This window comes from Carcharhinus amblyrhynchos, chromosome 2 (genome assembly GCF_965287045.1).
Source record: "Carcharhinus amblyrhynchos chromosome 2, sCarAmb.v2.hapA, whole genome shotgun sequence".
NCBI classification, from domain to species: Eukaryota; Metazoa; Chordata; class Chondrichthyes; order Carcharhiniformes; family Carcharhinidae; genus Carcharhinus; species Carcharhinus amblyrhynchos.
Window position 1 is genome coordinate 148,499,446 of NC_137325.1, and position 72,089 is coordinate 148,571,534.

The window sequence follows — 72,089 nt, forward strand, 5'->3', positions numbered from 1 at the left end:
GGGACAGGGGGAGAAAGCCGGAATATGGCACTGAAATGGAGGATCAGCCATGATCACACTGAATGGCCAACTCCTGCTCCTCATTTCTATGTTTCTAACTGCATGTGCACAGATCGGGCAAGCAGAGTGAGGGTAAGGGTGAGGTTTGGGAGGGCATGCACAGATCAGGTGAGCAGAGTGATGTTAAGAGTGAAGTGGGGAAGGGCATGCACAGAACGGGCGAGCAGAGTGAGGGTGAGGGTGAGGTTGGGGAAGGCATTCAGAGAGCGGGCGAGCAGAGTGAGGGTGAGGGTGGAATGGGGGAGATCATGCACAGAGCAGGTGAGCAGAGTGAGGGCGAGGGTGGAGTGGGGAAGGCATTCAGAGAGCGGGCAAGCAGAGTGAGGGTGAGGGTGGAGTGGGGGAGAGCATGCACAGAGCAGGCGAGCAGAATGAGGGTGAGGGTGGAGTGGGGAAGGCATTCAGAGAGTGGGCGAGCAGAATGAGGGTGAGGGTGGAGTGGGGAAGGCATTCAGAGAGCGGGCGAGCAGAGTGAGGGTGAGGGTGGAGTGGGGGAGAGCATGCACAGAGCGGGCGAGCAGAGTGAGGGTGAGGGTGGTGTGGGGGAGGGCATGCACAGAGAGGGCGAGCAGTGTGAGGGAAAGGGTAGACTGGGGGAGGGCTTGCACACAGAGCGGGCAAGCAGAGTGAGGGTGAGGTGGCAGAGGGCATGCACAGAGCAGGTGAGCAGAATGAGGGCGAAGGTGGGGTGGGGGAGGGCTTGCACAGAGCAGGCGAGCAGAATGAGGGCGAAGGTGGGGTGGGGGAGGGCTTGCACAGAGCAGGCGAGCAGAGTGAGGATGAGGTGGGGGAGGGCATGAAATCGATTTCAAGATGAATCATTTTTCTGAAGCAGAGACAGATCAGCATCTGCTCCATTGCCATGCTCGGAGTCTGCCACAGAGGTGCATTATGAAAGGGGAGCACTATTAGAACTAAAGAAAAGTAACAGTACAGAAGGTGGCCATTTGGCCCAACTTTCCATGCCAGCCCAAGGACAAAGAAGAACAAAGAATTCACTATTCAAACCACTCATGTTTCCTCCAGATCATTTATATACACCACAAACAACAGAGGTCCCAGCACTGATCCCTGCAGAACACCACTAGCTACAGATCTCCATTCTGAAAAACACCCTCAACTGCTACTCTATTTTCTATATCCAAGCCAGTTCTATATCCATCTAGCCAGGATAGAGGATAGAGGTGGAGAGACTCTTCCCGCTCAGAAAGGACAGTAGGACTAGGGGGCACAGCCTCAAGATAAAGGGGGGGTGGTTTAGAACGGAGTTGAGGAGGAACTTCTTCACTCAAAGGGTGGTGAATCTCTGGAATTCTCTGCCCGTTGAAGTGGTGGAGGCTGCCTCGCTAAATATTTTTAAGATGTGGGTTGATGGGTTTTTGATAAGTGAGGGAATTAAGGGTTATGGGGAGAGGGCGGGAATGTGGAACTGAGCCACGACAGATCAGCCATGATCTTACTGAATGGTGGGGCAGGCTCGAAGGGCTAGATGGCCTACTCCTGCTCCTATTTCTTATGTTCTTATGTTATGTTCTTATGTTCAATATTTTCCACTTACAAAGCCATGCTGACTGTCCCTAATCAGTCCTTGTGTCTCTAAATGCCTGTAGATCCTGTCTCTCAAAATATCTTCCAACAATTTCCCCACCACAGATGTGAGACTCACTGGCCTGTAGTTCCCAGGCTTTTCCCTGCAGCCCTTTTTAAACAAAGGCACAACATTTCTCACCCTCCAATCTTCAGGCACCTCACCCATGACTATCGAAGATTCAAATATCTCAGCTAGGGGACCCGCAATTTCCTCCCTCGCCTCCCACAATGTCCTGGGATACACTTCATCAGGTCCCGGGGATTTATCTACCTTGATGCACTTTAAGACTTCCAGCACCACCTCCTCTGTAATATGTACACTCCTCAAGACATCACTATTTATTTCCCTAAGTTCCCTAACATCCATGCTTTTCTCAACAGTAAATACAGATGAGGAATATTCATTTAGGATCTCACCCATCTCTTGTGAACCCGCACATAGATGGTCTTGTTGATTCTTTACAGGCCCTACTCTCTCCCTTGTTACCCTTTTGCCCTTTATGTATTTGGAGAAGCTCTTCAGATTCTCCTTTGCCTTATCTGCCAAAATAATTCTGTGTCCCCTTTGTGTCCTCCTGATTTCTCTCTTAACTCTGCTCCTACACCCCCTATACTCTTCAAGAGATTCACTTGATCTGAGCTACGCATGTCATGTGTCTCTTTCTTCTTCTTGACCAGGGCCTCAATATCATGAGTCATCCAGGATTCCCTACCTCTACCAGCCTTGTCCTTCACTCTAAGAGGAAGGTGTCAACAGGTCAACGGGTGCTATTCGGATTGGCGGATGATGACTAGTGGAGTGCCCCAGGGGTCGGTGCTGGGGCCTCAGCTTTTTACCATTTATATAGATGATCTGGAGGAGGGAACCGAGTGTAGGGTGTCGAAATTTGCTGATGACACCAAGATTGGGGGAACGGCAAATTGTGCAGAGGGTGTGGAGAGTCTGCAGAAGGATCTAGATAGGCTGGGCGAATGGGCCAGGAACTGGCAAATGGAATTTAATGTTGGCAAGTGTGAGGTGGTCCACTTTGGTAGGAATAATGGTAGGAAGGACTATTACTTACGGGGCGAAAAACTGCAGCAGGCGACGGTGCAGAGGGACCTCGGGGTCCTTGTGCATGAGTCGCAAAAACCCAGCTTGCAGGTGCAGCAGGTGGTCAGGAAGGCGAATGGGATGCTGGCCTTCATAGCGAGGGGGATTGAATATAAAAGTAGGGAGGTCTTGCTGCAGCTGTATAGGGCATTGGTGAGGCCGCAGCTGGAGTACTGTGTGCAGTTTTGGGCGCCGCACCTGCGCAAAGATATTTTGGCCTTGGAGGGAGTGCAGAGGAGGTTTACTAGGCTGATACTGGAGTTGAGGGGGTTGAGCTATGAGGAGAGGCTGAATAAACTAGGCTTGTACTCGTTGGAGTTTAGAAGAATGAGGGGAGATCTCATTGAGACGTATAAGATGATGAATGGGATGGATAGGATAGAGGTGGAGAGACTCTTCCCGCTCAAAAAAGACAGTAGGACTAGGGGGCACAGCCTCAAGATAAAACGGGGGCGGTTTAGAACGGAGTTGAGGAGGAACTTCTTCACTCAAAGGGTGGTGAATCTCTGGAATTCTCTGCCCGTTGAAGTGGTGGAGGCTGCCTCGCTAAATATTTTTAAGACGTGGGTTGATGGGTTTTTGATAAGAGAGGGGATTAAGGGTTATGGGGAGAGGGCGGGAAAGTGGAACTGAGCCACGACAGATCAGCCATGATCTTATTGAATGGCGGAGCAGGCTCGAGGGGCTAGATGGCCTACTCCTGCTCCTATTTCTTATGTTCTTATGTGTTTATCCTGAACCCTGGTTAACACACTTTTGAAAGCCTCCCACTTACCAGACGTCCCTTTGCCTTCCCACAGACTCCCCCAATTAACTTTTGAAAGTTCCTGCTGCTACCATCAAAGTTAGCCTTATCCCAGTTTAGAATTTTAACTTTTGGGACAGACCTATCATTTTCCATAGCAATCTTAAACCTAATAGAATTATGGTCACTGGTCCCAAAGTGATCCCTCACTAACACTTCTGTCACCTGCCCTTTCCTTATTTCCCAAGAGGAGGTCAAGTTTTACCCTCTCTCGAGTCGGGCCATCCACATACTGAATGAGAAATTCCTCCTGAATACACTCAACAAATTTCTCTCTATCCAACCCTCTAATCCAGTGGCTGTCCCAGTCAATGTTGAGAAAATTAAAATCTCCGACTATTTTTCTTGGAACGATCTGTAATTTCCTTATATGTTTGCACCTCTCTAAACGTGTTGAAACCTGACTAGAGCTTCAATCGGTGTGAATACTTGGCAATTTTAATTGGTGTATGAGTCATCGTAGCTCACCTCAGCTGTATTTAAGGCAGGGGTTTTTGCAAGCAGACAACCAGTGGGAGAGACAGCTCCTGGAGGAAGACCACATCCTGAGCGAGGGGTAAGCAATGGGGAATTCGATGCTGAGGGGAAAGAGGTATTTTCTGCTTGTTTTCCCTTGCTTTCTACTTTTTAAATCCTAGGTATGGTCTTGTCCTGCTGCAGTAGTAGAGGACACGAAGGAGAGAACTTATTGGTAAGTAGTAAGGTTGGGTAGGTATGGAACTGTTTTATCACTTGTAGTCCAAGAGTTCATTTCTATGGTTTATAGTTTGTAATTATATTCAGTAGTAATGAAAAGCAGGAAAGAACGGCTCCAGAGAATGGGATATAATCTGACATCAAACATCTTTCAAAAGTTTAATTTAAAGGGTAAGAAATGATGGGAGAGCTCCAAGCTGTTGTCTGCTCTTCATGCTCCATGTGGGAGGTTGGGAATATTTCTAGTGCCCGGGGACCAGAATGTGTGCATGAAGTATCTCCAGCTGCAGCTCCTAGAAGTCTGGATTTTGGAAGTGGAGCGGTGGCTGGGGACACTGTGCAGCATCCACGAGGTGGACAGTATCGTGGATAGCATGTGTAGAGAGGTGCTCACACCGCAAGTTCAAACTCCACAGGCAGAGCAAGAGAGCTACGCAGGCGAACCACTAATGGATCTACTATTTCTAGGGCCACTTCCTTAAGTACTCTGGGATGAAGATTATCAAGATCTGGAGATTTATCCACCTTCAATCCCATCGATTTCCCTAAAACCATTTCTCTATTAATGTTGATTTCCTTAGCTCCTCACTAAAACGTGTTTCTCTCAGCACTTCTGGCACATTATTCATGCCTTCCTTTGTGAAGACTGAAACAAAATACAAATTTAATTCCTCAGCTATTTCTTTATTCCTCTTTATAAATTCTCCCGTTTCTGACTGTAAGCATTTTAGTTTTTGTCAATCTTTTTCTTTTTACATAGCTACAGAAAGTTTTATAGTCAGTATAAGGGGTCCTTGTGCATGAGTTGCAAAAACCCAGCCTGCAGGTGCAGCAGGTGATCAAGAAGGCGAATGGGATGCTGGCCTTTATAGCGAGGGGGATCGAATATAAAAGTAGGGAGGTCTTGCTGCAACTGTACAGGGTACTGGTGAGGCCGCAGCTGGAGTACTGTGTGCAGTTTTGGTCGCCGCACTTGCGCAAGGATATTTTGGCCTTGGAGGGAGTGCAGAGGAGGTTTACTAGGCTGACACCGGAGATGAGGGGGTCGGACTATGAAGAGAGACTAAATAGACTGGGTCTGTACTCGTTGGAGTTGAGAAGGATGAGGGGGGATCTTATAGAGACGTATAAGATAATGAAGGGGATGGATAGGGTAGAGGTAGAGAGATTCTTCCCGCTTAGAAAGGACAGCAGGACTAGAGGGCACAGCCTCAAGATAAGAGGGGGGCAGTTTAGATCAGAATTGAGGAGGAACTTCTTCACTCAAAGGGTGGTGATTCTCTGGAATTCTCTGCCCGTTGAAGTGGTGGAGGCTACCTCGCTAAATATATTTAAGTCACGGGTAGATAGGTTTTTGATAGACAAGGGGAATTAAGGGTTCTGGGGAGAAAGCGGGAAAGTGGAACTGATCCACTTCAGATCAACCATGATCTTATTGAATGGCGGGGCAGGCTCGAAGGGCTAGATGGCCTACTCCTGCTCCTATTTCCTATGTTCCTATCTTGTTATGTTCCCTGCTAGCTTACTTTCATACTCCATCTTTGTCTTCTTAATCAATCCCTTGCTCCTCCTTTGTTGAATTTTAAACTGCTCCCAATCCTCAGACCTATTGATTTTTCAAGTACGTTGATCTTCATAGCGAGAGGATTTGAGTACAGGGATAGGGATGTTTTGCTACAATTGTACAGGGTGTTGGTGAGGCCACACCTGGAGTATTGTTTGCAGTTTTAGGAGTCGCAGCGTCATGTTGCAACTGTACACAACTCTGGTGCGGCCGCACTTGGAGTACTGTGTGCAGTTCTGGTCCCCACATTACAGGAAGGATGTGGAGGCTTTGGAGAGGGTGCAGAGGAGGTTTACCAGGATGTTGCCTGGTATGCAGGGGAGGTCCTATGAGGAGAGACTGAGGGATTTGGGGTTGTTTTCACTGGAAAGAAGGCGGCTAAGAGGGGATCTTATAGAAACATATAAGATGATTAGAGGTTTAGATAGGGTGGATGGTGATAGCCTGTTTCCTCGGATGGAGAAAGCTAGCACGAGGGGACATGGCTTTAAATTAAGGGGGGGTAGTTATAGGACGAATGTCAGGGGCAGGTTCTTTACCCAGAGGGTGGTGAGGGATTGGAATGCCCTGCCTGCTGCAGTTGTAAATGTGCCTAGTTTGGGGGCGTTTAAGAGATTGGTGGATAGGTTTATGGACGAAAAGGGATTGGTTTAGATTAGTGGGTCAATGTTTTTTTTTAAAAAATAAGACTGGTCGGCGCAACATTGTGGGCCGAAGGGCCTGTTCCGCGCTGTAATGTTCTATGTTCTATGTTTGGTCTCCTTATCTGAGGAAGGATGTCCTTGCTATAGAGGAAATACAGCGAAGGTTTACCACGCTGATTCCTGGGATGGCAGGTCTGTCATATGAGGTGAGATATGTCAGTTAGGATTATATTCACTGGAGTTTAGAAGAGTGAGAGGGAATCTCATAGAAACTTATAAAATTCTAACAGGATTAGACAGGGTAGATTCAGAAAGAATATTCCCAATGGTGGGGGAGTGCAGAACGTGGGGTCAGATATGAGAATAAGGGGCAAGCCGTTCAGAACTAAGTTCAGAAATTTCTTCACCCAGAGGGTGGTGAATGTGTGGAGTTCACTCCACAGAACTAGAGGGCACAGCCTCAAGATAAAGGGGGGGCGGTTTAGAACGGAGCTGAGGAGGAACTTCTTCACTCAAAGGGTGGTGAATCTCTGGAATTCTCTGCCCGTTGAAGTGGTGGAGGCTGCCTCGTTAAATATTTTTAAGACGCGGGTTGATAGGTTTTTGATAGGCAAGGGGATTAAGGGTTATGGAGAGAGGGCGGGAATGTGGAACTGAGCCACGACAGATCAGCCATGATCTTATTGAATGGCGGGGCAGGTTCGAGGCGCTAGATGGCCTACTCCTGCTCCTATTTCTTATGTTCAGAAGGTAGTTGAGGCCAAAAATTGTCCAATTTCAAGAAGAAATTAGATGTAGCTCTTGGAACTAAACGGATCAAGGGACATGGGGGAATGGAACGGAGGTCAGAATAGTGAATTTGATGATCAGACAAGATCAAAATGAATGGCAGAGCAGGCTCATAAGGACAAAGAAATAGGAGCAGGAGTAGGCCGTCTAGCCCCTCGAGCCAGCCCCGCCATTCAATAAGAGCATGGGTGATCTGAAGTGGATCAGTTCCACTTACCTGCCTGCTCCTCTTAACCCTTAACTCCCTTATCGATCAGAAATCTATCTACCCGTAACTTAAACATATTCAACGAGGTAGCCTCCATCACTTCAATGGGCAGAGAATTCCAGAGATTCACCACCCTCGGAGAGAAGAAGTTCCTCCTGAATTCTGTTCTAAAATGCACCCCCCCCGCCTTATTTTGAGGCTGTGCTCAATCTCTCTCCTCATAAGCTAAGCCCCTCATCTCCGGTATCAACCTGATGAACCTTCTCTGCACTCCCTCCAAGGCCAATATATCGTTATGCAAATAAGGGGACCAAAACTGCACACAGTACTCCAGCTGCAGCCTCACCAGTGCCCTGTACAGTTGCAGCAAGACCTCCCTACTTTTATATTCTATCCCCCTCACTATAAAGGCCAGCATCCCATTCACCTTCTTGATCACCTGCTGCACCTGCAGACTGGGTTTTTGCGATTCGTGCACAAGGACCCCCAGGTTCCTCTGCACCGTAGCATGCTACAACTTTTCACCATTTAAATAATATTCCAACCTACTATTATTTCTTCCAAAGTAGATAACCTAACATTTGTCCCTGTTATTCTCCATCTGCCCAGTCCTCGCCCACTCACTCAGTCTGTCCAAATCTCTCTGCAGACTTTCCGCATCCTCCACGCAATTCACTTTCCCAATCATCTTCGTGACATCAGCAAACTTTGTTACTCTACACTCAGCCCCTTCCTCCAGATTGTCTATGTAAGTGGTAAACAGTTGAGGCCCTAGCACCAGTCTCTGGCCTGCTCTGGTAGCCACTGGTGGCTGGTACAGTGCAGTTTCTGGTCAGCGGTAACCCCCATGTTGTTAGTAAGGCATTTATAGAAACATAGAAAATGAAAGCAAGAGGAGGCCATTCAGCCCTTCGAGCCTGCTCTGCTATTCATTTTAATCATGGCTAATCATCAAATTCAATTTCCTGAGCCCACCTTCCTCCCATATCCAGTAAAGGTAATGTCATTAAATATCTCCTGTTGGAAATGGCCATTGGCTGGTTTTTGTGTGACGTGAATGCTAATTCTTTATAAAGGACATTAGTGAATCAGATGTGTTCTTACAACAATTGATGACAGTTTCATGATTCTAAATGTTTGAAATGAATCAAATTTAAATTCCACCAGCTGCCATGATGGGATTTGAACCCATGGATCCAGAGCATTAGCCTGGGACTCTAGATTACTAAACCACTGACATTACCAGTGCACCACCCCTTATATGTACCCAATCTACCTCGAAGGTGTCATAGAGTCATACAGCATAGAAACAGGCCCTTTGGCCCAACTTGTCCATGCTGCCTTTTTTAAAATCCCCTCAGCTAGTCCCAGTTGCCCACATGTGGCCCATATCCCTCTATACCCATCATACCCATGTACCCAAACTATCTCTTTTGACGACAGCCCATTGTTCAGCTCCCGTTTGTCCTGCCAACTTTATTGGGCCCAGATCCATTCTTACTCATCGAAGTTGGCTTTCCCTCAGTTAATTATTCTTACTCTGGATTGTTCAATTACCCTTTTCTACCATTATCCAAAACTTTATGATACAATGATCACAGTTCCTAAATGTTCTCTCACTGACACTTGATCCACTTGGCTCACCTCATTCCCAAGAACCAGGTCTAGGAGTGCCTTTTGTCTCATTGGACTGGAGCCACACTGCGGCAGAATATTCTTCTGAACACATTCTAACATTTGCCTCTCTGTCTTTTACACTACCATTAGCTCAGTCTATGTTCGAGCAATTATATTATAGCTACCCTATAATTGTTGCACCTTTCTGGAATTTCCTTGAAGATTTGTTCCACTAAATCTTTCCCACTATGTGTAACCTCTGGATCACACCGAACAAACCACTTTTTGCTCCTGAGCTCTAGTCAAATGAATTCTGTCCTTGACTCCTCTGGGACAAATCCCTTCTCTCCAGGACAGCAATACTTTCTTGATTCAATCCCCAACACCCATTTAATGTGAGAAGATGCAAACTTGTCCATTTTGGCAGGAAGAATAGAAACGCAGTATATAATTTCAATGGAGACAGATTGCAGAACTCTGGTGTGCAGAGGGATCTGGGTGTCCAGGTACTCAAATCACGTAAAGTTGGTCTGCAGATACAGCAAATGATTAAGAAGGCAAATGGAATGTCGGTGTTTATTACAAAGGGAATGGAATATTCGAGTAGGAAGTTTTACTGCAGCTGTACAGGGCCTTGGTGAGATTACTTTATTTAAAAAAGGATATCATTGCAGCAGAAGCAGCTCAGAAAAGGTTCACTTGCTTGATTCCTGGGATCAGGTGGTTGTCTAATGAGGAAAGAAGTTAAACCTGTATCCACTGGAGTTCAGAGGAACTGACGTAAAGGAGCCATGACATGCTGGATACTGAGAGCATGTTTTCCCCTATGGAAGACATTGGACTCAGAAAACACAGTTTAAAAATAAGGTGTTTTCCAATTAAGACAGAGATGAAAACTAATTTTCTCTGAGGGTCATTATGCTGCAGAACTCTCTTCCATAAACGCAGTGGAGGCTGGGCCATTGGATAATTTTAAGGCAAAGTTAAATAGACTCTTGATTGACAAAGGGACTGAAAGGTAGATTGGAAAGTAGAACTGAGAACGTAATCATGTCAATTTTGATCTGATCAAGTGGCAGAGCAGGCTGACAGGCCGAATGGTTTACTCTTACTCATAGCTTATAAACTGGCATGTTCATACGGTTAGATTCAAACCAGTAACTCACTCCCAGAATAACATGTTGACAGAGTGGAATCGCAGAGAGACAACAAGGACTGAGTGTGAAGAGGAACTGAAGAGTTGCCAAGGCGAAAATTTGCTGCAGGTGAGAATCTCTCTGGTAAGTTTTCTCAAATTTTAGATTAACAATCAGACACTGACTTAGATATTTAAAACTGTAAGCTAGTTATGGAGGTTAGTTAACAGAAACTGCCTGGCAGTGACAGTTATCTCTCAATAACCCGGAAGTGTTTGCCTGAATAGCTGTCAGTGACTGAAGCAGGCGCTCAGTTAGCAGTTGGAACTTGGGTGTGGTCTCTAGAGTATAGATAGGTTTTGTTTTCACAGAATGGGAGCACCGAGCCACACAATGAGGATCGTGTGAAATGAGGACTCAGTGCTAAGTTAAGAACTTGGTGCAGGTGGAAATGTACTGCGGATTGGAATTTGGTGCAGAGGGGAAATCATAGAAACCCTACAGTACAGGAGGCCATTCTGCCCATCAGATCTGCACCAACCACAATCTTATTCAGGCCCTACTCCTGTGACCCTACATATTTACACTGCTATTCCCATTGACTGAGATGGGGAAAGCTAACCTGGCTGAAGAAAGAGCTGTTTCTTTTTATATCCTTTTTTTAGACTCCAGTAGCAGTTAGATATTCTTTTTGATTTATACTAGGACTCTGTAACTTTCATTAATTTAGTTGTGTAAATTCATAATTAATTGATTTATTAATTAATTAGATCTGATCTATTGGTTGTGTGATCTCTTAGCTCTAACTATCACTTGCTATTCACGCTGTTTGGTATGCAAGTAGCCCTGTGGCTTCACCAGGTTGACACCTCATTTGCCTGGTGCTGCTCCTGACATGCCCTCCTGCACTCTCCATTGAACCAGGAGTGATCCCCTGGCTTGATGGCAATGGCTGAGTGGGGGATATACCGAGGCATGAGGTTGCAGATTGTGCTGGAGTACAATTCCGTTGCACCTGATGACATAAGAACATAAGAAATAGGAGCAGGAGTGGGCCATCTGGCACCTTAAGCCTTCTCCGCCATTCAAAAAGATCATGAATGATCTGATAGTGGGTTCAGTTCCACTTACCCCAGAACCCTTAATTCCCTTATTGGTTAAAAATCGATCTATCTGTGACTAAAACACATTTAACAAGGTAGCCTCTACTGCTTCATTGGGCAGAGAATTCCAAAGATTCACTACTTTCTGGGAAAAGAAGTTCCTCCTCAACTCTGTTCTAAATTGACTCCCCCATATTTTGAGGCTCTGCCCCCTAGTTCTTGTTTCCATTCTAAGTGGAAATAACCTCTCTGCTTCTACCCTGTCTAGACCCTTCATTATCTTATAGATTTCTATAAGATCCCCCCTCAGCCTTCTAAACTCGAATGAGTACAGGTCCAGTCTACTCAATCTCTCCCCATAAGCTAGCCCCCTCATCTCTGGAAGCAATCTGGAAAACCTTCTTTGTACCCCCTCCAAAGCTAATATAGCCTTTCTTAAATAAGGGGACCAAAATTGTACACAGTACTCTAGGTGCGGCCTCACCAGTGCCCTGTACAGGTGCAGCAAGACCTCCCTGCTTTTATATTCTATCCCCCTCGCGATAAAGACCAACATCCCATTCGCCTTCTTGATCACCTGCTGCACCTGCAGACTGGGTTTTTGTGATTCATGCACAAGGACCCCCAGGTCCCTCTACACAGTAGCACGTCGTAATGACCCACAGCACCTTATGGATGCCCAGTCTGGAGTTGCTCGATCGGTTCGAAGTCTGTCCCATTTAGCAGTGATAGTGTCACACAACACGACGGAGGTTATTCTCAATGTGAAGGCAGGACTTCATCTCCCCATGGCCTGTGCAGTGGTAACTCTAACTGATACTGTCATGGACAGATGCATCTGCAGCCTGCAGATTGCTAAGGATGAAGTGAGGATGTTATTCCCTCTTGTTGGTTCCTTCACCAGCTGCTGTAGACCCAGTCTGGCAGTTATATCATTTAGGACCCAGCCAGCTCCATCAGTACTGCTGCTGCTGAGCCACTCTTGGTGATGGACATTGAAATCCCCCACCCAGAGTACATTCTGCATCCTTGCCACCCTCAGTGCTTCCTCTAAGTGGTGTTCAACATGGAGGAGGACTGATTTATCAGCCAAAGGAGGGCGGTCCATGGTAACCTGTAAGAGGTTTCCTTGCCCATGTTTAACATGAAGCCACGGGACTTCATGGGGTCTGGAGTCAATGTTAGGGACTCTCAGGGTAACTCCCTCCCGACTGTATACCATTGTACTGCCACCTTTGCTGGGTCTGTCCTGCCAGTGGGACAAGACATATCCAGGGATGGTAATGGTGGTGACTGGGGTGTTATCTGTAAGCTGTGTCAGGCTGTTGTTTGACTAGTCTGTGAGACAGCTCTCCTAATTTTGGCACGAGCCCCCAGGTGTTAGTAAGGAGGACTTTGCAGGGTTGACAGGCCTGTTTGTTTTGCCGTTGTCTTTTCCGGTGCCTCGGTCGGTGCCATGGTCTGTCCGGTTTCATTTCTTTGCTGAGACTTTGTAGCGATAATTACAACTGAGTGTCTCGCTAGACCATTTCAGAGGGTGGTTGAGAGTCGCCCACATTGCTGTGGCTCTGGAGTCACATGTAGGGCAGACCAGGTAAGGATGGCAGATTTATTTCTCAAAGATATGAGTGAATCATATAGGTTTTTCTGACAATTGACAATGGTTTTGTGGTCATCACAAGATTCTTAATTCCAGATACTTCAATTGAATTCAAATTCCACCAACTGCTGTGGCAGGATTCAAACCCGAGTCCCCAGAACATTAGCTATACAAGTCTCCCATGTGGGAAAAGGCTTTGCTGAAATCCATATCAACTCCATCAACTGCACTACCTTCGTCTACACACCTGGTCACCTCCTAAAAAGTTCAATCAAATTTAGGCATGACCTCTCTCTGAAGCCATGCTGACTATCCCTGAACAAGTGGAGATAGATGCCTTCCTTCAGAAGCTTTGCTAATAATTTCCCTCCGACTGACGTGAGACTCACTGGTCTATAATTCCCTGATTTATCTCTACAATTCTTCTTAAATAGAGCAGCCACATTAGCCGGGGGGGGGGGCACGGTGGCACAGTGGTTAGCGCGACTGCCTCACAGCACCGGGGACGTGGATTCAATTCCTGGCTTGGGTCACTGTCTGTGTGGAGTTTGCACATACTCTCCATGTCTGTGTGGGTTTCCTCCAGGTGCTCCAGTTTCCTCCCATAGTCTGAAAGACATACTGGTTAGATGGATTGGCCAAACAGGTTCTGGAGTGTGGCAACTCGCGGAATTTCACAGTAATTCTGTGTAACACAGTGACTCTGTCTATACTTCCCGCTGCCTTAGCAAAGCAGCCAGAATAATTAAGGATCCCACACATCCCAGACATTCTCTCTTCCACCTTCTTCCTTCAGGAAAAAGATACAAAAGTCTGAAATCACGTACCGACTGACTCAAGAACAGCTTTTTTCCCTGCTGCTATCAGACTTTTGAATGGTCTTACCTTAAGTTGATCTTTCTCTGCACCCTATCTATGACTGTAACACTACATTCTGCACTCTCTCGTATCCTTCTCTACGAACGGTATGTTTTGTCTATATCGCATGCAAGAAACAATACATTTCACTGTATGTTAATACATGTGACAATAATAAATCAAATCAAATGCAGAACTTCATTGCAGTGTTAATGTAAGCCTTACTTGTGACTAATAAATAAACTTTAATTATAGCTGTTCTCCAGTCTTCTGGCATCTCCAGGGTGGCCAGAGAGGATTTGAAAATTTGGGTCAGAGTCCCTGCTATCTCCTCCCATGCCTCACATATCAGCTGAAGGCGCAATTCATCTGGGCCTGGAGAATTACTCACTTTTAAGGCTGCCACACCTTCAATACCAGATCCTTCCTTATGTCATAGAGTCATAGAGGTTTACAGCATGGAAACAGGCCCTTCGGCCCAACTTGACCGTGCTGCTCTTTTTTTTTAAACCCCTAAGCTAATCCCAACTGCCCGCATTTGGCCCATATCCCTCTATCCCTATCGTACCCATGTCACTGTCTAAACGCTTTTTAAAAGACAAAACTGTACCTGCCTCTTCCCCTACCTTTGGCAGCTTGTTCCAGACACTCACCACCCTCAATGTTAATTTGCTGAAGAACCTCACAGTCTGTCTCCCTGAATTCCAGACCATCATCCTCATTCTCTTGGTGGATGTGTACTGATCTCCACTGCCTCCATCCACAGGCTGCCCCTTTGGTCCCAAATGGGCCCCACTCTTTCCCTGGTTATCCTCTTCCCATTGATAGAATTACAGAATAGCTTGGGATTTCCCCTACTTTTACCAGCCAGAGCATCCTCAAATCCCCTCTTTGCTTTCCTAACTACTTTTTTAATCTCCACCCTGCACTTTCTATACCTCACCAACACCTCCACTGATTTGCTCCCCTTGTACTTTTGAAAAGTCTTTCTCTTCCTCCTCATTGGATCCTGAATCTCTCTGGTCATCCATGTTTTCTGGCTTGTTACTCCTACCTATCATCCTGCAGAGAAAATGCTGGGCTGCATCTTCCCCATTTCCTTTTCGGATGCCCCCCCCCCCCGCCAGCTCTTCTGTAAATTTTCCCATTAGTGGCTGTTCCCAGTCCAGCTGGGCCAGATCCTGTCTTGTTTTACTAAAATCCACTCCCCCAATCCAAAACATTTTTCTTGCAACTTCTCTATTTCCTTGTTCGTAAGAAGCTTAAACTGTACCATGTCAATGTAAGAAAATAAGGCCTTTGAACATTTTGTGGCACTGATGCCACGTGCAGCATACCCACTGACCTGGGCAGCAACCTCCGCTCAGGCATTCTTGGTTAAATGCAGCAGCCTTTTTCTGCCATCCCTGTGTGTGGCACTGCCCACTTCCACCAGAAAAACTAGGGGGCAGGGAGCTTACTGGACTTGCCCTCCCATCTCCTGTGTACGCCATGTACTCAGCCATTATCACAAATGATTCTTCCATTTTATGTTGGAGAAAGCTCCCTCTGCCGCCCATCCAATCTCTTGTAGTCCCCAGGGTGATGCTTAGAGACCTTTAAAACTAACCACCAGGTCCCCATTAGGCCCAGTGGCCAACTCGTTCCCAACCCCACCAGTACGGTCAGGCCCACTGGAAGACATGTTTCATGCTGGGCTGGCCTTAGTTGGTCACCAGAAGTAAATTCACTTTGAGAACATGATTTGTCAGGGAATGGATTCTACATTCACTTCTGGCCTCACCTGAATTTGTGTGCACAGCAAGCCTGACATTTAGGCCAATGTCTCAGTAGATTTTCTTCTCTGGGTAAGCCTGTTGTAGATTTATTGCAGAATTGCGATCCTGTCTGAGAGAGGTGTGGTCCATGAGCAGAGAACACCTTTCCTTATACCAAAAAATACGGGTGCATGGGATTGAGGGTGATTTAGCAGTTTGGATCAGGAATTGGCTAGCTGGTAGAAGGTAGGGGGTGGTGACTGAAGAGAAATATTCAACCTGGAGTTCAGTTACAAGTGGTGTACCTCAGGGATCTGTTTTGGGGCCACTGCTGTTAGTCATTTTTATAAATGACCTAGATGAGGGTGTAGAAGGTTGGGTCAGTAAATTTGCGGATGACACTAAAGTTGGAGGAGTTGTAGACAGTGAGGATGGATGTTACAGTTTGCAGAGGGACATAGATAAGCCGCAGAGCTGGGCCGAGAGGTGGCAAATGGAGTTTAATGCGGACAAATGTGAGGTGATTCACTTTGGAAGGAGTAACAGGAGTACAGAATATAGGGCTAATGGAAGGACTCTTGGTAGTGTGGATGAGCAGAGAGATCTCAGTGTACATGTGCATCAATCCCTGAAAGTTGGCACCCAGGTTGATAGGGTTGTTAAGAAGGCGTATGGTGTGTTAGCTTTTATTGGTAGAGGGATTGAGTTTCGGAGACATGAGATCATGTTCCAGCTGTACAATACTCCGGTGCGGCCGCACTTGGAGTATTGCGTACAGTTCTGGTCGCCGCATTATAAGAAAGATGTGGAAGCATTGGAAAGGGTGCAGAGGAGGTTTACCAGGGTGTTGCCTGGTATGGTGGGAAGGTCTTATGAGGAAAGGCTGAGGGACTTGAGGTTGTTTTCTTTCAAGAGAAGAAGGTTAAGAGATGACTTAATTGAGGCATATAAGATGTTCAGAGGATTAGAATAGGGTGGACAGTGAGAGCCTTTTTCCTCGGATGGTGATGGCTAACACGAGGGGACATAGCTTTAAACTGAGGGGTGATAAAATATAGGATGGATGTCAGAGGTAGGTTCTTTACTCAGAGGGTAGTAAGGGTGTGGAATGCCCAGCCTGCAGTAGTACTGGACTCGCCAACTTTAAGGGCGTTCAAATGGTCATTGGATAGGCATATGGATAATATTGGAATAGTTTAGGTTCCACTGGTCGGCGCAACATCGAGGGCCGAAGGGCCTGTACTGTGCTGTAATGTTCTATGTTCTAATAAATTACAGAATCATGTATAAATTGTTATAACTTTCTTTTCAGGGGTGAGTGAAGGAAGCGACAATCCAAACACAGAGATCTAATCACCAGAATGGCTGACCTTGCAGTAGGAACACTGGGAGTGGCACAAGCTGCCACCGACGTTGCGTCTGCAATGGCTGATGTGGCAGATGCTATGGCATCAGTTGCGGCTATCGGAAAAATGGCCTCTGTAGCTGGACCAGTGGGTGCTATTTTTGGGATAGCAGCAGCAGTTATTGAACTTGCTTTAGGTGGTGGTGACAGTGAGGAGTTGAAATACATGAAGGAGCAGTTCCAGATAGTCAGGAACAAGCTAGATGTTATCTCAGATCAGGTGAAAGAAGTGCTCCGTACAGTTGAGAAATCTACAATCAATAATCAATATTTCCCCATTGAAGAGAATCTGAAAAACCAGTTCAGGAAGTACATGGACATCCTGAACGCCAAAGCAGAGTACCAGCAAAACGAGAAACGAGAGTTTCTCTCACACTTTGAAGCAACAAAGGCTGACCAGAACCTTCACACTCTCTTTGATGGTGTGATGGGACATTCTATCATCTTTGGCAAACCCATTCTGGAGACTGCCATGGAATATGATCAGAGAAACCGACGCCTCATGGAAGAGATGTGCTCCCGACTGAAGGAGCTTTTCTGTATTGGCCTGATTGCCGCGTTGGGTCACGCTACCCTCACTGGCAATGATGTAGAGGCACTAAAGAAAGAATGGAATGGAAAATTGGCTAAAGTTGAGGAAAAAATGAAATCAATGGTAGATAAATGCATAAATGAATTTGCAGATCAGGCAAAAATAGATGTTGGAAGATGGCTCAAGGATAGAGGTAACAAATATCAAAAGGAGCTTTCAGAGGATTTAAGAAACAAGTTGAGGAAGAAATTTGACTGGGTTTACTGGGCAGTGCTGGTCTATGACCCTATCGGTGGGCGTGAAAATCATTCCTCCCTTGGTGGGAATCTGTTTTACTTTTACAGAACGAGTAATGTCAATGTTGTTGTCTCCTACTGTACATCTCTGTATGATGTTAATACATCATATATAGAATGGATAATGGAGAATTACACAGACTGTCAGAATGCAAACAAGGTTGCTGAACATGTCGCACATAATTGTCGTGGGCATGTTGTACACGCAGTAGTACGTTACAAGGGGCTGTGGGGTTGCTCAAGCTTTCCCGACAAATCTTATTTTTGGAAACCTTACTCTGGGGTCACTCTGTGTGTCCATGCCGGGAAACCCACCCCATGAACTTCTCAGTTATTCTTCCCCTGAGTCGATGCTGCTGTTCCCAGGGGATGTGTGTCTTTGATATTTGTACACAATCTGCTATCTATCCTTCATCACTTTCTATTCTATTTGGAACAGATTAATCCTGAAAACTGTTGTGATTCTGAAAATGATCCTACCTTTACTGAAAGCTGAGTAACTAATTACATCCAATCGGAAATCCAGTCAGTCTTCCCCACTCAAAGCCACTGTGAGGGGCAGGCACCAGGGGGTCTACAGTGATCAGCTGTCTGATCATCTCCAGCTGAGGAGACAAAGGAGGTTACGTTTGTGAGGACCTGTCTGGGATCACATGGAATGAATGGACAGGCAGAAGCCATTACTCAAAGCCCACATGAACCAGTTCAACACGAACCAAGCGTACAGACTGATCAATTATTTGCAGTGACATGTACTGTTTCTAGCTGTAGTTACTGTGTCTGAGTGGGTCTGTTCAGTTCACCATTAACTACATCCAGCTTTCATTTAATCAAGCCATCAGACAGTGAAGAGAATATAGACGACCGAGCTGATAAAGCCCATTCTCCTGTCATTACTAAATGATAAAGTTTCATTGAGAATCTCCACTCTATTACAGGACACTGTCAATATACAGTCTGGACACAGTATATCCTATCTAAGACAGTCTTACATTTGTGTAAGCAATGAACATGCATTTCAATAACTTCCTAATAAATGATGGGCTTTATGTATTCCATTCATAAACTTGTAACTATCTGATTTCTGTTACTCAGTTTGTAACACTGAGAGTCCCTCTGTAACTTGGATATTCATTATGTACACTCTGATATCTCTATTATTTCTGAGCTTTGTTTAAAATGCTTGAAACTGCTGAATTACAATTGGTTCACACTGTTTAGTACAATGTGCTGAATAAACTAAGTGAGGTGACAGGCTGAGTGTCTCTGTGAAATTATTATCAAACTCCATCATACAGATTGACTTAGTCATCACTTCAGTTACACACTGCGAGGGGCTTTTTCTGGAGCCCACAACACAGGAAAACATGAAATGGCACTTAATTCAGGAATGTGCAATGTTTATCTCCTGATGGCTTGTTAAGATTCAGAGATAAATTACAGGTGTCATTTTAGAACATAGAACACAGATTTATTTCTTTATTCTTTCACGAGATGTGGACATTTTTGGCTAGGCCAACATTTGTTGCCTTTTAGAACATAGAACAGTACAGCACAGTACTCTTTGGCCCTCGATGTTGTGCCGAGCTATGTCCAAACCCAAGATCAAGCTATCCCACTCCCTATCATTCTGGTGTGCTCCATGTGCCTATCCAATAACCGCTTGAAAGTTCCTAAAGTGTCCGAGTCCGCTATCACAGCAGGCAGTGTATTCCACACCCCAACCACTCTCTGAGTAAAGAACCTACCCTCAGGCATCTCTCCTATATCTCCTACCATGAACCTTATAGTTATGTCCCCGAGTAACAGCTACATCCACCCGAGGAAATAGTCTCGCAACTATCCCCTTCATCATCTCTATTAAGTCGACTCTCATCCTCCTCCACTCTAAAGAGAAAAGCGTCAGCTCCCTCAACCTTTCCTCATATGACCTACCCTCCAAACCAGGCAGCATCCTGGTAAATCTCATCTGCACTCTCTCCAATGTTTCCACATCTTTCTTATAGTGAGGTGACCAGAACTTCACACAATATTTCAAATGTGGTCTCACCAAGGTCCGGTATAGTTGCAGTATAACCCCACGGCTCTTAAACTCAAACCCCCTGTTAATAAACGCTAACACACTATAAGCCTTCTTCACGGCTCTATGATGGACAAGTTGGGCCGAAGGGCCTGTTTCCATGCTGTAAACCTCTATGACTCTATCCACTTGAGTGGCAACCTTCAGAGATCGGTGGATATGAACCCCAAGATCTCTCTGTTCCTTCACATTCCTCAGAACCCTGCCGTTGACCCTGTAATCTGCGTTCAAGTTTGTCCTACTAAAATGAATCACCTCACACTTATCAGGGTTAAACTCCATCTGCCACTTTTCGGCCCAGCTCTGCATCCTATCAATGTCTCTTTGCAGCCCACAAGAGCCCTCCACCTCATCCACTACTCCACCAATCTTGGTGTCATCAGCAAATTTACTAACCCACCCTTCAGCCCCCTCTTCCAAGTCATTGATAAAAATCACAAATAGCAGACGACCCAGCACTGATCCTTGTGGTACACCGCTGGTAACTGGCCTCCAGTCTGAAAATTTTCCATCCACCACCACCCTCTGTCTTCTATGAGACATAAGAACATAAGAAATAGGAGCAGGAGTAGGCCATCTAGCCCTTCGAGCCTGCCCCGCCATTCAATAAGATCATGGCTGATCTGTCGTGGCTCAGTTCCACATTCCCGCCCTCTCCCCATAACCCTTAATCCCCTCTCTTATCAAAAATCCATCAACCCGCGTCTTAAAAATATTTAGCGAGGTAGCCTCCACCACTTCAAGACAGCCAGTTACTTATCCAATCGGCCAAATTTCCCTCTATCCCACACCTCCTTACTTTCTTCATGAGTCTATCATGGGGAACTTTATCAAACGCATTACTAAAATCCATGTATACGACAACAACTGCTCTACCTTCATCCACACACTTAGTTACCTCCTCAAAGAATTCAATCAAATTTGTGAGGCAGGACTTACCCCTCACAAAACCGTGCTGACTATCCCAGATTAAGCTACATCTTTCCAAATGGTCATAATTCTTTCTCAGGACCTTTTCCACTAACTTACCGACCACCTGAAGACTAACTGGTCTATAATTACCAGGGTCATTCCTTTTTCCTTTCTTGAAGACAGGAACAAAATTTGCCACTCTCCAGTCATCTGGCACAATCCCCGTGGTCAGTGAGGACCCAAAGATCAAAGCTAAAGGCTCCGCAATCTCATCCCTTGCCTCCCAAATTATCCTAGGATGTATCCCATCTGGCCCAGGGGACTTATCGACCCTAATACATCATAGAATCATAGAACGCGACAGTGCAGAAAGAGGCCCTTCAGCCCATTGAGTCTGCACTGAACACAATCCCACCCAGGCCCTACCCCCATTTCCCTACATATTATACCCACTAATCCCTCGAACCTACGCACCCCTGACACTAAGTGGCAATTTCTTAGCATGGCCAATCAACCTAACCTGCACATCTTTGGACTGTGGGAGGAAACCGGAGTACCCAGAGGAAACCCACGCAGACACGAGGAGAATGTGCAAACTCCACATAGACAGTGACCCAAGCCAGGAATTGAACCCAGGACCCTGGAGCTGTGAAGCAGCAGTGCTAACCCCACTGTGCTACCGTGCCGCCCCACATCTTCCCTCAGAACATCTACCTCCTCCATTATTAGCTATTGTTAATAAAGAAGAAAGAAAATTACAGCACAGGAACAGGTCCTTTGGCCCTCCAAGCCTGCACCGACCATGCTGCCAAACTTAACTAAAACCTCCTACGCTTCCGGGGACCATATCCCTCTATTCCCATCTCATTATTGTACTTGTCAAGACGTCACTTAAAAGTCACTACCGTATCCGCTTCCACTACCTCTCCGGCAACGAGTTCCAGGCATCCACCATTCTCTGTGTAAAAAATCTGCTTCGTACATCTCTTTTAAAACTTGCCCCTTGCACTTAAACCCATGCCACCTAGTAATTGACTCTTCCACCCTAGTTAAAAGCTTTGACTATCCACTCTGTCCATGCCTCTCATAATGTTGTAGATTTCTATCAGGTCTCCCCTCAACCCCCATTGTTCCAGTGAGAACAAACCAAGTTTCTCCAATCTTTCATACGAACATAAGAAATAGGAGCAGGAGTAGGCCATCTAGCCCTTCGAGCCTGTCCCGTCATTCAATAAGATCATGGCTGATCTGAAGTGGATCAGTTCCACATTCCCGCCTTCTCCCCATAACCCTTAATTCCCCTGTCTATCAGAAACCTATCTACCCGTGACTTAAATACATCTAGCGAGGTAGCTTCCACCACTTCAACGGGCAGAGAATTCCAGAGATTCACCACCTTTTGAGTGAAGAAGTTCCTCCTCAACTCTGATCGAAACTGCCCTCCCCTTATCTTGAGGCTGTGCCCTCTAGTCCTGCTATCATTTCTAAGCGGGAAGAATCTCTCTATCTCTAACCTATCCATCCCCTTCATTATCTTATACGTCTCTATAAGATCCCCCCTCATCCTTCTAAACTCCAATGAGTCTTTCAAGGGAAAACTGCAATGTGTGCAGGAAAGGCATGTGCCGGTTAGGAGGAAGGATGGGAAAGGTAGGATTAGAGAGCCGTGGATTACTAGGGATATAGAAGACCTGGTCAGGAAGAAACGAGAGGCATATGTCAGGTCCAAGCAGCTGGGAACGGAGAGAGCGCTGAAGGAGTACAGAGAGAGTAGGAGAGATCTCAAAAGGGGAATTAGGAGGGCAAAAAGGGGGCATGAGATGGCTTTGGCAGGTAGGATTAAGGAAAATCCAAAGGCGTTTTACTCCTATGTTAGGAGCAAAAGGGTGGCTAGGGGTAAAATCGGTCCCCTCAGGGACAGACGAGGGGAATTGTGCTTGGAGTCTGAGGGAATGGGGGAGATCCTGAATGAATACTTTGCTACGGTATTCACGAAGGAGAGGGGCTTGATGTCTGGTACGGTCATCGAGGGAGTGGTAGACCAATTGAAGGATCTATCGATTATGAGGGAAGAAGTGTTAGGGCTTTTAGGTAGCATTAAAACCGATAAATCTCCGGGGCCCGATGGCATTTACCCTTGGCTGCTTAGGGAGGCGAGGGATGAGATTGCTGGGCCTCTAACACAAATTTTTGTCTCTTCTTTGGACACAGGTGAGGTCCCAGAGGACTAGAGGATAGCGAATGTGGTACCGTTGTTTAAAAAGGGTAGGAGGGATAACCCGGGTAACTATAGGCCGGAGAGTTTAACGTCAGTGGTAGGCAAGTTGATGGAAAAGATTCTTAGGGATAGGAAGTATGAGCACTTAGAGCGTTGCGATCTGATTAAGGATGCGCAGCATGGCTTTATAAAGGGGAAGTCTTGCCTTACGAATCTGGTAGAATTTTTTGAGGAGGTGACAAAAACGGTCGATGAAGGACGAGCCGTTGATGTTGTCTATATGGATTTCAGTAAGGTGTTTGACAAAGTCCCTCATGGTAAGTTGGTAGAAAAGATTAAGGCTCATGGGATATGTGGCCAGGTATCTAGATGGGTTGAGAACTGGCTTGTAAAGAGAAGTAGTAGTGGAGAGGTCCTTTTCTAGCTGGAGGTCTGTCACTAGTGGTGTGCCGCAGGGCTCAGTACTGGGACCTCCTCTTTGTAGTGTATATAAATGATTTGGAAGAGGGAGTAGGTGGTGTGATCAGCATATTTGCTGATGACACCAAGATGGCTGGATTGGCAGGCAGTGAGGACCAGTGTCTGGCAATACAACGGGATATTGATAGGCTGGTTGATTGGGCAGATACGTGGCAAATGGAGTTTAATGTGGATAAATGTGAGGTGATGCATTTTGGCCGGAATAATGTAGGGGGGAGTTATATGGTAAAGGGGAAGCCCGTAAGGAGTATAGAATCGCAGCGAGACCTGGGGGTGCAAATGCACAAGTCTTTGAAGGTGGCAGTACAAGTGGAAAGTGTGGTGAAGAAAGCCTATGGTATGTTAGCCTTTATAGGAAGGGGTATAGAGTATAAGAGCTGGAGTCTAATGTTGCAGTTGTATAGAACGTTGGTTAGGCCGCATTTGGAGTACTGCGTCCAGTTCTGGTCGCCTTACCAGCGGAAGGACGTGGAGACTCTGGAGAGAGTGCAGAGGAGGTTTACCAGGACGCTGCCTGGTATGGAAGGACTGGGGTATGAGGAAAGATTGAAGAAATTGGGGCTCTTTTCCCTTGAATGACGGCGACTGAGGGGAATCTAATAGAGGTATATAAGATTATGAAGGGTATAGATAGAGTAAACAGAGGTAAGCTGTTTCCTATGATAGAGACACGTAGTACGAGGGGTCATGGGCTTAAGGTGAGGGGCGAGAGGTAAAACACAGATATTAGAGGGAGGTTTTTCACACAGAGGGTAGTGGGGGTATGGAATGCTCTGCCAAGTAAGGTGGTGGAGGCAAGCACGCTGGAGTTGTTTAAGAGTAACTTAGACAGGCACATGACTGAGTTGGAGATGGGTGGATATAGGAGATTGTTTTAAATAAGGTTCATTAGCATTGGGGTGTCCCTGGTAAGGTAAATGGATATGGTACAATACTAATGTTTTTTCTCTTTTTCATTCACAGGTTTTAAGTCAGTCCGCCTTGTTGCCCAACGACGGGCATACACGTGATGGGTCGTACTGGGGCTGCTCTTGGTTGTTCGAGATTGGCCTAGTGCTTCATGTCGTTAGTGTGTGCCTAAACTGGACAAGATGCTGGGCAAGACGACAGCTCAGTGACTATCGCTGATTGCTGTGCAGACACATGGATTTGGGCCGGTGTCTGTGGGAGTTTGTGCATTCTCCCTGTGCTTGCGTGGGTTTTCTCCGGGTGCTCCGGTTTCCTCCCACACCCCAAAGATGTGCTATTAGGTTGAATGGCAGTAATAAATTGTCCCTAAATTAGTTTCCCTCAATGTGGATGGCCATAAAACATTAGACAGGGGTCATGGGTGGAGGGGGGGACTGGCGGCGCGGGCTCGTTGGGCCGAAGGGCCTGTTTCCTGGGCTGTTTTGTTCTTTGAGTACAGACCCAGTCTATTTAGTCTCTCTTCATAGTCCAACCCCCTCATCTCCTCTGCACTCCCTCCAAGGCCAATATATCATTCCACAAGTGCGGCAACCAAAACTGCACACAGTACTCCAGCTGCGGCCTCACCAGTATTCTGTGCAGTTGCAGCAAAACCTCCCTACTTTTATATTCTATCCCCCTCGCTATAAAGGCCAGCATCCCATTCACCTTCTTGAACGGGAGGGGAACTAGTGTCTTAGCGGGGAGGTTAGCTGGGGTGTTCAGGAATGGTTTAAACTAATAAGGAGGGGGGGTGGGGAGGTGGCTGGGAGAGAGTCGGGTGAAAGGAAAATTATCAGGGAAAAGGAGGTTCCGAGGGACACTCGTGGGTTGAACTGTGTCTGTTTCAATGCTAGGAGTGTGGCAGGGAAAACGGATGAGCTTAGGGCCTTGATGTTTGTGAGGCAGTTAGATGTGGTGGCTGTAACGGAGACGTGGTTACAGGAAGGGCAGGACTGGCAGCTGAATGTTCCTGGGTACAAGTGTTTTAGGTGTGACAGAGGAGGGTTGAAGAGAGGTGGAGGGGTGGCACTGTTAGTAAAGGAGAACATCACAGTCGTGCAGAGGGAGGACGATATGGAAGAGACAGGGATTGAGTCGCTGTGGGTGGAGTTGAGGAATACAAAGGGAGAGATTACGTTGCTAGGGGTGTACTATATGCCACCCAACAGCTCGAGGTCGGTGGAGGAAGGCATTTGCAGGGGCATTTTGGATAGGTGCAGGAAGAATAGGGTGGTTGTAGTGGGTGACTTTAATCTTCCTGGAGTGAATTGGAGGGGGCCTAGAGCTGGGGGTACGGAGGGAGAGGAGTTTGTGAAATGTGTTTTGGAAGGGTCTCTAGAGCAGTACGTAACTAGCCCGACTAGGGGAGGGGCTATACTGGATTTAGTGTTGGGTAATGAGCCGGGGCAGGTGGGTGAGGTAGAGGTAGGCGAACATGTGGCTAACAGTGACCACAAGTCCGTCTACTTTAGGATAAAAATGGAAAGAGACGAGTGCCGGCCGAACGGGAGTGTGCTGAACAGGGGAAAGGCGAGCTATAGCAGGATTAGGAGGGAGCTGCAGGACACTGATTGGGAGGGACTGTTAGCTGGCAAGTCCACGGTTGGCAAGTGGGAGGCTTTTAAGGGCAAAATGAAATGGTTGCAGGGGAGGTATGTTCCGGTTAAGCGGAAGGATGGGAAAGGTAGGATTAGAGAGCCGTGGATTACAGGGGGTATTGAAGACTTGGTCAGGAAGAAGAGGGAGGCGTATGTTAGGTCGAAATGACTGGGTATGGAGAGTGCGCTGGAGGAATATAGAGACAGTAGGAGGGAGCTAAAAAGGGGAATTAGAAGGGCGAAGAGAGGGCATGAAATGGTTTTGGCTGGTAGGATTAAGGAAAATCCAAAGGCATTTTATTCCTATATTAGGAGAAAGAGAGTAGTTAGAGGGAAAATTGGTCCTCTTAGGGACAAAAGTGGGGAGTTATGTATTGAGTCGGAGGGAACGGGGGAGCTCCTGAATGAATACTTTGCGTCGGTATTCACGAAGGAGAGGGGTTCGGAATCGTGCGGTCTCTTGGAGGAAGCTGAGGATCAGTTGCAGGAAATATCTATTACGAGGGAGGAAGTGCTAGGGCTTTTAGGTAGCGTAAGGACGGATAAAGCTCCGGGGCCTGATGGTATTTATCCCAGGCTGCTTAGGGAGGTGAAAGATGAAATTGCTGGGCCTCTGGCGCAAATCTTTGTCTCTTCTTTGGACACAGGTGAGGTCCCAGAGGACTGGAGGGTGGCAAATGTGGTACCGCTGTTCAAAAAAGGTAGGAGGGATAACCCTGGAAATTATAGACCGGTGAGTTTGACATCGGTGGTAGGGAAATTAATGGAAAAAATACTTAGGGGTAGGATGTATGAGCATTTGGAGCGTTGCGATCTGATTAGGGATACGCAACATGGCTTTGTTAGAGGGAGGTCATGCCTTACGAATCTGGTGGAATTCTTTGAGGAGGTGACAAAAACGGTTGACGATGGGAGAGCCGTTGATGTCATCTATATGGATTTCAGTAAGGTGTTTGACAAAGTCCCTCATGGTAGGCTGGTAGAAAAGGTTAAGGCGCATGGGATACGAGGTCAGGTAGCTAGGTGGATTGAGAACTGGCTGGGCAATAGGAGACAGAAGGTAGTTGTGGAGGGGACCTTTTCGGGCTGGAGGCCAGTGACCAGTGGTGTGCCGCAGGGCTCAGTACTGGGACCTCCCCTCTTTGTAGTATACATAAATGACTTGGAAGAGAGCGTAAGTGGTGTGATCAGCAAGTTTGCTGATGACACCAAGATGGCAGGGTTGGCGGGTACTGAACTGGATTGTCAGGTGATACAACAGGATCTAGATAGGTTGGTGCAGTGGGCAGATAGGTGGCAGATGGAATTTAATCCTGACAAATGCGAGGTGATGCATTTTGGACGGAATAATGCAGAGAGGAGCTATGTGATAAAAGGTAGGCCGATTAGGAGTATAGACATACAGAGGGACCTGGGAGTGCAGGTTCACAAATCCATGAAGGTTGCGTCACAAGTGGAGAAGGTTGTTAGGAAGGCTTATGGAATGTTAGCCTTTATAGGGAGGGGTATAGAGTATAAAAGCTGCCGTCTAATGCTTCAGTTGTATAGAACGTTGGTTAGACCGCATTTGGAGTACTGCGTCCAGTTCTGGTCACCTTACTACCGGAAGGACGTGGAGTCTCTGGAAAGGGTGCAGAGGAGGTTTACCAGGATGTTGCCTGGCATGGAGGGGCTGGGTTACGAGGAAAGGTTGGAGAAACTGGGACTATTCTCCTTGGAAAGACGGAGATTGAGGGGGGACATGATAGAGGTATATAAGATACTGAAGGGAATAGATAGAGTTAATAGTGAGAGACTGCTCCCTAGACTGGGTACAAATACGAGGTCATGATTTAAGGGTGAGGGGGGAGAGGTATAATTTGGAAGTGAGAGGAAGGTTCTTTACGCAGAGAGTTGTGGGGGTATGGAACGCGCTACCGAGTAGGGTGGCGGAGGCAGGAACGTTTGACTCGTTTAAGGTTCAGTTAGATAGACACATGAGTGAAACAAGGATGGAGGGTTATGGTAGGGGCTATTAAATAAGGTTAGAACCTCGGGAGACACCGGAAAAGCAGGCTTGTAAGATTAACGTTTTTGTCTTTTTATCCCGCAGGTGGAGGTCCACCTCGTGTCAAACGAGGGGCATGCACACGGTGGGTCGTGCGTGGGCTGCTCTTGGAAGTTCCGGGAGTGGCCTAGTACTTCGTGTCGGTGTGTGTGCTTGATCCTGGACCGGTAGATGGGCGCCGCAACAGCTCGGTGACTATCACTGCTAGCTGTGCAGATACATGGATTTGGGCCTGTGTCTGTGGGAGTTTGTGCATTCTCCCTGTGGTTGCGTGGGTTTCCTCCGGGCGCTCCGGTTTCCTCCCACACCCCAAAGATGTGCTCTTAGGCTGATTGGTTTTACCAAATTGACACTATTCTCCCCTGAATCTGGCTAAGTTAGGGGTTCCATTCGTAGACACGCAGGGTAGAATAGGTGTAGGGTGATGCGGCGGCGCGGGCTCGTTGGGCCGAAGGGCCTGTTTCCTGTGCTGGGTTGTTCTTTGTTCTTATCACCTCCTGCACCTGCAGACTGGGTTTTTGCGACTCGTGCACAAGGACCCCCAGGTCCCTCTGCACTGCAGCATGCTGCAGCTTTTCGCCTTTTAAATAACAGTCCCTCCTACTGTTATTTCTGCCAAAGAGAATTCCAGAGATAACCCCACACTTGCTAACATTATACTCCATCTGCCAGGTCCTTGCCCAGTTGCTCAGCTTATCCAGATCTCTCTGCAGACTTTCCACACCATTTGCTTTTCCACTCATCTTCGTGTCATCAGCAAATTTCATCACCCTACACTCAGCCCCCTCCTCCAGGTCATCTATATAAATGGTAATAGCTCATCATAGCTAACGCCCTCCATAAGAACATAAGAACGTAAGAAATAGGAGCAGGAGTAGGCCATCTAGCCCTTAGAGCCTGCCCCGCCATTCAGTAAGATCTTTCCCGCTTTCTCTCCATAACCCTTAATTCCCTTGTCTATCAAAAACCTATCTACCCGTGACTTAAATATATTTATTGAGGCAGCCTCCACCACTTCAACGGGCAGAGAATTCCAGAGATTCACCACCCTTTGAGTGAAGAAGTTCCTCCTCAACTCTGTTCTAAACTGCGCCCCCCTTATCTTGAGGCTGTGCCCTCTAGTCCTGCTATCCTTTCTAAGCGGGAAAAATCTCTCTACCTCTACCCTATCCATCCCCTTCAATATCTTATATGTCTCTATAAGATCCCGCCTCATCCTTCTAAATTCCAACGAGTACAGACCCAGTCTATTTCGTCTCTCTTCATAGTCTAACCCCCTCATCTCTGGTATCAGCCTCCTGAACGTCCTCTGCACTCCGTCCAAGGCCAAAATATCCTTGTGCAAGTGCGGTGACCAAAACTGCACACAGTACTCCAGCTGCGGTCTCACCAGTACCCTGTACAGTTGCAGAAAGACCTCCCTACTTTTATCTTCTATTCCCCTCGCTATAAAGGCCAGTGTTCCATTCCCCTTCTTGATCACCTGCTGCACCTGAAGACTGGGTTTTTGCGACTCATGCACAAGGACCCCCCAGGTCCTTCTGCACCGTAGCATGCTGCAGCTTTTCGCCCTTGAAATAGTAATCCCTCCTACTATTATTTCTGGCAAAGTGGGTAACCTCAACCAGGCAATACCTGGTAAATCTTTTCTGTACCCCCTCCAAAGCCTCCACATCCTTCTGGTAGAGTGGCAACCAGAATTGAACACTATATTCCAAATGCGGCCTCACTAAGGTTCTATAAAGCTGCAACATGACTTGCCAATTTTTAAACTCAATACCCTGGCCAATGAAGGCAAGGATGTTGTATACCTTCTTGACTACCTTCTCCACCTTCGTTGCCACTTTCAGTGACCTGTGCAGCTGTACACCCAGATCCCTTTGCCTATCAATAGTCTTAAGGGTTCTGCTGTTTATGGTATAGTCCTTGAGAAGGTGGTGGTGAGCTGCCTCCTTGAACTGCTGCGGTGCATGAGATGATTCACATCTCAATGCTGGACCATTTCAGAGTGAGGTTAGGAGTCAACTGCATAACTGTGGATCTGGAATCACATGCAAGTCAGACCAAGTAAGGATGACATTAACAGAAAAAGGGAGAGTGGCAAACTGAACTTCTTCCGTTTTTTCTGCCAGCTGCCTATAAGCAGAGGTTTTTTATATTTTTGAAACTGTTGTATGTTTCCCCAAACCCTCTGCTTGTGGTGTCAAATTTAAAGTGACTCACAGAGATTGGTCACAACTTCATGGATACACACAAGCATGCAGTAGAAGATAGGCTAGAGGCGTTTTACAGAAAAGAATAAATTAAAGAAAAAAGCCACATGATTGTCAGAGTCCAGTGCGGATTCCTTCACGTCAGTTACAGTTCAGGCAGCTTCAGTTCTTTGCAAACTGGGAGCAGGATTTTCCGGATGGGCTCGCTCCAAGGTCAGAAAATCCTGCCCAAACTCAACAGACCTTTGTATGGTCCACCCTGACCTAACAACCCCCACCCTCTCCCCCCACTCCCGTGGCGAGCAAGACAGGAACATTCCACAGCAGAGGTGGAAAATTCCTGACAAGTTGACGTGTCACAGTGAAGTGAAGTTGGCCCGTGGATACTTGGTCTATTCAGTTGATAATGGCAGAAATCTTCCTGAAATCAGGCTATGAGGATCGATGCAGGCTGTGGTTCAGCCAGCAGTCCTCTTCTAGAGTCAATGATCGTGGTGTTACTGGCTTGCCATGCTGGCCAATGGGCGTGCCAAGTTGGTAAAATCGGGCGAGAGATGGAAATTTGATTTTGTATGGGATTTTCGCCTCTCCCAATCGGACAGGCGTTATTTTTCTGGCAAAATCACTTTGTGCCCAGAGATGCTCACTTGTACTTATGCCATCACCAGTCAACAAACTCCCCAGTGAAAATCACCAAGGGGATGTGATGGCCTCGCTAGGGGTTCAGAGGTTCATTGCCACCGGGTGGTCAGGGGCATGGCCAGACAGTGTGCCTGCGCATTTCCAGACTTGCAGTGTCTGCCTGACATCCTGGCAATGCAAGGGCAGAGCCAAGGGGACAGGTAGGGCCTTCAGGGGTGGGGACTGAAGCGGTAGGGTCTAAAAGGGTGGGACCTTCAGGGGCAGGGGGGCCTGAATGGGTGGGCCCTGCAGGTGTGGGTCCTCAAGAGGTGGGGCATGAAGGGGTGGGATGATGGCAGGGGGTGGGCAGGGGGAGGAACTCTGCAATGTGAACGATGGCAGGGGTGGAGGGGACGAGGGTATCTCTGCAATGGGGCAACCGGGAGGGGGTGGATCCCGATGTCTTTTTGTTGGGGGGGGAAGGCGGTGAGAGAGACCAGCGCAGAGAGCAAACAGCAGAGTAAATTCTAAAGAGGACATAGGGAAGCTGCAAGAAGATATAGATAGGTAAATTGAGCGGCAAAGATCTGGCAAATGGAGAATATTGTGAAAACGACATGTTGAACACCAGTTAGAGGAAGCACTGAGGGTGGCAAGGATGTAGAATGTACTCTGGGTGAGGGATTTCAATGTCCATCACCAAGAGTGACTCAGCAGCAGCAGTACTGATGGAGCTGGCTGGGTCCTAAATGATATAACTGCCAGACTGGGTCTGCAGCAGCTGGTGAAGGAACCAACAAGAGGGAATAACATCCTCACTTCATCCTTACCAATCTGCAGGCTGCAGATGCATCTGTCCATGACAGTATTGGTCAAAGTGACCACCACACAGGACTTATGGAGACGAATCCCAACGTCACGGTAGCACAGTGGTTAGCACTGCTGCTTCACAGCTCCAGGGACCTGGGTTCGATTCCCAGCTTGGGTCACTGTCTGTGTGGAGTTTGCATATTCTCCTCGTGTCTGTGTGGATTTCCTCCGGGTGCTCCGGTTTCCTCCCACAGTCAAAGATGTGTGGGTTAGGTTGATTGGCTATGCTAAAATTGCCCCTTAGTGCCCTGAGATGCTTAGGTTAGAGGGATTAGTGGGTAAAATATGTGGGGATATGAAGGTAGGGCCAAGGTGGGATTGTGGTCAGTGCAGACTCGATGGGCCAAAGGGCTTAAGAACATAAGAACATAAGAAATAGGAGCAGGAGTAGGCCATCTGGCCCTTCGAGCCTGCCCCGCCATTCAATAAGATCATGGCTGATCTGTCGTGGCTCAGTTCCACTTTCCCGCCCTCTCCCCATAACCCTTAATCCCCTCTCTTATCAAAAACCCATCAACCCGCTTCTTAAAAATATTTAGCGAGGCAGCCTCCACCACTTCAACGGGCAGAGAATTCCAGAGATTCACCACCCTTTGAGTGAAGAAGTTCCTCCTCAACTCCGTTCTGAACCGCCCCCCCTTTATCTTGAGGCTGTGCCCCCTAGTCCTACTGTCTTTTTTGAGCGGGAAGAGTCTTTCCACCTCTATCCTATCCATCCCATTCATCATCTTATACGTCTCAATGAGATCTCCCCTCATTCTTCTAAACTCTAACGAGTACAAGCCTAGTTTATTCAGCCTCTCCTCATAGCTCAACCCCCTCAACTCCGGTATCAGCCTAGTAAACCTCCTCTGCACTCCCTCCAAGGCCAAAATATCCTTGCGCAGGTGCGGCGCCCAAAACTGCACACAGTACTCCAGCTGCGGTCTCACCAATGCCCTATACAGCTGCAGCAAGCTTCTTTCTGCAATGTAGGGTTCTATGATTCTACGGTCATACTGAGAACAATCTCCATCGTGTAGTGTGGCACTACCACCGTACTAAACGGGACAGACTTCAAACCCATCAAGCATCTCCAGACTGGGCATCTATGAGGCACTGTGGGCCATCAGGAGCAGCAGAACTGTACTCCAGCACAATCTGTAACCTCATGCCCGTTATATCCTCCACTCAACCATTACCACCAAGCCAGGGGATCAACTCTGGTTCAATGGAGAGTGCAGGAGGGCATGCCAGGAGCAGCACCAGGCAAACCTAAAAATGAGGTATCAACCTGGTGAAGCTACAACACAGGATTACTTGCATGGAAAACATTGGAAGCAGCAAGTGATAGAGCTAACCGATCCCACAACTAACAGATCAGATATAAGCTCTGCAGTCATTCGGTCGTGAATAATGGTGGACAATTAAACAACTCACTGGAGGAGGAGGCTCCAGAAATACCCCATCATCAATGACAGAGGAGCCCAGCATATCAGTGCAAAAGATGAGGCTGAAGCATTCGCAGCAATCTTCAGCCAGAGTTCCGAGTGGATGATCCACCTTGGCCTCCTCCAGTGGTCTCCTGTTTCTCAGATGCCAGTCTCCAGCCACTTTGATTCACTCCATCTGATATTAAGAGACAGTTGGATGTACTGGACACTGCAAAGACAATGGGCTCTAATAACATTCCAGCAGTAGTGCTGAAGACTTGTGCTCTAGAACTTGCTGCTCCTATACCAAGCTCTTCCAGTACAGTTACAACACTGACATCTATGAGGCAGTGTGGAAAATTGCCCAGGTATGTCCGTACACAATAAGCAGGCAAATCCAACCCAACCAATTAGCACCCAATTAGTCTACTTTCGATCATCAGTACAGTGATGGAAGGAGTCATCAACAGTGCTATCAAGCAGCACCTGCTCAGCAATAACCTGCTCAATGATGTTATCATCCAGTCCAGAAACCCCAAGGTGTTTTGTGAAGTTAGCCGAGACCATTTGATTTTGGCAGTAAAGTGAGCATAAGATGTTTCACTCCAGGTGTGATCAGTGACCCACTCGGATGCTTTTATCAATCAAAGTTTATTAAAGAGTCCAGTTAGAATAAAACAAAAAAAACTGGCATAAATTTTACAAATTACAACATTTAAACACGACACAATATAACTCTAAACAGCTAGCTATCTCTGTTGTTCCAATGTAAAGCAACTCCATAAACATACACTCTTCTTCAGACTTACCTCAGAAAGCACATATGCTCATGTGATGCTGGATATTGCAGCTTTCAACACATGCTGTGAATTGTTCCTTTGCATGTTGGAACACATTTCTGAGGCTCCCCAGTGCTGGAACTTATCAAAAACCATCTGGGGAGACAGAACAAGGGAAACTGCCTTCTTCCACCGGCTTCTGGCAATACCTGAAAACAAAACTAAATTTAGAATGCTCTGTGGGAAAAAAACTGTTCTCAGTCACATGAAACAACCTTTCAATCACCCCACAATTAAGCACCACTCAGCAATCCCAGGGAACATTAAACTATAGAATATTGCATTAGTTCAGATCAAAATCAGCATTGCTTCAATTATCCTGTTTCAGCAAACATAAAGAATATCAGCTACAAACTACACAGTGCCAACAAAACTCCCAGGGATTGCTAAACATCCTGCAGAGAAACATGATGAAAATACCTTTCCTACAGGCACAGTATCATCACAGTGATGTCCAGGTTGGGTTTTGCCACGGTCTCTCAGATCCTGATCTCAATGCATTCTTTGTTCAAACACAGACAAAAGAGCTGAGTGCCAGAGATGAGCTGAGAGTGACAGCAAGGACACTTTCGACCAAGTGCGGCCTCAAGGAGCCCTCATGAACTTGGAATCAATGGGTAACGGGGGCAAACTCCCCGCTGGTTGGAGTCAAACCTCATACATAGGAAGATGGTTGTGGTTGTGGAGGGGCAGTCATCTCTGCTCCAAGACACCTCTGCAGGAGTTCCTCAGGGTAGTGTCCGAGGCCCAATCATCCTCAGCTTCTTCACCAGTGCCCTTCCGTCCCTCACAAGGTCAGAAGTGGGGATGTTTGCCAATGCCAGTGTTGTGAACAGCTCACAAATTGTCAATTTCTGGAGCACAATTCTTCAATACTATTGAACATGGAACACTACAGCACAAACAGGCCCTTAGGCCCACTACTTGCGCTGATCACATCCATACCAACCAAGCCATAGAACTATCTGTAACTCCCAATCCCATTAAATCCCATATACTCATCCAGAAGTCTTTTAAAAGGCCCCAGCGAGTTTGCCTCTGCCACCACTGATGGTAGCCGATTCCACTCACTCCCCACCCTCTGAGTGAAAAACTTACACCTAACATCTCCTCTGTACTTGCTTCCCAGTACCTTAAATCTGTGTCCTCTCGTAGCGACCATTTCAGCCCTGGGAAATAGCCTCTAATATTGCTGGAATATTGTCTGGCCCCATAACCTTTACAGTATCCAGCGCCTTCACATGCAGTGAATCAAATAGTCCACTACCATTCATGGCTGGAAATGGCAGGACTGCCGACTTAGATCTGGTCAATTGGTTGTGAAATGGTTTAGCTCTGTTGTCAGGTGAGTGTACCTTTAAGAAAGGTTTATTTTAAAAATCATGTAGCTTATAGTTTCAGCAATGTCACTGGAGGTGGAGCTAAGCTGTGGCAGTCAGGTGATAGAGATTTCAGTTTTGTTTGTGGCTGTCAGGTCATAGAGTCATTGAGGTTTACAGCATGGAAACAGGCCCTTCAGCCCAACTTGTCCATAACACCCTTTTTTTAAAAACCCCTAAGCTAATCCCAATTGCCCACATTTGGCCCATATCCCTCTATACCCATCGTACCCATGTAACTATCTAAATGCTTTTTAAAAGACAAAATTGTACCTGCCTCTACTACTACCTCTGGCAGCTTGTTCCAGACACTCACTCCCCTCTGTGCGAAACAATTGCCCCTCTGGACACTTTTGTGTCTCTCCCCTCTCATCTTAAACCTATGCCCTTCAGTTTTAGACTCCCCTACCTTTGGGAAAAGATATTGACTATCTAGCTGATCTATTTTATAGACCTCTATAAGATCAGCCCTTAGCCCCGTATGCTCCGGAGAAAAAAGTCTCAGTCTATCCATCCTCTCCTTTATAATTCAATCCATCAAGTCCCAGTAGCATCCTAGTAAATCTTTCCTGCCCTCTTTCTAGTTTAATAATATCCTTTCTATAATAGGGTGACTAGAATTGCACACAGTATTCCAAGTGTGGCCTTACCAATGTCTTGTACAACTTCAACAGGACATCCCAACTCCGAAATTCAATGTTCTGACCAATGGAGCCAAGCCTGCTGGTTGCCTTCTTCACCACTCTGTCCAAATGTGACTCCATTTTCACGGAGCTATGAACATGTATTTCTGGATCTCTTTGTTCTGTAAGTCTCCCCAGCACCCTACCATTAACTGAATAAGTCCTGCCCTGGTTCAATCTACCAAAATGCATCACGTCACATTTGTCTAAATTAAACTCCATCTGCCATTTGTCAGCCCATTGGCCCAATTGACCAAGATCAATTGCAATTGGAGATAACTTTCCTCACTGTCGATTATGCCACTGATCTTAATGTCATCTGCAAACTTGCACATATCTGAATGCAGTATGCCACCAATCTTAGTGTCATCTGCAAGCTTACACATATGTGAATGCAGTAAGTCAATCAAAACAAATAGTTATGATTTTAAACCATATGTGCTGATATTTTAAATGTATTTCAATGTATTGTACACTTTCGTCAAGCAAAGTTACCGAAAGGCACTGTGGCAAAAGTCAGTAGTTTAAAGTCAAAGGTCTGGGTACCGGTTATGCAATAATCTTATTGGATGGAATTCTTAAGAGGAGATGTATGTTGCAGCATAATGAATAGATGCATTCATTGCCCAGACACAAGGATAGGTATGCCCCTGGACGCAGGAACGGATGTCTGTTGAATTTGGCGGTGAGCCAGTGGGAATGTCCATTTTGACCTTGCGGTTGCGACTGCCATTACCAGGGATGTAGTTAGTGCCAAGAGGGGAGATTACGTTCCAGGCTTAGTTGGAGGAAAAAGGTATCACCATGCTCTGAAGTATTACATGGTTGGCTGAGGTATCGGACAGTGATTTGTACTGATGTATGATTGTTAAATGAAGTTGATTTTAAGCTAATGAAACACAGGATTACTGATTAGAAAAAATTATAAGTGATCTATATTTGACTCTGTACTTCAGATTTTTCAGAGAGGTTCTGCCGCTCTATCCATAGAGCTAATTAATCCTTTGGAAGCGTCCAGTCACCTATATGTTTGTGTTGCTTTGTTTTATGTTTTATGTTAATAAATGTTGTACATCTTTGCAGAGATGTTTGGCATGCGAGTTTTGAATTGTCTAATTTTAAGACATGATTGGTCACATTTGAAATTTTCCCACAACAGGCTTGAAGGGACAAATGGCCCATCTCTGCTCTTAGTTTTTGATTTGATTTAATAGTGTCACGTGTATTAGCACACAGTGAAAAGTATTGTTTCTTGTGCGCTATACAGACAAAGCGTATCGTTCATAGAGAAGGAGAGAGTGCAGAATGTAGTGTTACAGTCATAGCTAAGGTGGAGAGAAAGATCAACTTAATACAAGGTAGGTCCATTCAAAAGTCTGACAGCAGCAGGGAAGAAGCTTTGCTTGAGTCACTTGGTACGTGACCTCAGACTTTTATATCTTTTTCCCGACAGGCGAAGGTGGAAGAGAGAATGTTAAGGGTGCGTGGGGTCCTTAATTATGCTGGCTGCTTTGCCAAATTGCTGACTTGCCAGAACATTATCAGGGCCCATTCTCTGAATCTCTGTCTCATTCCTGTAATCTGCCTCGTCATTGTTTGAACTTGGATGTTTCTATGAAACAGCAAATCTAACCATTGCCCCTTGACATCCAATGGCATTACCATCACTGAATCCCCATTATCAATGTCCTGGGGGTTCTCACTGACCAGAAACTGAACTGGACCAGCAATGTAAATATTGTGGCCACCAGAGCAGGTCAGAGGCTGGGAATCCTGCAATGAGGAACTCACCTCCTGACTCCCCAAAACCTGTCCAGCGTCTACAAGGTACAAGCCAGCAGTGTGATGGAATACTCCCCACTTGTCTGGATGGGTGCAGCTCCAACATTCCAGAAGCTCAACACCATCCAGGATAAAGCAGCCCCACTTGATTGGCACCCCATCCACAAACATCCACTCCCTCCACCACCAACACACAGTGACAGCCGTGTGTACCATCTACAAGATGCACCGCAGCAACTCACCAAGGCTCCTTAGGCAGCACCTTCCAAACCCACCACCACTTCCATCTAGAAGGACAGGAGCAGCAGATACCTGGGAACACCCCCCACCTGGAGATTCCCCTCTGAGTCACTCACTATCCTGATTTGGAAATATATCGGCCGTTCCTTCACTGTCACTGGGTCAGAATCCTGGAACTCCCTCCCTAACAGCACTGTGGGTGTACCTACACCTCAGAGACTGCAGCGGCTCAAGAAGGCAGCTCAGCAGCACCTTCTGAAGGGGCAATTAGGGATGGGCAGTGAAGGCAGCTCCCCAGCACCTTCTGAAGGGGCAATTAGGGATGGGCAGTGAAGGCAGCTCCAGAGATAGCCAGGTACCATTTACGAATTTTGAACAACTGAACTGATTTTCCTCACTAAAACACTGGAAGTTCAGGGGAGGATAAACCAGGAGGGGGGCGGGTTCCCCATTCTTGTCATTGTGGTGTTGAGCCCTCTTGTTGTTGTTGTTGTTGTTGTATTGCAACCCCAGCTCCGCCCCCGCGCTGAGCTTTTGGCGCTCTTTTTAAACCGTCACGCTTCATCCAACCGTCAGCGGCAGTGCTCTGATTGGCGCCGCACTAGTCACGTGTCACCCTTCGGGGACCAGCCGGGAGGGGGAGGAGCCAGGGTTCCCAATAGAGGCGGCCGCGGCAGAGCGGGGAGGAGCCATATTCACAACTCACACTACAGGCAGGTGTGGGGTAATATCTCACAGTGTGGACAGGTGGGGGGGTAATAATTCGTACTGCAGGCAGGTGTGGGGGGTAATAACTCACTGCAGGCAGGTGTGGGGGGTAATAACACACACTGAGCAGGTGGGGGAGTAATAACACTGCAGGCAGGTGTGTGGGGGGTAATAAGTCACACTGCAGGCAGGTGGGGGTAATAACACACTGTGAGGGGTAATCACTCACTGCAGGCAGGTGTGGGGGGGTAATAACTCACCGGGGGAGGGTAATAACTCAGTGCGGGCAGGTGGGGGGGTAATAACTCTCAGTGAGGGCAGGTGGGGGGGTAATAACTCACAGTGCGGGCAGGTGGGGGGGTTAATAACTCAGTGCAGGCAGGTGGGGGGGTAATAACTCAGTGCGGGCAGGTGGGGGGGTAATAACTCAGTGAGGGCAGGTGGGGGAGTAATAACTCAGTGCGGGCAGGTGGGGGGGTTAATAACTCAGTGCAGGCAGGTGGGGGGGTAATAACTCAGTGCGGGCAGGTGGGGGGGTAATAACTGCGGGAAGGTGGGGGGGTAACAACTCACACTGTGGGCAGGTGGGGGTTAATAGCTCACACTGGGCAGGTTTGGGTTAATAACTCACACTGTCTGCAGGTTCGGGTTAATAACTCACACTGCGGGCAGGTGGGGGTTAATAACACACTGTGGGCAGGTTCGGGTTAATAGCTCACACTGTGGGCAGGTGGGGGTTAATAGCTCACACTGTGGGCAGGTGGGGGTTAATAGCTCACACTGTGGGCAGGTGGGGGTTAATAGCTCACACTGTGGGCAGGTGGGGGTTAATAGCTCACACTGTGGGCAGGTGGGGGTTAATAGCTCACACTGGGAGCTGACAGATGAAAATTCTGAATTTATTCAATAAGCTCAGATAAAAAGCTGAGGCTTTGGAACTCAAACAAAGAGAATTGCAGCCAGAATGAAATGTTTGATAACTCAGTGATGTGGTTGAACTGTATCAGAGAAAGTGTCAATGTGTACATTTGGCTCTCTATGGAGAGAAGAAAAATCTACTTCAATTTGTATTCCTGGCTTTTAAGATTGGAAATTTACTTTTATTCTGTAAGGTTTTATTTTAAGTCAATACATGGTATGTTTAAATTGTTTCATGTCAACTCACTCCAGTTCATATTTTGGAATGTTTCCAATAAGTTTACTGTGAAATGATTGATTTTGTTTGGGAGGGTGTGGAGATCCAATGGGTAGGATTTTAAGAATGGAGTTTGTTTGGTGCTGCCATGCTGAGAGATAATGGGTAACGCTCTCCCATCAATTCTCAAACTCCTGCTGCCATGTCACCCCTACCTGATAGCTGATTGGCAATCGGTGGGACTTCTGTCCACCCTGAATGGTCAACAGATGTCCAATCCGGCCAGGCAGGCACAGCACTGCAGTGGCCAGAATTGGTACTGCAGTGCTCTTCTGGCACTCATGGTAGGCCTTGATAGTGGAAAGATAGGGGGTAGCCTGTGTGTTAACCACTGCTGATGTTGAGGGGTATGAAGGTTGCGGGGGGAGTTAGGGAGGCCCAGAGCTCCAAGTTCCCTTAGGCCCAGAGGTGAGGAAACATCTTCAGATTCAGGCCCCCTTCTTTCACCCTTCCTGCCTGAGATGGAGAGTTCTGCTTCCTGTTTCCCACCCTACCTGTCCTGCCAGCCTACAAATTCAGGCTGGCTGGTAAAAGTAGTCACTGAAGGACCGTAATTGGTGAAAGGGAGGGTGTCTTGCCTGAGATGGGGTTTTAGTTCATTCAGACAGCATGGTCGGTGCAGGCCTGTTCCTGTGCTGTCATTTTCTTTTCTCTTAGAGATCTGCCAGCTCAAGTGTGAAATTGGGTCTAGGTTTGGGTGTGCGGGTCCCGGGGAAATTCTGCCCATTCAATTTTACCCTCCCCTGCCTCAGAACATGCCTTGGGGAAAGTGTACAATTCTGTCCATTATCACAGAAAACTTTACCGTCCGGAAGGCCATTCGACCTATAAAGGCTGTACTGACTCTAAAAGAGCATTCTACCGAATCCGATTCCCCTGCCTTATCCCTGTGACATTGCACATTCATTCTTTTCAGATGGCAATTCCTTTTGAATACCTTATTCAAGCCTGACTTCACACAGGAAGTTTCTCTCAGGCTCCAACCTCTGGATGAGAAAAAAACACTTTCTCATCACATCTACTCTTCTTGCTGATTAGTTTGAATCTGTTGCCTCTTGAGAGGTTACTCTCTGTCCATACTCCTCAGGATTTTGAATCCTCTATCAAGTCTTCACTCAACCTTCTTTTCTCCAAGGAAAACAGACTCAACCTCATCAATCTATCCTCACTGCTACATTTCTTTACCCCTGGAATCATTCCTCTGAATCTCTCCAATGCCTTCACATCTTTCCTCAAGTACGATGCTCAGAACCAGATGCAGTACTCCAGGTGAAGCCTAACTAGTGTCTTGTTCAATACAATCTCCCTATTCTTGTACTCAGTGCCCCTATTAATACAGAATAGAAAACTTTATACTTTCTAAAATGCTCTCTCTCACATGGCTGAACCTTCAATGAGTCGTGTACATATAACTGAGGTCCCTTTCTTCTTGAACCTCCTTTAGAGTTTCTCCCTTTAGTTTATTCTGCCTCGATATTCATCCTGTAAAATGAATCATTTCACACTTCTCTGGATTGAACTTCATCCGCTACTTATCCACAAATTGTGAAATCGTGCTTTGTGAAGAACAGTCTTGATCATTTATATCAGAAAGAACAAGGGGTCCAAAACCTCCCCTTGAGACACGCTGCTACAAACAATGCCAGCTGCAGGGAGTGGCTATCTGGAGTGGAGGTAAATGTGGGAGTTTAGGGAAGTCAGGGAAGGATTTTTCTTGTTTCTCCTACTATGTCCACAGATCTGTCAGGGCAGGAGCAGACCAAGGCCAGAGGGCTGGGAGATAAACTGCTGCAGTCCAACAACATTAAGTGAACGCAACCGTGTAATCTCACAGAAGCAGACCTAGTGAGTAATAACAGTGGGAAAAAACACCTGTGGGGTATCACAGGAAAACCAGAAGTTGATTGGTGCTAAGTGACCGCTAGTTTAAAATATGTATTCTAAATTCCTTAGAGGATGAGAGGGGGGACTTAGTGGTAGGGGATGGGGAAATGGCTGAGGCCTTGAATAACTTTTTTGTTTCAGTCTTCACGGAGGAGGACGTGAATAGTTTGCCAGGTCTTAGCGATGGAAAGATGGTAGGAGTGGAGGGCCTGAATGACATTATTGTTACTAGAGAGGCAGTGCTCGACAGACTGGAGGAAAGGTGTAAGGTGTCGAAATTTGCTGATGACACCAAGATTGGTGGAACGGCAAATTGTGCGGAGGGTGTGGAGAGTCTGCAGAAGGATCTAGATAGGCTGGGCAAATGGGCCAGGATCTGGCAAATGGAATTTAATGTTGGCAAGTGTAAAGTTGTCCACTTTGGTAGGAATAATGGTAGGAAGGACTATTACTTACATGGCGAAAAACTGCAGCAGGTGACGGTGCAGAGGGACCTCGGGGTCCTTGTGCATGAGTCACAAAAACCCAGCCTGCAGGTGCAGCAGGTGGTCAGGAAGGCGAATGGGATGCTGGCCTTCATAGCGAGGGGGATTGAATATAAAAGTAGGGAGGTCTTGCTGAGGCTGTATAGGGCATTGGTGAGGCCGCAGCTGGAGTACTGTGTGCAGTTTTGGTCGCCGCACTTACGCAAGGATATTTTGGCCTTGGAGGGAGTGCAGAGGAGGTTTACTAGGCTGATACTGGGGTTGAGCTATGAGGAGAGGCTGAATAAACTAGGCTTGTACTCGTTAGAGTTTAGAAGAATGAGGGGAGATCTCATTGAGACATATAAGATGATGAATGGGATGGATAGGATAGAGGTGGAGAGGCTCTTCCCGCTCAGAAAGGACAGTAGGACTCGAGGGCATAGCCTCAAGATAAAGGGGGGGCGGTTTAGAACGGAGTTGAGGAGGAACTTCTTCACTCAAAGGGTGGTGAATCTCTGGAATTCTCTGCCCGTTGAAGTGGTGGAGGCTGCCTCGCTAAATATATTTAAGACGCGGGTTGATAGGTTTTTGATAGGCAAGGGGATTAAGGGTTGTGGGGAGAGGGCGGGAAAGTGGAACTGAGCCACGACAGATCAGCCATGATCTTATTGAATGGCGGGGCAGGCTCGAAGGGCTAGATGGCCGACCTCTGCTCCTATTTCTTATGTTCTTATGTTCTTAAATTACTTTCAGATTGAAGTAAATCAGGCTTGGATGGCTGAAGGGCAAGTTCCTGTGCTGTAACTTTATTTTTTCACTGAATGAGCAGTTGGGGACTACTTTTAAAACGCAGAACCAAAAAGGTAATGAACTCAAGATTACTACCTCAGTCACAGGCTAATAACAGGGTCAATAAAATTGAAGAGGTAAATACATAGCTCAAAAGTTGATGTGGGTAAAATGGATTTGAATGAGTCTGCCATGACTGGCAGACGGATGCAGAAGGTGAAGTCACATAAGATCAGAGGTGAGCTGGCAAAGTTGATACAAAACTGGCTCGGTCAAAGAAGACAGAGGGTAGCAGTGCAAGGATGTGTTTCTGAATGGAGGGCTGTGACAAGTGGTGTTCCTCAGGGATCAGTGCTGGGATCTTTGCTGTTTGTAATCTTGATAAATCATTTGGAGGAAAATGTAACTGGATTGATTAGTAACTTTGCGGATGACACAAAGGTTGGTGGATTTGTGGATAGCGATGAGGACTGTTAGAGGATAGAGCAGGATATAGATCATTTGGAGACTTGGGCGGAGAGATGGCGGATGGAGTTTAATCTGGACAAATGTGAGGTAATGCATTTTGGAAGGTCTAATACAGGTAGGAAATATATAGTAAATGGCAGACCCCTTAAGAGTATTGATAGACAGAGGATCTGGGTGTATAGGTACAATTGTCACTGAAAGTGGCAATGCAGGTGGAGAAGGTAGTCAAGAAGGCATACAGCATACTTGCCTTCATCGGCCGGGGCATTGAGTTTAAAAATTGGCAAGTCATGTTGCAGCTTTATAGAACCTTAGTGAGGCCGCACTTGGAATATAGTGTTCAATTCTGGTCACCACATACCAGAAAGATGTGGAGGATTTGGAGAGGGTACAGAAAAGATTTATCAGGATGTTGCCTGGTATGGAGGGCATTAGCTATGAGGAGAAGTTGGAGAAACATGGTTTGTTCTCAGTGGAATGACAAAGGTTGAGGGGTGACCTGACAAGTCTACAAGATTGTGAGAGGCATGGACAGAGTGGATAGTCAGAAGCTTTTTCCCAGGGTGGAAGAGTCAATTAAGGTTTAAGGTGCGAGGGGCAAATTTTAAAGGCGATGTGCAAGGCAGATGTTTTTTACACAGAGGGTGGTGGGTGCCTGGAACTCATAGCAAGGGGAGGCAGTGGAAGCGAATACTGTAGTTACTTTTAAGGGGCATCTTGACAAATATATGAGTGGGATGGGAATAGACGGATCTGGTCCCCCGAAGACTAGGACGTTTGAGTTTAGTTCTTTGACTTCATGGGACGTTGTCACCAACTGGAGATGGAGGGAGCTGTTCCAATGGGATAGGCTCCACATGTTGGGACCAGAGTCATGGTGGATCATGTAACTTGGGCTGTAGATAGGACCTTAAACTAAAGAATAGAGAGTTCAATTGCATGGAAAATTAATTCGAGGAGATGGTAAGAGTGCAGATTAGTAATGAGGCTAATGGTTACCAAAATGTAAAAAGAAGGAACGGAACATGTGAATGTCATATTACATTAATCTGGAATGAAAAGTCTAATGATGACCATTAGTGTGTCTTCAAGAAATGTTGTGTGCAGTTATGAACAGCTTTGGTATTTTCCATTATTGCCGAGCTCTCTGTTAGAAGTTCTTTTATTGCTGCTTCAGTGGTTTAAATGGGATTTTGGTTACTTTTACTCTGGAATTTTTTATAACCTGAAATTTTGGAGAGAGAGGGATTGACAGGTCAGGTGACAGGAGTTCTTTCACATTTGGGCTGCTGGCTGAGGCTTTAGTTTAGACGGGTTTGGACATCAGACTGAAAAGCATGTTTCTGCTTTTCTCTCTCCCTTGTATTGTGAATTCTGCTGAGTAGCTGGAAACAAGACTTTCTGCCTTCCTGGAGTGAATACCAAACTGGGTGGGAGGGTGAACTGTGATGAGGATGCAGAGATCCTTCAGAATGATCTGGACAGGTTGGGAGAGTGGGCTAATCAATGGCAGATGCAGTATAATTTGGATAAATGTGAGGTTATTCACTTTGGAAACAAAAACAAGAAGACAGATTACTACCTGAATGGCTGTAAATTGGGAGAGGGGGGTGTGCAGAGGGACCTGGGTATCCTTGTGCACCACTCACTGAAGGTAAGCACACAGGTGCAGCAGGCGGTAAAGAAGGCAAATGGTATGTTGGCCTTCATTGTGAGAGGTTTTGAGTACAGGAACAGGGATGTGTTGTTGCAATTATCCAGGGCCTTGGTGAGGTCACACCTAGAGTATTGTGTGCAGTTTTGGTCTCCTTTTCTGAGGAAGGATGTTCTTGCTCTCGAGGGAGTGCAGCGAAGGTTCACTAGGCTGATTCTGTGGATGGTGGGACTGATGTATGAGGAGAGATTGACGAGGTTAGGATTGTTTTCGCTGGAGTTCAGACCAATGAGGAGGGATCTCACAGAAACTTATAAAATTCTAACAGAACTAGACAGGGTAGGTGCAGGGAGGATGTTCCCGATGGTGGGAGGAGTCCAGAACCAGGGGTCACAGTCTGATGATTCGGTTTGAGACCAGGTAAAGATGCAGATTCATTTCTCTAAAGGACATTTGTGAACCCTGTTTTTTTAAGAACATAAGAACATAAGAAATAGGAGCAGGAGTAGGCCATCTCGCCCCTCGAGCCTGCCCCGCCATTCAATAAGATCATGGCTGATCTGTCTTGTCTCAGTCCCACCTTCCCGTCCTCTCCCCATAACCCTTAATCCCCTTGCCTATCAAAAACCTATCAACCCGCGTCTTAAATATATTTAGCGAGGCAGCCTCCACCACTTCAACGGGCAGAGAATTCCAGAGATTCACCACCCTTTGAGTGAAGAAGTTCCTCTTCAATTCCGTTCTAAACTACCCCCCCCCCCTTATCTTGAGGCTGTGCCCTCTAGTCCTACTGTCCTTTCTGAGCGGGAAGAGTCTCTCCACCTCTATCCTATCCATCTCATTCATCATCTTATATGTCTCAATGAGATCTCCCCTCATTCTTCTAAACTCTAACGAGTACAAGCCTAGCTTATTCAGCCTCTCCTCATAGTTCAACCCCCTCAACTCCGGTATCAGCCTAGTAAACCTCCTCTGCACTCCCTCCAAGGCCAAAATATCCTTGCGTAAGTGCGGCGACCAATACTGCACACAGTACTCCAGCTGTGGCCTCACCAGTGCCCTGTACAGTTGCAGCAAGACCTCCCTACTTTTATATTCAATCCCCCTTGCTATGAAGGCCAGCATCCCATTCGCCTTCCTGACCACCTGCTGCACCTGAAGGCTGGGTTTTTGCGACTCATGCACAAGGACCCCGAGGTCCCTCTGCACCGTCGCATGCTGCAGTTTTTCGCCATGTAAGTAATTGTCCTTCCTACCATTATTCCTACCAAAGTGGACAACTTCACACTTGCCAACATTAACAACATTTACAATTGGCAATGGTTTCATGATCATCATTAGTTTAGTGTAGATTTTTTATTGAATTACATTTAGTTCCCTCAACTAAATCATTAATAAATATGGTGAATAGCCCAGCACTGCCCTGTGCAGTACCCACTGGTCATTGTCTGCCATATATAAAATGACCCCTTTATTCCTACACACTGTTTCCTGTCTGCCTACCAGTTTTCCATTCCTCTCAATAAACTAACCCAATCCCATGCACTTTCATTTTGCACATTAATCTCTCAGGTGGGACTTTGTCAAAGTTTACCTGCAAGTCCAAATAAACTACATCCACTGACACTCCCTCATCAACTCTACTCAGGGTGGTACAGTGGGTCAGCACTGCTGCCTCACAGCACCAGGGATCCAAGTTCAATTCCTGGCTTGGGTCACTGTCTGTTCAGAGTCTGCACATTCTCCCCATGTCTGCATGGATTTGCTCCGGGCGCTCCTGTTTTCTCCCACAGTCTGAAAGACATGTTGGTTAGGTGCATTGGCTGTGCTAAATTCTCCCTCAGTGTACCTGAACAGGCGCCAGAGTGTGGCGACTAGGGGATTTTCACAGTAACTTCATTGCAGTGCTAATATAAGCCTTACTTGTGACTAATAAATAAATTAACTTTAAACTAGTTGCACCCTTGAAGAATTCCAGTTGATTTGTCTGTCATAAATTCCCTTACATAAATCTATGCTGACTGAGACTGTTTTCAAGTCAGTAGTAGGGAAACGATTAGAGAAAATTCTGAAGGAGAGCATCTATCCCCATTTGGAGAGGCAAAGCTTTGTTCGGGATAATCAGCATTGATGACTGTGTGGGGGGCAGGATTAGTAGGTTTGCAGATGACACAAAGATTGGCCAGATGGTTAACAATGAGGCTGAATGTCTTGGGCTGCATGGGTAAGATTGGTATAGAGCGATATGGGCCAAATGCTGGCAGTTGGGACTAGCTTAATGGTAGAAACTGGGTGGCATGGACAAGTTGGGCCGAAGAGCCTGTTTCCATGTGAACCTCTCTAACTCTAAAATATAGAAAGAATGGTCAAATGGGCATCTAAGTGGCAGATGGAATCTAACCCTGACAAGTGTGAGGCGAAGGAGTAATTTGACATGGAAGTACTCAATGAAGTACTCTATTTACCATTTATATAGATGATCTGGAGGAGGGGGCTGAGAGTAGGGTGACGAAATTTGCTGATGAGACGAAGATGAGTGGAAAAGCAAATTGCGCGGAGGGTGTGGAAAGTCTGCAGAGGGATCTGGATAGGCTGAGTGAGTGGGTGAGGACCTGGCAGATGGAGTACAATGTTAGCAAGTGTGAGGTTATCCACTTTGGCAGGAATAATAGTAGGAGGGATCACTATTTAAAGGGTGAAAAGCTGCAGCATGCTACGGTGCAGAGGGACCTGGGGGTCCTTGTGCGTGAGTCACAAAAACCCAGTCTGCAGGTGCAGCAGGTGATCAAGAAGGCGAATGGGATGCTGGCCTTTATAGCGAGGGGGATAGAATATAAATGCAGGGAGGTCTTGCTGCAACTGTATAGGGCACTGGTGAGGCCGCAGCTGGAGTACTGTGTGCAGTTTTGGTCGCCGCACTTGCGCAAGGATATTTTGGCCTTGGAGGGAGTGCAGAGGAGGTTCGCTAGGCTGATACCGGAGATGAGGGGGTTGGACTATGAAGAGAGGCTGAATAGACTGGGTCTGTACTCGGAGTTTAGAAGGATGAGGGGGATCTTATAGAGACATATAAGATAATGAAGGGGATGGATAGGGTAGAGGTGGAGAGATTCTTCCGGCTCAGCAAGGACAACAGGACTGGAGGACACAGCCTCAAGATAAGGGGAGGGACAGTTTAGAACGGAGTTGAGGAGGAACTTCTTCACTCAAAGGGTGGTGAATCTATGGAATTCTCTGCCCGTTGAAGTGGTGGAGGCTACCTCGCTAAATATATTTAAGACACAGGTAGATAGGTTTTTGGTAAGCAAGGGAATTAAGGGTTATGGGGAGAAAGCGGGAAAGTGGAATCGAGCCACTTCAGATCAGCCATGATCTTATTGAATGGTGGGGAGGCTCGAAGGGCTAGATGACCTACTCCTGCTCCTACTTCTTATGTTCTTATGAAAGGTACTCAATGAATGGTCGGGCACTAGGAAGTTCTGTGGAACAAAGGGATCTTGGCGTGTTTGTCCACAGACCTCTGAAGGCGGAAGGGCATGTTACTAGGGTGGTGAAAAAGGCATATGGGACACTTGCCTTTATCAATCAAGACATAGATTACAAAGGTAGGGAAGTCACGTTGGAGTTGTATTGAACTTTGGTGAGGCCACAGCTGGAGTACTGTATGCAGTTCTGGTTGCCACAGTATTGGAAGCATGTGATTGCACTTGGAGGGAGTACAGAGGAGATTTACCAGGATGCTGCTTGGGATGGAGCATTTAAATTATGGAGAGAGGTTGGATAGGCTTGGGTTGTTTTCATTGGAACAGGAAAATCTGAGACATAACCAGATCAAGGTGTCCAAGATTATGAGGGCCATTGACAGAGGGAGAAGGAACAGCTGTTCCCCTTAGGTGAAGGGTTAGTCATGAGGGATATAGGTTCAAGGTGAGGGGTGGGAGGTTTAGGGGGACAAAAGCAAGCTTCCTAAAAGTCCAAATAAACCACATCCACTAGCACTCTCTGGCTGGAATCTGAAAGAAAAACATACAATACTGGAAAAATTCAGCAGGTCTGTCAGTATCAGTGGAGAGAACACAGAGAGAACATTCCGAGTCTGGATGACCCTTCGTCAGAGATTCAGGGGGGATGGGAGGTAAAACCTTTTTACCCAGAGGGCGGTGAGGGTCTAGAATGCGCTGCCTGGGAGGGTGGTGGGGGGGGGGGATGCCTCACATCCTTTAAAAGGTACCTGGATGAGCACTTGCCACTTCATAACATTCAGGACTATGGACCAAATGCTGGTAAATGGGATTAGGTGGGACGTTAGGTGTGAAATAACTCCTACACGACCGATGTTTTAATTTTTTAATCATTTGTGGGATATGGGCATCACTGCCCATCCCTGGCTCTTCGAAAGGTGGTGGTACTATGACACAGGCCAGAAACTCCAAGGTGTTTTGTGAAGTTAGCCGAGGCCCTAAGTTTTACATTTGATTTTGGAATGGGTGAGCGTAGTGTTTCACTCCAGATATGATTCAACTGCCCCACTAGGAAGCTTTTACCAAACAAAGTTTATTTAAGAATACAGTTATTTAGCATAACTTTACCAATTAGAAGAATCAACCACAATATTGTATAAACCTTAACAGTTATCTACCTGATGTTTCAAGTCAAACAACACCCCACAAACACACATCTTTCTCGCGACTTGGCACAAAAAAGCAAGTATGCTCATGTGATGCTGGGTTTTGCAGCTTTTTAAACACCTAATGTGAATTGGCCCTTTGAATGTTGGATAAAAACTCAGACTCCCGGTCCTGGGACTTTCCAAAAAGCCTCTGGAGAGAGAGTGAGAACAATGCCTGCCTCCACCAACTTCCAACAGCAACTACAGACAGCAAAATTTCCAACTGCAGAGAGAAGGGAAAACAGGAGACACTGCTTTCAAACAGCAGCTGAAAAAAATGAAACTAAAACCTTGGAATCTTCTGTGAAAAAAGCTATCCCCAGGCATCACCTGACCTGTCAATAATGCTCCACCCAGCAACTCCAGAAGGATCCTAAACACCAGGCATTGCATCAGTCCAAATTAAAAATAAACATGAGGTCCATTATATTATTCAAGGATCGTGGCTACAGACAACACGGTGTTCAAATAAAATGCTAGGAATAGCCTGAAACAAATTGCAAAGAAACACAATTAAAACATATTTCTTAAGGCACAGTATTGTCAAACTGTTGTGTTGCCTTCTTGAACCACTGCAGTCCATGTGATGTAGGTACACCCACTGTGCTGTTAGGGAATTCCAGGATCTTGACCCAGTGACAGTGAAGGAATGGCCAATATATTTCCAAATCAGAATAGTGAAACCTCCAGGTGGGGGTGTTCCAAGGTATCTGGTGATCTTGTCAATCTGGATGGAACTGGTCATGGGTTTGGAAGGTGCTGCCGAAGGATTGTAGTGTGAAAGCGGCTGGGCTGATTAACCCAGTGTGTGTGTGAGAGAGAGGCTGGGCTCATTAACCCAGTGTGTGAGAGAGAGGCTGGGCTCATTAACCCAGTGTGTGTGAGAGCGGCTGGGCTGATTAACCCAGTGTGTGTGTGAGAGAGAGGCTGGGCTTATTAACCCAGTGTGTGTGTGTGAGAGCGGCTGGGCTGATTAACCCAGTGTGTGTGTGAGAGAGCGGCTGGGCTGATTAACCCAGTGTGTGTGAGAGAGAGCGACTGGGCTGATTAACCCAGTGTGTGTGTGAGAGCGACTGGGCTGATTAACCCAGTGTGTGTGTGAGAGCGGCTGGGCTGATTAACCCAGTGTGTGTGTGTGAGAGCGGCTGGGCTGATTAACCCAGTGTGTGTAAGAGAGCGGCTGGGCTGATTAACCCAGTGTGTGTGTGTGAGAGCGGCTGGGCTGATTAACCCAGTGTGTGTGTGTGAGAGCGGCTGGGCTGAATAACCCAGTGTGTGTAAGAGAGCGGCTGGGCTGATTACCCCAGTGTGTGTGAGAGAGAGCGGCTGGGCTGATTAACCCAGTGTGTGTGTGTGAGAGCGGCTGGGCTGAATAACCCAGTGTGTGTGTGAGAGCGGCTGGGCTGATTAACCCAGTGTGTGTGAGAGAGAGAGGCTGGGCTGATTAACCCAGTGTGTGTGTGTGAGAGCGGCTGGGCTGATTAACCCAGTGTGTGTGAGAGCGGCTGGGCTGAATAACCCAGTGTGTGTGTGAGAGCGGCTGGGCTGATTAACCCAGTGTGTGTGAGAGAGAGAGCGGCTGGGCTGATTAACCCAGTGTGTGTAAGAGAGCGGCTGGGCTGATTAACCCAGTGTGTGTGAGAGAGAGCGGCTGGGCTGATTAACCCAGTGTGTGTGAGAGAGAGCGACTGGGCTGATTAACCCAGTGTGTGTGTGTGAGAGCGGCTGGGCTGATTAACCCAGTGTGTGTGAGAGAGAGAGCGGCTGGGCTGATTAACCCAGTGTGTGTGTGAGAGAGCGGCTGGGCTGATTAATCCAGTGTGTGTGTGAGAGAGCGGCTGGGCTGATTAACCCAGTGTGTGTAAGAGAGCGGCTGGGCTGATTAACCCAGTGTGTGTGAGAGAGAGAGAGGCTGGTCTGATTAACCCAGTGTGTGTGAGAGCGGCTGGTCTGATTAACCCAGTGTGTGTGAGAGAGAGAGGCTGGGCTGATTAATACTTTACCTTCAACGTAAATGTATGCATACCAATGTGACATGGTAATTAGAAGAATTTTTCCTGAGAGATAGGATTATCTGTCATGTAGAAAGACATGGACTTGTCAGGGATGTTCAGCTAGGATTTGTTAAAGGAATTCAATCTGATGGAATTATTTGAGGAAGTGTCAGGAAGGGTTGATGAAGGTAATGCCGTGGGTGTTCATGGATTTTAAGAAGATGTACAAAATTCCGAGGGACCTAGGGTGGATAGGAAGAAACTATTTCCCTTAGTAGATGGGTCAATTACCAGGGGGTAGAAATTTAAGATAAAGGGCAAGAAATTAGAGGGGATTTGAGGAAAAGCATTTTCACCCAGAGGGTGTTGGGGAAGCTGGAATACGCTGCCTGAAAGGATGGTGAAGGTACGAACCTTTATAGCATTTAAGAAGTTTTTAGATGTGCACTTGTAAATTCATTACACACAAGGCTTACAGACCAAGTGCTGAAAAATGGGATTAGAATGGATAGGTGCTTGATGGCTGCACAGTCATGATGGGCCGAAGGGTCTTTTTTGTGCTGTAACGCCTGATGACCAATTGCCTCTTCATCTTCCATCTCAGAAGCAAGGAAAGCAAAAATAATGCAGGGTGCACTGGGAGAGTGACAGCATTCATACACTTTGGGGAAACGCCCACCTGTTGTAGGTAAAATGTTAGAATCCGTCATCAAGGAGGAAATAGCGAGGCATCTTGAGGGGAATTGCTTGATAGAGCAGATGCAGCATGGTTTCGTTAAAGGGAAGTCGTGTCTGACAAATTTACTGGAGTTCTATGAGGATGTGTCTAGGGCGGTGGATAGAGGAGAGCCGGTGGATGTGGTCTTTCTTGATTTTCAGAAGGCGTTTGACAAGGTACCTCACAAGAGGTTGTTGCAGAAGGTCAGGGGACATGGAGTTGGGGGTAGGGTGTTAGCGTGGATAGAGGACTGGTTGTCAAATCGGAGGCAGAGAGTGGGGGTCAATGGGTGCTATTCAGATTGGGGGTTGGTGACTAGTGGAGTGCCCCAGGGGTCGGTGCTGGGGCCTCAGCTATTTACCATTTATATAGATGATCTGGAGGAGGGAACCAAGTGTATGGTGTCGAAATTTGCTGATGACACCAAGATTGGTGGAACGGCAAATTGTGCAGAGGGCGTGGAGAGTCTGCAGAAGGATCTAGATAGGCTCGGCGAATGGGCCAGGAACTGGCAAATGGAATTTAATGTTGGCAAGTGCGAGGTGGTCCACTTTGGTAGAATAATGGTAGGAAGGATTATTACTTACGTGGAGAAAAACTGCAGCAGGCGACGGTGCAGAGGGACCTCGGGGTCCTTGTGCATGAGTCGCAAAAACCCAGCTTGCAGGTGCAGCAGGTGGTCAGGAAGGCGAATGGGATGCTGGCCTTCATAGCGAGGGGGATTGAATATAAAAGTAGGGAGGTCTTGCTACGGCTGTATAGGGCATTGGTGAGGCCGCAGCTGGAGTACTGTGCAGTTTTGGGCGCCGTACTTACGCAAGGATATTTTGGCCTTGGAGGGAGTGCAGAGGAGGTTTACTAGGCTGATGCCGGAGTTGAGGGGGTTGAGCTATGAGGAGAGGCTGAATAAACTAGGCTTGTACTCGTTAGAGTTTCGAAGAATGAGGGGAGATCTCATTGAGACGTATAAGATGATGAATGGGATGGGTAGGATAGAGGTGGAGAGACTCTTCCCGCTCAGAAAGGACAGGAGGACTAGGGGGCACAGCCTCAAGATAAAGGGGGGGCGGTTTAGAACGGAGTTGAAGAAGAACTTCTTCACTCAAAGGGCGGTGAATCTCTGGAATTCTCTGCCCGTTGAAGTGGTGGAGGCTACCTCGCTAAATATTTTTAAGACGCAGGTTGATGGGTTTTTGATAAGAGAGGGGATTAAGGGTTATGGGGAGAGGGCGGGAATGTGGAACTGAGCCACTTCAGATCAGCCATGATCTTATTGAATGGCGGGGCAGGCTCGAAGGGCCAGATGGCCTACTCCTGCTCCTATTTCTTATGTTCTTTACCAGAAATAGAACATTCAATAGAACAGACTTGTGTGAACCTGCTTCCCATCGTCCACTGGACAGAAGTTTCAACTACCTGCCAACCCCATCCACTCTCTATCTATTAACATTTCACTTAGCTTATTAAAATCTCCTGAATGCTTTCAGTAGTCACTGGGTGATAAATTTTCATTCTGATACTTTCCCAGCTGATCCGAAGAATTGAAAGCGATAAACAATAGACCAGCCTCAACTGGAGTATTGAGTCCAGTTCAGGGTGTCACACCTTAGGAAAGATGGAAAGGCATTCGAGAGTGCAGTTGTGATTCCAAAGATGAGGATCTTCTGTTATGTAGATAGATTTCAGAGATTGGGACAATTCTCCTTGGACAAGAGAAGGTTGAGAGGAATTTTGATGGCAGTGTTCAAAATCACGAGGGGTGTGGACAGATTAAGAGAAACAGTTCCAATTGGTGGATCAGGAACCAAAGGGGACAAGATTTAAAGGCATTGGCGAAAGAAGCATGAGGGGAAACTGAGTATCTGGAAGCCAGTGCCTCTGAGTGTGGTGATGATAGGTTCAATCAGGGCATTCGAGAGGGGATTGGATCATTAGCTGAAAAGGAAGAACGCATACTTACAGGGTAATTGAGGGGGAATGGCATGAAGAGCATTATTCCTTCAGAGGGACAGTGCAGAAATGAAACGCCATTCAGTGACTCTGTAAACTCTCCCTGGGGATTTGTTTCGCTCAGTTGGCTCAACAGATGGTTTATGATGCAGAGCGACGCCAACAATGTGGGTTCAATTCCCGCACGGGCTGAGGTTATTCATGAGGCCCCGCCTTTTCAACCTTGCCCCTCATCTGAGGTGTGGTGACCCTCAGGTTAAATCACCACTGCTCAGCCTATGGTCATTTGGGACTATGGCAACTTCATCTTTTTAAAAACTATCATGACGGTCCTCGGAGGGAGACTGTATGTCGATGTCAGTGGGGAAGGCTCCTCAACGCTCTGTCACTGAGAAAATGAAGGCATCAAATAATTCACTGACGTCAGTGGGAGCCATATATCAGCAGCGACTCAGACCATCTGCCGTGGCATCCCCAGAACCCGTGAGAGATTCCCTCTCCTCCAAACTCTACCCGTCCCAGGGCCCTGCATGGGGGTTTAGTGATTCCTTACCCATTGCCCAGTTTGGGCTCAGGTGCCAGCATGCGCATTACAGGTAGGAGACAAACTAGTTTACACCAGGGCATCATCACAGTGGTGCTTAGTGAGTTGTCATCACCCTCTTGCCTGCCAAAAAACTTGCTAACACAGAGTACCGAGGCCCACCATACTGGTGTGACAACGTTGCAGGAGATATGGGGGCTCCAGGGGAGGACGGAATGGAAATGGAATGCACAAGTGGCAACACAGCATCCTATTGCCCAAAGCATGTGTTGATCATGGGCCATCCTCCCTACCCTCGCATGCCTGACCTTTGCTACCGCCACCTTCCTCCTCCTAGCTGGTGGGCCTCCACATCCTCCTCCTTAAGACGGTCTCCTCTCTGCTTTGCCAGGATGTTTAAGCACATCACACCGCCACAATGCGGGACGATATCAGGGGGCTGTATTGAAGACCCCGCCAGAGTGCTGCAGGCACGATGCACTGCTCCACTGTTGAACGGCTGGAGGAGAAGTTCACTATATCGCGCTTCCTCCTCTGTCTCACGCCTGCACACAGCAATCATCAGCCGAGTCCGAAACTGGTAGCCCGTGTCCCCCATGAGCCATCCCTGCACTCCGGGCTCCTCAAGGACCCCTGGGATGTCAGAACTCCTCAATATGAAGCTGTCATGCCCACTGCCGGGGTGTCTGCTGCTGACGTACATAATGTTGAGCTGATTGTCACACACCAATTGCACATTTATTGAATGGAAGCCCTTTCTATTCATGAATTTTCCTGGAGACCGAGATCTTGAGGGCGACGTGGGTGCAGTCTATAGCCTCTATATAGCCCCCTGCACATTTGGCATACCCGCGATGGCCGTGAATCCTATAGCCCGTGCTTCCTAGTCGGGGTCAAATTTGATATAGTAGCCAGCCTGGGCATACGGGGAATCGGTGATTTCCTTCACACGCTGGACAGATGATTGGGAAATGCCACAAAGGCCTCCTCTGGTGATCTGGAAGGACCAGGTGGCGTAAACATTTACGGAGCCAGTTACTTTCAAAGCCACCGGGAGTGGGTGATTATGCTAATGACGTTATGACCTATGAGATTATACTAATGAGATTATAATGAGCAGTTATGCTAATGAAATTTTGATGAATGCAATTATGCTAATGATGAATGAGGTTATGCTAATGAGATTGTGATGAATGCAATTACGTTAATGAAATTATAACGAATGCAATAATGCTAATGAGATTGTGATGTGTGAGTATGCTAATGAGATGAATGCAATTTTGCTAATAAGGTTGTGATGAACACAATTATTCAAATTAGATTATGGGAATGAGATTATGCAAATGAGATTGTGGTTAACAAGATTATGCTAATGAGGTTATGATTGATTATGCTAATGAAATGGTGAATGCAATTATGCTAATGTGATTATGATAAATGAGGTTGTGCTAATGAGATTATAAGGAATGCAGTTATGCAAATGAGATTATGCTAATGAGATTATGATGGTTGTAAAAACATATAAATTGGTTTCTCGCCCGTTCTGGATGGGCTCCCGATCGTGATGATTTTCTTTCAGTGGTAAAATGGGAAAGGGTGCAAAAATGGGCACCATTCCCGCTCACCACTTTACGCCCAATTTTAGGAAATTTTCCTGCCACAAAACGGGTGTAAGGAGGTTGTAAAATTCCACCCCATGCATTGAACCTGAATGTTGTGTGCACTATGATGTTAGCGCTGCTGCCTCACAGCGCCAGAGACCTGGGTTCAATTCCAGCCTTGGGTACAGAAAAGATTTACCAGGATGTTGCCCCTGGTATGGAGGGCATTAGCTATGAGGAGAGGTTGGAGAAACTTGGTTTGTTCTCACTGGAGTGATGGAGGTTCAGGGGTGATCTGATAGAAGTCTGCAAGATTATGAGAGGCATGGACAGAATGGAGAGTCAGAAGCATTTTCCCAGGGTGTAAGAGTCAATTACTAGGGGGCATAGGTTTAAGGTGCGAGGGACAGGTTTAAAGGCGTGTACGAGGCAGATTTTTTACACAGAGGGTGGGAGGTGCCTGGAACTCGTTGCCGGGGAAGGGAGTGGAAGCAGATACAGTAGTGACTTCTAAGGGCCGTCTTGACAAATACGTGAAGAGGATGGGAATAGAACGATAGGGTCCCCAGAAAATTGGGAGGTTTTAATTCAGTCGGGCAGCACGGTCGGTGCAGGCTTGGAGGGCCAAAGAACCTGTTTGTCTGCTGTAATTTTCTTTGTTCTCTGAATGTGTGGAATTCGGACATTCTCCCCATGTCTATGTGGGTTTCCTCCACATACTCTGGTTTCCTCCCACGGTCTAAAGATGTGCAGGCTAGGTGGATTGGTAGTTGCATGGGGTTATGAGAATTTGGTGCAGACATGGTAGGCTGAATGGCCTCCTTCTAACCCATAGGGATTTGATGGTTTTTTTTAAACAATAATGTGATAAATGACAGGATAAGTATGGAAGAGAATGAAATTTCTGTCTCACTAACGTGGAGCAAACAGAAAACAACAAAACATTTGATAGAAATCAGTTCTTCTGGATTCCCTTCTGTGATTGGTCCACTCACATTTCTGCCCTGTGTACATTTATTGAAAGACAAACAGCCAGGTTTTCATTGACTTGTTTTATTTTATGGACATGCAGAAAGTTAGGGATTGTGTACATTTCCTGTGATTCGCTGATTCCACATCCGTTTAATTCAGAGATCCAAGTGGCATCATGAATTCCTGATAACTTTCATCACTGCAGTCGATAATTCTGAGAAAAACAATGAATCACAATCAAAAGAACATAAGAAGTAGGAGCAGGAGTAGGCCATCTAGCCTCTCGAGCGTGCCCCGCCATTCAATAACATCATGGCTGATCTGTCATGGCTCAGTTCCACTTTCCTGCTTTCTCCCCATAACCCTTAATCCCCTTGTCTGTCAGAAACCTATTCAGCGAGGTAGCCTCCACCGCTTCAACAGGCAGAGAATTCCAGAGACTCACCACCCTTTGAGTGAAGAAGTTCCTCCTCAACTCCGTTCTAAACTGCACCCCCCTTATCTTGAGGCTGCAGCGTTACCTCCCGACTCCTAAACGCAATCCCTTGATTAATGAAGGCCAGTACACCATACGCCTTCTTGACCACATCCTCCACCTGCGAGGCCAATTTAAGAGTCCGATGGACCCAGACGCCAAGGTCCTTCTGATCCTCTACACTGCTAAGAGTCTTACCCTTGATATTATACTCCTACATCCCATTGGACCTGCCAATGCAAGGTGATCAGTCACAGATACTTAAGAGCTCATTACACAATCCCATCATTCCTCCTTATGGTGGCATTGACCCCTGTGATGGTTACTGGGAGCAACAACAGCAATATATATTTATATAGCACTGATAACATCAGACAACCTCATAAAATGTTTGTAAGGACATAAAGTGAATTTAACTCCAAGCCACAAAATGAGATCCCCCCCAGCACGGTGCACAGCTGTGAGAACTGCTGCCCACAACGCCAAGGACTCAGGTATGATTCCCGGCTTGGTCGACCGTGTGGAGTTTGCATATTCTACCCGTGTTGGTGCGCATTTCCTCTCACACTCTAAAGACATGCTGGTTAATTGGATTGGCTATGATAATTGTCCATTAGTATTCCAAGATGTTTAGGTTAAGGGGATTAGTGGACAAAATATGCAGAGTTACAGGGATAGGGTGGGAGGGTTCCTGGGTAAGCTGCTCTGTCGGATAGTCGATGCAGACTTGATGGGCCAAATAGCCTATGCTACTATGAGATATCAGGTCAGAAGGAGTAGGATTTATGGCATTTCTAAAAGGAAGTAAGGGAGGGCGAGAGGTTTTTTTATTTGTTTACAGGATGTGGGTGTCACTGCCTAGACCAGCATTTATTACCCATCCCTAATTATCCCTTGAAGGATGAAAGATGTTACAAACATAGGGAGGGCAAGGCCTTGGAGGGATTTAGAATCTTTTAATATCAAGTAGTTACTTCAGTGGGGTCTGTATATTACAGGAAGCACAGTGTGATAAAGGAATGGGACCTCCTGCGGGCACTGATCCCCCCCAAGGCTTCTCAACCTTTCTGAGGCGAGAATAGAGTCATAGAGGTTTACAGCATGGAACAGGCCCTTCGGCCCAACTTGCCCATTCCGCTTTAAGCTAACCCCTAAACTAATTCCAATTGCCCACATTTGGCCCATATCCCTCCATACCTATCGTACCCATGTAACTGACAAAATGCTTTATAAAAGTCAAAATTGTATCTGCCTCAACTACTATATCTGGCAGCTTGTTCCTGACACTCACCATCCTCTGTGTGAATAAATTGCCTCTCTGAACGCTTTTGTATCTCTCCCCTCTCACCTTAAACCTCTGCCCTCTAGTTTTAGACACCCCTATCTTTGGGAAAAAATGTTGACTATCTAGCTGATCTGTGCCCCTCATTATTTTATAGACCTCTGTAAGGCCACCCCTAAGTTTCCGATGCTCCAGACTCTATCCAGCCTCTCCTCAATCCATCAAGTCCCGGTGGCATCCGAGTAAATCTTTTCTGTACTCTTTCTAGTTTCATAATATCCTTTCTATAATACAATAGGGCACTAACATCCTGGGAGGGAAATTTGCATCAGCTCTTCGGAGGGGTTTAGACTAATTTGTCAGGGGGGTGGGAAAATGAGATGTAGTCCAAAAGCCATTGTTGAGGGTCGCAAGGTACTGAGGAAAGTATCAAGGTCGCAGGAGTGTACAGGCAGACACGATAGTGCTGCAACCATACTGGACGCTGGTGAGACCACATTTGGAATATTGTGTGCAGCTCCGGCCACCTCACTATAAGAAGGATGTGGAAACATTGGAGAGAGTGCAGAGGAGATTTACCAGGATGCTGCCTGGTTTGGAGGGTAGATTTTATGAGGAAAGGTTGAGGGAGCTGGGGCTTTTCTCTTTAGAGTGGAGGAAGATGAGAGGCACCTTAATAGAGGTTTATAAGAAGATGAGGGGGATAGATAGAGTGGACATGCAGATACTATTTCCTCGGGTGGATGTAGCTGTTACTAGGGGGCATAACTATAAGGTTCATGGTGGGAGATATAGGAGGGATGTCCGAGGGTAGATTCTTTACTCAGAGAGTGGTTGGGGTGTGGAATGCACTGCCTGCTGTGATAGTGGAGTCGGACACTTTAGGAACTTTCAAGTGGTTATTGGATAGGCACATGGAGCACACCAGAATGATAGGGAGTGGACAGCTTGATCATGGGTTTGGACATAGCTCGACACAACATCGAGGGCCGAAGGGCCTGTATTGTCCTGTACTGTTCTATGTTCTATAATAGGGTGACCAGAACTATACACAGTATTCCAAATGTGATAGGAATTTTTCTTTGTCATACTAATTTCCTGCAATTCGTCCATCTCATAAACCTTAGCATTTTTGGAAAGTTATTTGTGTCTTTCTCCATGAAGACAGAATGAAATCTCTGCCATGAATGAAATCTCTGTGAACTATGAGGAGAGGCTGAATAAACTAGGCTTGTACTCGTTAGAGTTTAGAAGAATGAGGGGAGATCTCATTGAGACATATAAGATGATGAATGGGATGGATAGGATAGAGGTGGAGAGGCTCTTTCCGCTCAGAAAGGACAGTAGGACTAGGGGGCACAGCCTCAAGATAAAGGGGGGGGCGGTTTAGAACGGAGTTGAGGAGGAACTTCTTCACTCAAAGGGTGGTGAATCTCTGGAATTCTCTGCCCGTTGAAGTGGTGGAGGCTGCCTCACTAAATATTTTTAAGACGCGGGTTGATGGGTTTTTGATAAGCGAGGGGATTAAGGGTTATGGGGAGAGGGCAGGAATGTGGAACTGAGACACAACAGATCAGCCATGATCTTATTGAATGGCGGGGCAGGCTCGAGGGGCTAGATGGCCTACTCCTGCTTCTATTTCTTATGTTCTTATGCCATTTCCTTGTTCTCTATTATAAATGTTCTTGTTTCAGGCTGTAAGGCACCTACAATTGTCTTTACTAATTTTGTTCTTTTTATACACTTACTGGAGCCTTTACAGACCACTTTTATGTTGCAAGCTTATTTTCACTCTACTTTCCCCCCTCTTAAACAATCTCTTTGTCCTCCTTTGCTGATTTCTGAGCTGCTGCCAATCTACAGGCTTGATACTTTTTGTAGCAGATTAGGGAGATAGCCCAAGGCAATTTATTTCAGATTCCCCTCAGTGCTCAGCTCCATTATTTCCCAAGACATTGAGACAAACAGTAACCCCACCACTGAACAAAACCAGGAATTCAAACTGAGCTCCCCTGATCATTTAGGTAATTTTGACAAGTTGAGTGATTGGGAAAACACCTGACAGATGGAGTATAACCTGGATAAATGTGAGGGTATTCACTTTCGATGGAACATCAGAATGGCAGCCTATTATTTAAATGGTAATAGATTGGGATACGTTGACATACAAAGGGACCAGGTGTCTGAGAACACAGTCACTGAAAGCCAGCAGACAGGTACAGCAAGCAGACAGGGAGACAAATGGTCTGATGGCCTGTATTGCAAGAGGACTTGAGTACAGGAGCAAGGATGTCTTAATGCAGCTTTGCAGGGCTTTGGCGAGACCATACCTGGAGTATTGTATGCAATTTTAGTCTCCTTATCTAAGCAAGGATATAACTGCCATAGAAGGAGAGCACTGAGGATTCGCCAGACTGATTCTTGGAATGGCAGGATTGCCAGAGGAGGAGAGATTGGATTGACTGGACTTGTACTCTCTGCAGTTTAAAAAAATGGAATGGGTTCTCACTGAAACATATGAGATTCTGATAGAACTGGACAGACTGGATGCAGGGATGATGTTTCCTCTGGCTGGGGGTTGTGAATCTAGAACAGGGGGTCACAGTCTCAGGACAGGGAGGAGGTCATTAAGGATCGAGATGAGGAGAAATTCCTTCACTCAGGGTGGTGAACCTGTGGAATTCTCTACCTCAGAAAGCTGTGGAGGCCAATCACTGGGTATATTTAAGAGGGAGAGAGATAGGTTTCCACATTCTAAATGCTTCAAAGGGTGTGGGGACAGCACGACACAAAGGATTGGCTACGATCATGTTGAATGGTGGAACAGGTTCACGGGGCCGAATGGCCTCTTCCTGCTCCTATTTTCAATGTTTCTATGAGTTGTTACCCGATGGCTCAAAGGACATTAAACCAGCTCCTCACCAATCAATCCATCTGCTGTTTGAGGGAGTGGTCACTGAGAGGCTCCAAACCCTGCAACCAGATCCATGGCCTCAGGCTAGTGTTACTGGGGCGGGCAGGTAAGGAGACAAAATGGCAATGGGATGGGAATGTGGACTGGAATAAACACCAGGATCCAAGAGGGAAAAGGGGGATGCAGAGTGTCCAGTGGTTCAAAGGCAAAGCAATTTTACTTACCAACAGGAGACCCTCACAAGCAGTCAACCCCTCCCTCCTGGGTCCCGAAAATCTCTACTTCACAGAGAGTCAGATATTCCCTTCTTCCTGGGATGAGGATATTTACGTAACGCCCCTGCATGCCGCCACACTCGAAGGTTTCAGAGTGTCCAGCTGATTTGATGGTGGCACACCTGAAAAACAGAATATATGCACCATGTGGACAGCTCCATGAATGTTCAGCACAGCCATTAGTAACATCTCCAAATAATAACAACCATCAAAAGTATCAAATGTCCCCAAACGCTTCACAGGAGTGAATTTCGCACCAATAGATTGAGTAGAGTTCTAGAGAGAGGTAGGTTTATATTTCTACAGGAGCTTTCACTGCCTCAGGATAGAATGACGTGTTCCACAGTTTATTCAGTACTTTTTAATCTGTCGTCACTGCTGTGACATAGTAGCCAAATGTAGTACAGGAAGATCCCACCAACAGCAATGGGATAATTGAGCAGTTACATTTTGTAATGATGTTTGTTGTGTGAAATACTGCAATAGTTAATTGCAGTTTGTACAACTTACGTTCCCAACACAGCCATCCATTAGTCCCAGCCCAACGCCAACACAATTACTGGGGACCCTGGCCCCTGCCCTCACCCCTCAGTATAAACACCGACCTTGCCCTCTTCTCCACCTTACTTAGGGTTGTTGTTGCCATTATTGTCCAGCGAGTCTCCAATCCTAATTTCTGCTCCATTAAGACGTTGAGAGCAACAATCCCTTCTGTTGGTGATTCTGATGGAGTGTATGCCACGTGACCTGCGTAAATCTGCTCTCCACCAAGGATTCATATCTGACTGCGTTGACGTGCAGGATGCTTTCATGTAATTGGAATTCAGGTTTCCATCGACAGCATTCATCGCAAGGCCACGATAGTCATAGAGACTGGACTGTGTAGCTCGACATGAGCCGGATAGATTCACTGAAAGAAGAAAACACTGACTGAATTCTCTCACACCGTGATTCCCACATTGACGGATTTCACTGCAGGAAATGTGGAGCAAACTGTCCATCCGAGAGCTACTAGAGAATCCATGGGAGCAGCAGAAAGCTTTGAGCTGAGAATTTGGACAATATTGGGCTGGATTTTTCTGGAGAATGAATTGAGTGTTAATGACACCGGATCAGGAATATTTGAGTGGCTGGAATTGAGCAACACAGCTATCTTGGAGGGCTATGGAGATTATGGAGATAGGGGTGGGAGGAAACCATGAAAAGAGTTGAAAACTGATGAGGAATTTCAAATTGAGACACTGCTGAACTGGGAGACAGTATAAGCGAGCGAGTGCATGGGGTGATGGGTGAACAGGACTCGCTGTGATTTGAATCATGGGCAGCAGAGTTTTGGATGATTTCAAACAGAGGGCCCTAAACCTCTCTGCATCATTACCTCTCTCTCCATTGAGAAGGTACTCGGGTGGGGGGGTGGGGGTGTGGCACAGTAGCTTAGTGGTTAGCGCTGCTGCTTCACAGCACTACAGTCTGAGGTTCAATCCCTGGCTTGGGTCACTGTCTGTGTGGAGTTTGCATGTTCTCACCGTGTCTGTATGAGTTTCCTCCGGGTACTCCGGTTTCCTCTCACATTCTGAAAGACGTGCTGGTTAGGGTGCATTACCCTGGACAAGCGCTCAACTGTGGCGACTAGGGGAATTTCACAGTAACTTCATTGCAGTGTTAATATAAGCCTTTACAGCACAGTGCTATATCCAGCCCTGCCTCTTGAATACATTCAATGTTTTGGCATCAACTACTTCCTGTGGTAATGAATTCCACAGGGTCACCGCTCTCTGGGTGAAGAAATCTCTGTCCTAAGTGGTCTAACCTGAATCCTCAGACCTTGGTTCTGGTCTCCCTCACCATCGGGAATATCCTCCCTGCATCTACCCTGTCTAGTCCTGTCATAATTTTATAAGTCTCTATGAGATTCCCCCCCTCATTTGTCTGAACTCCAGTGAAAACAATCCTAACCTCGTCAATCTCTCCTCAAACATCAGTCCCACCATCCCCGGAATCAGCCTGGTAAACCTTCACTGCACTCCCTCGAGAGCAAGAACATCCTTCCTCAGAAAAGGAGACCAGAACTGCACACAATACTCTAGGTGTGGCCTCACCAAGGCCCTGTGTAATTGTAACAGCACATCCCTGTTCCTGTACTCAAAACCTCTCACAATGAAGGAAGTGGTGTACCTCAAGGATCTGTTTTGGGACCACTGCTGTTTGTCATTTTTATAAATGACCTGGATGAGGGTGTAGAAGGATGGATTAGTAAATTTGCTGACGACACCAAAGTCGGAGGAGTTGTAGACAGTGAGGATGGATGTTACAGTTTGCAGAGGGACATAGATAAGCTGCAGAGCTGGGCCGAGAGGTGGCAGATGGAGTTTAATACGGAAAAGTGTGAGGTGATTCACTTTGGTAAGAATAACAGGAGTACAGAGTATAGGGCTAATGGAGTGACTCTTAGTAGTGTTGACGAGCAGAGAGATCTTGGGGTACATGTGCATAGCTCCCTGAAAGTTGGCACCCAGGTTGATAAGGTGGTTAAGAAGGCATACGGTGTGTTAGCTTTTATTGGTAGAGGGATTGAATTTCGGAGCCGTGAGGTCATGTTACAACTGTACAAAACTCTGGTGCGGCCGCACTTGGAGTATTGCGTACAGTTCTGGTCGCTGCATTATAAGAAAGATGTGGAAGCATTGGAAAGGGTGCAGAGGAGGTTTACCAGGATGTTGCCTGGTATGGTGGGAAGGTCTTATGAGGAAAGGCTGAGGAACTTGAGGTTATTTTCATTGGAGAGAAGAAGGTTACGAGGTGACCTAATTGAGGCATATAAGATGATCAGAGGATTGGATAGGGTGGACAGTGAGAGCCTTTTTCCTCGAATGGTGATGGCTAACACGAGGGGACATAGCTTTAAATTAAGGGGTGGTAATTATAGGACGGATGTCAGAGGTTGGTTCTTTACTCAGAGGGTAGTAAAGGCGTGGAATGCCCTGCCTGCAGCAGTTGTGAACTCGCCAACTTTAAGGGCATTCAAATGGTCAGTGGATGGGCATATGGATAACATTGGAATAGTTTAGGTTAGAGGGTCATTAGATTGGTTCCACTGGTCGGCGCAACATCGAGGGCCGAAGGGCCTGTACTGCGCTGTAATGTTCTATGTTCTATGTTCTAACATGCGTTTGATAAGGTCCCCCATGCAAGACTTCTTGAGAAGGTGAGAGGGCATGGGATCCAAGGGGCTTTGGCCTTGTAGATCCAGAACTGGCTTGCCTGCAGAAGGCAGAGAGTGGTTGTGGATGGGTCTTTTTCTGCATGGAGGTCAGTCACCAGTGGAGTGCCCCAGGGATCTGTTCTGGGACCCTTGCTGTTTGTCATTTTCATAAATGACCTAGATGAGGAAGTGGAGGGATGGGTTAGTAAGTTCGCTGATGACACGAAGGTCGGTGGTGTTGTGGATGGTCTGGAAGGATGTCAGAAGTTGCAGCAGGACATAAATAGGATGCAGGACTGGGCGGAGAAGTGGCAGATGGACTTCAATGTGGATAAATGTGTAGTCGTCCATTTTGGCAGGACCAATGGGATGAACGAGTACACTATCAAGGGCAGGAGTCTTAGTAGTGTTGAAGAGCAGAAGGATCTTGGGGTCCGGGTCCACAGGACTCTTAAATCGGCCTCGCAGGTGGAGGATGTGGTCAAGAAGGCGTATGGTGTACTGGCCTTCATTAATCGAGGGATTGAGTTTAGGAGTCGGGAGGTAATGCTGCAACTTTATAAGACCCTTGTCAGGCCTCACTTGGAGTACTGTGCGCAGTTCTGGTCGCCTCACTATAGGGAGGATGTAGAAGCTATTGAAAGGGTACAGAGGAGATTTACAAGGATGTTGCCTGGACTGGGAGGCATGCCTTATGAAGTTAGGTTGAGGGAGCTGGGACTCTTCTCCCTGGAGAGACGAAGGTTGAGAGGCGACCTGATAGAAGTTTATAAAATGTTGAGAGGAATAGATAGGGTGGATTCTCGGAGGCTATTTCCCCGGGTTGAAATGGTCGCTACGAGAGGACACAGTTTTAAGGTGTGGGGAGGCAAGTACAGAAGTGATGTTAGGGGTAAGTTTTTCACTCAGAGGGTGGTGAGTGAATGGAATCGGCTGCCATCGGTGGTGGTGGAGCCGAACTCGCTGGGGTCTTTTAAAAGACTTCTGGATGAGTATATGGGATTTAATGGGATTGGGGGTTATAGATAGGTCTATGGATTGGTCGGTGTTGATGTGATCGACGCAACTCGTGGGCCAAAGGGCCTGTTTGTGCTGTAGTGTTCTATGTTCTATGTTCTATGCCATTTACCTTCTTTACCGCCTGCTGTACCTGCATGCTTACCTTCAGTGACTGGTGCACAAGGACACCCAGATCCCTCTGCACACTCCCCTCTCCCAATTTACAGCCATTCAGGTAGTAATCTGCCTTCTTGTTTTTGCTTCCAAAGTGAAAAACTTCACATTTATCCAAATTATACTGCAAGTTCATTATTATTACTATTATCACGTAATATACTATTAGGTTCATTTCTCTTCTAGAGAGCTGGTGCGTACATTATGGGCTGAATGGCCTCCCTCTGTGCTGTAACAATTCTGTGATTCCACAGTCGCTCCACACCCTGAGCAGAATGCAGTAGGAGCAGAACCCATGAAATGCAGTGAGACTTTCTAATGGCCAGCAAATCCTGCTGGCTGCTGGCGGGAGGGGCCATAAAATTCCACCCCGACCTCTGTAATCCTCCTCCACCCCACAACAATCCAAAATCTCTGCACTCCTTCACGTAGATGTGAAGTAAGCAGAGGCCAAGGATAAATTGCTGCAGATACCAGAACTATCAGTGTGGGAGCAGGAAGAGAAGCCATTCCAGCTGTGATCAGATAGATAGGAATGGCACAGGGTGACAGCAGTCCCACCCAGCTGGGTGACAGTGTTGAAGGGGGATAGTGTGGTCACCGTGTCAAAAGCTGCAGACTGGTCGAGAAGGATAGGGAGGAATACTTTACTTTTCTCAAAATCACACAGGATGTAATGGTGACTTTGATAAAAGCCATTTTCCTTGGAACAAAGATTGAGAGGTGATTTGATAAAGATGTTATGAATTATCAGGGGAAGGGACGGAGTGAACAGGATAAAACTGTTTCCCTCAGTGGAGAATTCTAGAACCAGGGGACAGAAATCCATGATAAGCGGCAGGAGGTGTGGAGGGAACTTGAGGAAGAACTTTTTTACGCAGAGGGTGTTGGGTATCTGGAATTTGCTGCCTGAGTTTGTGGTGGAGACAGAGACCCTAAACTCTTTTATAAAGAACCTGGATCTGCACCTTGAGTGCTGTTAGCTACAGGGCAATGGGCCGGGTGCAGGAAGGTGTGATTGGAAAGGACACTGGAGGACACGTCTATCCTCAGTCTGACATGTATAATAAGATGGGCCGAATGGCCTCCTTCTGTGCTGTAACTTTTCAATGGCTAATTTAGGAATGTGCATTGGACAGAAGCCAATGGAGGGATTCAATGTGAAATTCCCAGGATTGTTGTCATGGATTTGGGACGCAGCAACACATTCAAGGACATGGGCGAGGAAAGGGAGGGTGAAAGGGTGCTGTGTGTAAATGTGGGGCAAGAATTAGTTTCTGAGGAGAGGGGTGATGAGGTTTGGATAAGCCAATGGATCATTCCCTGAGCAGAGAGAAATTTAATAAAATTAAAGTTTAAATCTCCCTTTTAATGGAAATACTGTTAGTTATTTGTGCAAAGGACAAAGAAGAGTACAGCACAGGAATAGCCCTCCACGCCTGCGCCGATCATGATGCCTGCCTAAACTAAAACCATATGCACTTACAGAGGCTGTATCCTTCCATTCCCATCCTATTCTTCTATTCATCTAGTTGCCCCTTAAATGTCGCTATCGTATCTGCTCCCACCACTTCCCTGGGCAGCATGTTCCAGACATTCACCACCCTCTATGTAAAAAAAGCTTGCCTCGCACATCTCCTCTAAACTTTTCCCCATGCACCTTAAACATCTGTCCCCTAGGAAGTTTTTCTTTTCTATCCGAGGAAAGAGCATCTGACAATCCATTCTGTCCATGCCTCTCATAATCTTGTAAACTTCTGTCAGGTCACCCCTCAACCTCCATCGTTTCAGTGAGAAAAACCCAGTTTATCCAACCTCTCCTCATAGCTAATGCCCTCCATACCAGGTGACATCCTGGTAAACCTCTTCTGTACCCTCGCCAAAGCATCCACATCCTTCTGGTAGTATGACAACCAGAATTTAGAATATATTCGAAATGTGGCCTAACTAAGATTCTGTACAGCTGCAGCATGACCTGCCAATTTTTATATTCAATGCCCTGACCGATGAAGGTAAGCATGCCGTATGTCTTCTTGACTACCTTCTACGGGGTCTTGGCGTTTATTGGTAGGGGGATTGAATTTAGGAGTCGCAGCGTCATGTTGCAACTGTACACAACTCTGGTGCGGCCGCACTTGGAGTACTGTGTGCAGTTCTGGTCCCCACATTACAGGAAGGATGTGGAGGCTTTGGAGAGGGTGCAGAGGAGGTTTACCAGGATGTTGCCTGGTATGCAGGGGAGGTCCTACGAGGAGAGACTGAGGGATTTGGGGTTGTTTTCACTGGAAAGAAGGCGGCTAAGAGGGGATCTTATTGAAACATATAAGATGATTAGAGGTTTAGATAGGGTGGATGGTGATAGCCTTTTTCCTCGGATGGAGAAAGCTAGCACGAGGGGGCATGGCTTTAAATTAAGGGGGGGTAGTTATAGGACGGATGTCAGGGGCAGGTTCTTTACCCAGAGGGTGGTGAGGGACTGGAATGCCCTGCCTGCTGCAGTTGTAAATGCGCCTAGTTTGGGGGCGTTTAAGAGATCCGTGGATAGGTTTATGGACGAAAAGGGATTGGTTTAGATTAGTGGGTCAATGTTTTTTTTTAAAAATAAGACTGGTCGGCGCAACATTGTGGGCCGAAGGGCCTGTTCCGCGCTGTAATGTTCTATGTTCTATGTTCTCCACCGGCATTGCCACTTTCAGTGATCGGTGGACATTTATGCCCAGATCCCTCTGTCTGTCAATACTCCTAAGGGTTACTGTATAATTCCTACATACATTGGAGCTTCCAAAATGCATTACATCACACTTGTCTGGATTAAACTCCATCTGCCATTTCTCTGCCCAAGTCTCCAACCGATCTATATCTTGCTGTATCCTCTGACAATCCTCTTCACTGTCCGCAACTCCACCAATTTTTGTGTTGTCTGCGAACTTACCAATCAGACCTGCTACATTTTCCTCCAAATCATTTATATTTACTACAAACAACAAAGGTTCCAGCACTGATCCCTGTGGAACACCACTAGTCACAGCCTTCCATTCAGGAAAGCACCCCCTCTGCTGCTACCCTCTATCTTCTATGGCCAAGCCAGTTCTGTATCCACCTTGCCAGCTTCCCTCTGATCTGGTGTGACTTCACCTTTTGTACCAGTCTACCATGAGGGACCTTGTCAAAGGCTTTACTGAAGTCCATGTCAACAACATCCACTGCCTTTCCCTCATCTATCATTTTCGTCACTTCCTGGAAAACCCAATCAAGTTAGAGGCATGACTCCTCTTTACAAAACCATGCTGTCTATCACTAATAATTCCATTTGTTTTCAAATGTGAGTAAATCCTGTCCCTCAGAATCTTTTCCAGTAATTTTCCTATGACTGACGCAAGGCTCACCGGCCTAGAATTTCCTGGATTATCCCTGCTGCCCTTATTAAACAAAGGAACAACATTGGCTATTCTCCAATCTTCTGGACCTCCCCTGTAGCCAGTGAAGATACAAAGATTTCTCTCAAGGCTCCAGCAATTTCCTCCCGTGTCTCTCAGTATTCTGGGGTAAGTCCCATCAGGCCCTGGGGAATTACCTACTTTAATGTTTTTTAAGCTGCCCCACACCCCTCCTTTTTGATATCAACATGATCCAGAATATCTGCACACTCTACCCTAGGTTCCTCATCCATCAAGTCCCTCTTTTTGCTGAATAATGAGGCAAAAAATCCATTTAGTATTTTGCCCATTTTCTCGGTTTCCATGCATAGATTCCCTCCTCTATCTTTGAGTGGGCCAACCCTTTCCCTCTTGCTCTTTATATATGTATAAAATAGAACATAGAACATTACAGCGCAGAACAGGCCCTTCGGCCCACAATGTTGCGCCGACCAATTAAAAAGCAATGACCCTCTAACCTAAACCAATCCCTTTCCATCCATAAACCTATCCACGGATCTCTTATACGCCCCCAAACTAGGCGCATTTACAACTGCAGCAGGCAGGGCGTTCCAATCCTTCACCACCCTCTGGGTAAAGAACCTACCTCTGACATCCATCCTATAACTACCACCCCTTAATTTAAAGCTATGCCCCCTCGTGCTAGCTTTCTCCATCCGAGGAAAAAGGCTATCACTGTCCACCCTATCTAAACCTCTAATCATCTTATATGTTTCAATAAGGTCCCCTCTTAGCCGCCTTCTTTCGAACGAAAACAACCTCAAATCCCTCAGTCTCTCCTCATAGGACCTCTCCTCCATACCAGGCAACATCCTGGTAAACCTCCTCTGCACCCTCTCCAATGCCTCCACATCCTTCCTATAATGTGGGGACCAGAACTGCACACAATACTCCAAGTGCGGCCGCACCAGAGTTTTGTACAGTTGCAACTGTACAAAATGTCTTAGGATTTTCCTTAATCATGTTTGCCAATGACTTTTCATGGCCTAACTCCTTCCTTAAGTTCTTCTCTACGTTCTTTGTATTCTTCAAGCGCTTCATCTATCCTTAGCCTTTTGGATTTTACGAATTGCACTCCCTGCCCTCTGACTCCAACTGAGGTTCCTCCCCAATGCAGGAGTGTGCTCTCGCTCCTGGTTGGCTTGTCTTCCTCCAGTTCAGCACCTCCACTTGAGGACTACACTTATCTTTATCCATCAGTACCTTAAATCTTACTGAATTGTGGTCACTGTTTCCGAACTGCTTCCCTACTGAAACATCGACCACCTGGCCGGGCTCATTCCCCAATACCAGGTCCAGTATGGCCCCTTCCGTAGTTGGACTATCTGCATTGTATTTCAAGAAGTCCTCCCTAATTCTCTTTCCTAGTTCTGCCCCATCCATGCCCCAGCACTAAGTGAGTTCCCGTAAATATAGGGAAAGCTAAAATCTCCCACCACAACAAATCCTGTTGTTTTTGTATCTTTCCAAAATCTGCCTACATATCTGTTCCTCTATCTCCGGCTGGCAGTTGGGAGGCCTATAGTAAACCCCCAACATTGTGACTGCACCCTTCCTATTCCTGAGCTCTATCCATATTGCCTCGCTGTATGAACCCTCTGAGGTGTCCTCCCGGAGTAATGCTGTGATATTCTCCTTAA

At 46.7% G+C, this 72,089-nt stretch overlaps 1 protein-coding gene and 1 pseudogene across 2 annotated transcripts in view; one reads left to right on the top strand and one right to left on the bottom strand.

Moving 5' to 3' along the window:
• Window positions 1-3,960: 3,960 nt before the first annotated feature.
• On the top strand, window positions 3,961-34,596 carry LOC145360024 (protein rapunzel pseudogene; annotated as a pseudogene). The gene is made up of 5 exons (XR_013889664.1): window positions 3,961-4,104; window positions 10,255-10,346; window positions 16,833-17,749; window positions 18,359-18,474; window positions 34,513-34,596. The product of XR_013889664.1 is annotated as a protein rapunzel pseudogene (transcript).
• A 23,179-nt stretch (window positions 34,597-57,775) lies between these two features.
• The window catches only part of LOC145360035 (fucolectin-like), a 17,909-nt gene continuing 3,595 nt past the window's right edge, over window positions 57,776-72,089 (bottom strand). The window contains exons 4-6 of the mRNA XM_080214936.1: window positions 63,265-63,609; window positions 62,587-62,759; window positions 57,776-57,905 (exon numbers count right to left, since the gene is read on the bottom strand). Coding sequence (XP_080071062.1) covers window positions 62,600-62,759; window positions 63,265-63,609 — 505 coding nt within the window. The 3' untranslated portion in view covers window positions 57,776-57,905; window positions 62,587-62,599. The remainder of the gene's footprint in view (window positions 57,906-62,586; window positions 62,760-63,264; window positions 63,610-72,089) is intronic.